Source organism: Phalangium opilio, unplaced genomic scaffold (assembly GCF_054372755.1).
Source record: "Phalangium opilio isolate 3A_F unplaced genomic scaffold, DU_Popi_V2 ptg000026l_1, whole genome shotgun sequence".
Lineage (NCBI taxonomy): Eukaryota > Metazoa > Arthropoda > Arachnida > Opiliones > Phalangiidae > Phalangium > Phalangium opilio.
In genome coordinates this window covers 387,067-459,155 of record NW_028324157.1, presented here as the reverse complement: position 1 = coordinate 459,155, position 72,089 = coordinate 387,067, and the positions used below count along the sequence as shown (strand labels likewise).

At 37.3% G+C, this 72,089-nt stretch overlaps 3 protein-coding genes across 3 annotated transcripts; 2 read left to right on the top strand and 1 right to left on the bottom strand.

The window, feature by feature from the left end:
* Positions 1–19,557: 19,557 nt before the first annotated feature.
* LOC149690968 (uncharacterized) lies at positions 19,558–20,988 on the bottom strand. The gene has a single exon (XM_089869451.1). It carries the CDS (start codon positions 20,986–20,988, stop codon positions 19,558–19,560), a length of 1,431 nt encoding a protein of 476 aa, XP_089725577.1.
* An 8,792-nt stretch (positions 20,989–29,780) lies between these two features.
* On the top strand, positions 29,781–33,542 carry LOC149690967 (uncharacterized). The gene is made up of 4 exons (XM_089869450.1): positions 29,781–29,901; positions 29,962–30,263; positions 32,677–32,902; positions 33,415–33,542. Exons 1-4 carry the CDS (start codon positions 29,811–29,813, stop codon positions 33,540–33,542), a joined length of 747 nt encoding a protein of 248 aa, XP_089725576.1. The 5' UTR covers positions 29,781–29,810.
* Positions 33,543–60,652: 27,110 nt separating this feature from the next.
* On the top strand, positions 60,653–61,968 carry LOC149690966 (uncharacterized). Its single transcript, XM_089869448.1, has 2 exons — positions 60,653–60,701; positions 60,764–61,968. The coding sequence occupies exons 1-2, from the start codon at positions 60,653–60,655 to the stop codon at positions 61,966–61,968; spliced, it is 1,254 nt and encodes a 417-aa protein (XP_089725574.1).
* Positions 61,969–72,089: the final 10,121 nt, after the last annotated feature.

Genomic DNA, 72,089 nt, shown 5'->3' with positions numbered 1-72,089 from the left:
ACAGTCTACAGCCGGACGACGGCGTAAGGTAAAGTTTCTACAGTATGCTGCGTGATTTGCGCCGGTTTTTTCGGTCGAGTGGGAATCTAGCTTTATGAGGCATGAAATTGTCATAGTCTGACGCAAGAATCAGGCCGTCCGATTAAACCTTAGCCGCGTATTTTCCAGTCAGATTTTATATTCTGTTATTTAGCACGACCAGATCTATCAAACAACACCAGATTCATACATGTACCTCATGAGGTAAGAATTCATACCTCATTCGACCATTTTAGCCCCCGTCTGATTTATTGATGTCCCCCTTTGATGACGTCAGATTTCATATATTTGGAATCGCCATTTTCAGTTCTATCATTTGCCACCTTTTTTATTCATGTACCTCATGAGGTAAGAAATCATACCTCATTAGGGTCAAACATGACCCCGCCCCCCTCAAATGCCCCAGCTGTGACGCGTAAGACGGCCAAATCTATTAATAAGCATCAAAACTGAACTCATTCCAATGGTCAAACCTTTTGTACTTTATGAGGTAAGATCCAGGCCACTGGCTCTTGGTCTATACGGAAAGAGTTAAAAAGCAGTCTATGTTTTTGTCTATGTGTGTCCGTCCATTGTTACACTAGTTCGTCGCGTTAGCAGTTAGCCTTGTGTTGATGTGTTAAGAAATCACACAGAACCTTAATATTTTCTTTTTCCATAATAAAAAGTGAATATGTGGAAGTATTTTTCGTAATTACGATGCCTTTAGTAGTTTTTTAGCTTGAAAGCTCTGTTTCATTTTGATATTCCAAGGACATTTTTTAATATCATTATTTGAAATGGCTGTTTATATATTACTTAAGCTATACTACATCTGTATATAGAATAATCCATGCTTTTGTTATAACAAGATGAACGCCAAGGCTTACACTCTGTCGGTTAAATCAAGTATTAACCGTAATAGGCCTAGTAAACAAAAGAGTGTATAATTGAGGCCCAAGGTGTTGTAAACTATGGGTTTTGATTTTCTTGTCTGTATTGAAGAGACATTAACGGTTCAGAGTGAGCCGAAAGTTAAATACACGTTTAAACAATCAGGGTTAGATATTATAATAGAAGAAAAGATCATGGTGGCTACGGAGTGTTCATTCTTTTTATGGTGCGCAAGACTTTCAGTGCGTCTAACCACAAATCAGCTTTGGTGTTATTTAACCTTAACACGCATGTTGGCAAACTAAAAACATTGTTGAGGTGAGACAAGACGATAGTGTTTACACTGCTAACCAGTTGTGAATGTAGCTATGAGTATATCGGGTAAACAGCTGAAGCGTAGACAATTGGGCCTTTGCAAACACATTAAGGTTATATCTCTCCAAAATTATTAAATTCATTTCCTGTTCTTTTCCCCATTGACTGATTTCCATGTGTCCAAGTTTATCCTTATTTGATGTAAAATGTCGTCTTATATACTGTATATTCGCAATGCTTGGAATACTGCTTAAATAATTCTTAAATTTTTACTTCCAAAAAAGAGAAATAATTCCATATCTAGGTAAATACGTTTGTAGTAGTAGACCTCTTGAATCGGAGAGGTAATATTTTGGTTTTCCCAACTTGTTCATTATATAGGAAATCAACAAAAAAAGGTACAGTGCGACACACTTCAATTTATTTAAAGATAAAGAACAACATTCCTTAGTAATTATACATTTTTACCTCTCCGAGTGACGTATGTCACGGAGAGGTATTACACCGGACGTGCGTGTGTGTGTGTCTGTGTGTCTGTGTGTGTGTCTGTCACGCCGCACGTGACCGCGTTCGCAGTTTGCGTATCGGAGCAAACGTGTTCCCAATTTGCGGACTGCATTGACAGTTCACGGAAATTTGGGTTTGTCTCCTCTGGCTATTCTACTTGAGTTCCAACACCACCAGCTTTGGTTTTCGTCCACTCCACATGGACACTAGTCTGTACTTCTAGCTTCCAAGCACAACCATCTTCTGTTCTTCGTCAATTTCACCTTGACACCAGCTTCTATGCACCACCATCTTCTGTTCTTCGTCAATTCCACATTGACACCAGCTTCTATGCACCACCATCTTCTGTTCTCCGTCAATTCCACATTGACACCAGCTTCAATGCACCACCATCTTCAGGTCTTTTGTCCATTCCACATGGACGCCAGTCAGTACATTCTGGCTTCTTTTCCTCCGTCATCGTTTGGTTTCAAGATATACGCGGCGATCGGCTAGGGTTACGAGAAACGTCTAGCCTCCCAATGGCAGGGCTTCCACCATCGGTTCACGCGAATGCGTTTTTATTTGGTTTTAAGATATACGCGGCGAGCGGCTAGGGTTACGAGAAACGTCTAGCCTCCCAATGGCAGGGCTTCCACCATCGGTTCACGCGAATGCGTTTTTATCTATTATTATAATGGAAACAATTGGTATATATACCCCAAAATTTGAAAAAAGCAGGCAAGAGGGGTACCCTTCACTTTAAACGTCAATATTAGCAAAGTTTCGAAAGATAATAGGAACAACTTTATTTTAAACGATGTAACTATTTTTAAAGTTATTTACTGGCGATTAAAATAATTAATATCATTTATATTTAATTAATTATTTAAGATAAACTTATTTCTTTGAAGTGACACAAGTGAGAGTTTATATAGAACGAGTAATGAAGATTACATCTGAATCGAAACACTACACGCATTTCAAAGTTAATATAAAGCGAGTAGGATGATAAGATCTCTTACAAAACGATAACATTTCCTTTTTGCAGAATATTAAATGGAAATATTTTAAATAATTTTCGGCATTACGATTCTTTTAGTAGTTGTGTAGCTATAAAGCTCTGTTTCATCTCAATATTCCAAGAACATCTTTTGATATTAACATTTCAAATTTGGTGTTTACTTTTTAATTCAGCTTTACTACATTTATATATAGCGTAAACGCAACCTTTAATTTCACTACATAATATGGATCTCAATACTTCGTCTCTCTGTAAGTGTTGAAGCGATTGAGTGAGTCGAAAGATAAATACACATCCTATATTTTAGTTGTACCATGCGTACCACAATGTTCCCAGGCGTTTATTGAAGGATGCTTGGGTACTTGGTACAGACTGTTACGTCTACCAAGTTTCCTAGCATCCAAGAATAAATAGGATTCATAGAAGCCAGTGTTAAGGGCATGTCATGGGTCAAGTCGTTAAATATATCGACGCAGTTTAATAGCTGATGGCACTATTTTATGCACTTTCTCATTGCGTTTCGAGAGGAAGTTCAACTTTGGCACGGACGACAGATGGCGCTCTTAACCTTCTACCCCCAAAAATCCTATTTGTCTGCTCGTTTTCCCCTTCCGCGTTTTTTCGTTATAAACTTATGATTTAACGAACTGTTAAGATAAAATTTCATATTTCCTAAGACAGATAAGCTTCTACTCCTTTCATCTTACTCCCAGTTAGATTTAACCTTGTTAAAACATAATCAGATGAATTTGAGTTACAATGCCGTAAAATCCTCTGCACACAGTTACCTAGGAGTGATAGAGACATTTTTACCGATGTCTAGAGATGATAAACTTAAGCGAAATTGTTTCACGTTTGAATAAAAATACCGCTTCCAGTAGTGGGTTTATAGTACTCCAGGTTTGTGTAAGATTAGTGTAGCTGTAGAGCGTAATCATGATAAACGCTTAAAAATATATATTTTCAATAAAAACACCGCTTCCACTAGTGGATTTATACTCCTTGTTTGTGTAAGATTAGTGTAGGTGTAGAGAGTAACCATTATAAACGCTTAAAAATATATTTTCAAAAATGAAGAATATAGAACATTTATTTTGTATCAAAAAATATTTTGGTGCTAAGATTGCTTTAGAAAAATCCAAACGGCTAGGTATTGGTAAAAAAGACATGTGTAAGCTATTTGTAGATGAGATAATTGTTTTACATGTTTTAAATGAGACTAAAACTTCCACAATTGTGTCTAAAAAAGTGTTGGCAATGTATATTTTTTAAATATGACGGAATTGCGGAAGAAGTTAAGCGTTAAATTTGCTCGATTAATTTTGTTCGGAAAATAATATATTTAAGCGCTACATATTACTGAAGGAGATTGATTTTGCCAATCTTTGTGAGTATTTAACTGTTTAATAATTATTTTGGTTAAGTGGGAGCCTAGCTTATGTGTGATTGGGTTGTGGCTTCCATGTTTTGGGGACATTTGCTTTTGTGTGGCGAGGTATGATTCAGCTTTGATATGGACAAATGTTACAAATCATACTGGTAGACTAAGAATACGGTTGAGGTATAGCGAGAGAGTAGAGTTTCCACAGCAATTGAGAGATATTGAAAAGGCTTGAACAATTGACTATTTTAAAATTGAATTCCTGCACTTGCAAAGAATTAAAAAAAAGCGAAAGATGCATATATTTAGGTTGTTTAAGGGGTAGTGATAGTCATCTCCACTCGGAGAGGTAATATTTTGGCTTTCCCAACTTGTCTACTACTTGGTTCATACTCCCTGCTAATTTTTGCCTTTCGTTGGTATATAAGGAATCTTTCGAAACTCAAAACGTTATTCCCGCCCACCAGATATACAACGAGGAATAAGGACTTTACCCCGTTGTATTAAAAATAGCGAAAACACTCCAAAGTTAATATAGAACGAGTTAAGAAAACGTTAAATTTTTCAAAACCAATGTAACCCAAGTCAGGAAACTATACTCATCCGAAAGGCTGTCTAAAAATTATTAAATAACTGTCTTGTGCTTCCCCCTCCCATTTTTTCTATGGAAACCCTTAGCTGCAACTCGTATCAAATAGGACGAGTAATGAAGATTGATTTCCAACCTATATGACCAAGCTTATATTATTAGAAATATTTTTATAAATCTAAAATTTCTACTTCTTTGTCCATATTCTTTGGTTGTTAAAATATGATGAGAAGAACTTGTTTTGTTGATACACCCCATATTGTAAATATACATTTTTTACGCGTTAGAATTATTCTTTTTTAGAAATTTAACAACAGCAGTTTATCATTAAATCTACTTGAATATTTAAAAAACGAGGTTTTCAGGACGGTAGTTTGCTTTTGCCGATGTTTGAATTTATTTAGTTGATTAATAAAATGGAGAATGATAATAATTTAAAAGGTTACTATTAGCTGCTAGTTTTTCCTATTGACAATTCAATAACCAGAGGCCTGAAATTAAATAATAAAATGGTGACACGCAAAAAAGACGTCTGAAATTCTTTATTTTTAATTAGCTGGAGCACATGATGTTCCCGGCTCATCAGTAGCAAAAATTAACGCTAGAGCTGATTTAGTTTTAAGTTTCATTGGAGATGATGTCGAAGAATATCCTGAAGATTCCTGCGAATCAGTTTTTTCCGAAGAACTTATAACTGAAACGTCTGGTGAAAAACTATATTCTCTGCTGTCTTCGCTTCGCAGTAATGAGGCTTCAGTAACAATAGAAAATAATAGCTTACACGTTATACACATAATTTATTTTCGAACCTTCTTTTTCCGCGCTATCCAAAAAAGCGTTATTCATTTCTTCCATATCACTTTCAAAATCTTCTTCCACGGAATCGTTTAGAATTTGAATTCCATTTAGCAAATTTTCTTCAATCACTCTTCCAACGACAGTTGTACTGTACTTGATGAATTTCCTTTTTTTAAATATTAGGTTCATAAACTTTTCAAACCAACATATAGACTTATTACAACGATCACAATACATGGCTTCATTTATTAAGCACATATTTATACAAACCATTCTTGGTCGACGAATCCAACGAAAGACTTCGTGAAAACTCATTTGTTGGTAGTATCTGTTGACTTGAAACTGTAAATATTACGGTGCTTATGATCATGTTTTATGAAAAGTTATGACTTCAAATCAATACTACCTTTTTTTGAAGAATAAACAGTATATATGGGTGATATCTATTTTCACTGGGACATTCGCAACGAAAACATTTCACATTTTTAAAGAATCTTCCTGAATATTCTACTTTGCCCTTTTCGTACTTGTTCTTGAAAATCTTTCCAAGTGAAATTCATTCAATAGAGGAAAGTTTAAGGTCAACTTTTGGGTCCTAAAGTTAACATTTGCTCCCAGAGCAAAAAGAGAATAGCATCTCAGAAAAAATCACTGTCTTTCGTCGAAACTAGGACCTTGTGGCTTTGAAGTACCTTATCTAACACAAAATTTTAGCCCACAACAATCTGATGTATCTTCTAAACCTTTATCTTCTAAACGTTTTAATACAATTATCTATTTTTTGAAGTGGTTTTTCATTGAAAAGTTTCCATAATGCCATTGGCATTCTTGATAAATATAGGTCGCTTCGTATTATGCCGTCTCAAGAGACTTTTGATACTCCAATTTTTACTTTACCACAAACGGTGGTTTTTCAAATCTGTAGTATTGTTAACGACGGTAACCAACGATTGTTTGTTGATTACCATGGATAAAGAATGCGCGTGTCTAAATTTGTTTACTCGTTATAGGATAGGCAACTCCCAATCTCTGATGGTAGATTATTCTATGTGTACTCTGTTCCAGCTTTAGTTGTCATCCCGCGCAAATCTAGGTCTCTATTTATTTTCGCTTTGCCCGTGCTGACAAGAGACGAAAGAGAAACTCATTTAGATTCTGAAAAACAGTATTGCTTTCGTCTGTTGCGAGCACGCACAAAACTACCTTACATAGAGAACTAGGTTTGCGCGTGCTGACAACCGAAGCTGGAACGAGTATATACTTATATTCTTATCTAGAAGGGCCTACCGGCCCTCTAGAATATCGAATAAGCTGGCGTCGGAGTTGCCTATCCTGTAGCTCGAAAACAAATTTCCTAATGAGCAATATTTATCCATGTTTTTACCCTCTTCAGGCGAATTGTAGAAAAATATGCTTTAATAAACCACTGTTTGTTTCGTAAATTGTGTTAGTTTTTCTCTCGAAAAAGATTATAAATTAGGCTTCTTAAAGAATATAGCGAAATCTAGTGACAAACTTCGAATATTTTCCGGATTTGGATCCATTTTTTTAGGTGTAATGTCCTCTTTGTTCTGCTTTCCAGTCTCCTAAAATTATGCCTAAGCCTGCCGATCTCAAAATTCAACGTATTCAAAATACAGGTTTGATGATTTTCTAAACAAGCCTAAATTAAGGTTAGGCAAATTTCGTCTTTTTCGTGTAGAACACTAATCGCAGTTTTAGAAATAAATAAATAAATAAATAAACAAGTTGGGAAAACCAAAATATTACCTCTCCGAGTCAAGAGGAGGACTACTTACAAACTTATTTACCCAGATATGGAAATGTTTCTTTCTTTTTATGAACAAATACTGAAGTTAAAATTTATGAAATATTAAAGCAGTATACAAAGCATAGCAAATATACTGTAAATCAGACGACATTTTACATCCAATAAGGATATACTTGTACACATTAAAATCATCCGATGGGGGAAAAACGGGAAATGAAGAGATAAAACTTTGGAGGGATATTACCTTTACGTGTTTGTAAAGGCCAAATTTTCTACTCCTCAACTGTATACCCTCTATGTTCAAAGCCATATTCACAACAGGGTTGCCATGTAAACACTATCCTCTCGTTTCACCTCAACGATTTTCTTACTTTGTCAACATGACTGTTAACGTTACATAACACCAAAGCTAATTTGTGGCTACACACACTGAAGGTAAATGCGCACCATAAAAAGCATAAAAACACGAAGCTATAATCCGATTACGATCAGACCTTTCTCTGATCTGGGCTGCGTTCAGCAGAGCTCACCAAAAAAGACAGCGGATTTTGAAAAACGTTTACCTGTGAGCTCTGTCGTCATAGCTTTTCTCCGGTCATTGGTGTTTTAAGAATAACGCTAGCGCAATAAAGCGTGCAAGGTACCAAGGCTTAACAAAAATTGTATGATAACATATTTTAAGAGATAGATAACAACAACTTTTATAATTAAAATTAGAAACTAACATGTCTCTTAAACTTCTCGCGTGATCAACTTGTTTCACGCCAATTAAATAGCTATAGTCCCATCAGAATCAGCAAGAGCTATTTGTATTAATTCCTCCATGCTTTTTTCGCCAAGCTGGAGAACTACGCGTTTTACGTCACGTTAGCCAAAAAACCCGATTATTTTCCTTGAAGTACGCGCTGGCTCAGCGCTGAGCACCGTGACGTCAAAATTCAATAACAAAATCCCGTTCTGTAGGACACTGCTAACAGCGCTGAGCTCTGCCGAACGCGGCCCAGATTTGCACCATGATTATAAAGTCTAAGCCTAATTATTTAAAAGTGTATTTAACTTTCGGCTCACTCTGAACCGTTAATGTCTCTGTATTACAGAAACGAAAACCAAACCAAACCCAAGCGTTTACTTTTTGGTTCACTAGGCCTATTGACAAACAAAAACTCATTTGACCAATATAGTTGCGTTCTTCTTGAAATCACTTTCGAAAGAATTATGCTATAAACAGATGTAGTATAGCTTAAGTAATATATAAACATCGATTTCAAATAATAATAATTAAAAATATTCTTGGGATATCAAAATGAAACAGAGCTTTATAGCTACAAAACCACTTAAGGCATCGAAATTACGAAAAATATTTCCATTTATTAATTATACATTATGAGAAAACCAAATATTAAGGTTTTGTAGGATTTCTTTCCACAAAACAAAGCGAACTGCTAACGCGTGCACTAACGGACGGACACACACAGACTAAAACATAGGCTGCTTTTTAACTCTTTCCATTTTTATTTTGAGTTGAGAAACTAGATTATCTTAAATATTAAAATAAATATAATTAATATTAAATATTTTCTTCGTTAGTTGTTCGCCTTATTGAGCGTTACATCGCGTTTATAAAGAACAATTAGACATTCTTGAGAGACTTGACTAATATTGGCGTTTGAAATGAAGCATACTCCGGTTGCATTACCTTATTCAAATAGGTAGTATATAAGGGTGTCGAACTACAGCTAAAAGCAAGAACAACCGCAATTGCGAAAACCTTTGGTGGCGATCCCACCCTAGGGAGGCTAGACGTTTCTCGTAACCCTAGCTGATCGCCGCGAATGTCTTAAACCCGACGATGACGATGGAGTAGAAACCAGGTGTACAGACTGGTGTCCAAGTGGAATGGACGAAGACCAGAAGATGGTGGTGATTAGAAGCCAGTATGTACAGACTGGTGTCCATGTGGGATGGACGAAGACCAGAAGATGGTGGTGATTAGAAGCCAGTATGTACAGACTGGTGTCCATGTGGGATGGACGAAGACCAAAAGATGGTGGTGATTAGAAGCCAGTATGTACAGACTGGTGTCCATGTGGGATGGACGAAGACCAAAAGATGGTGGTGATTAGAAGCCAGTATGTACAGACTGGTGTCCAAGTGGAATGGACGAAGACCAGAAGATGGTGGTGATTAGAAGCCAATGAATACAGACTGGTGTCCATGTGGGATGGACGAAGACCAAAAGATGGTGGTGATTAGAAGCCAGTAAGTACAGACTGGTGTCCGTGTGGGATGGACAAAGACGAGAAGGAGCCATTTCCGTGACTGTGAAAGCAGTTCGGAAATGGCGAACACGTTTGCTCCGATTTGGAAACTGCGAACGCGGTCACGTGGGTGTAACAACAGACACACAGACAGACACACACACACACACACACGTCGAAATTAGAACCTCTCCGTGACATACGTCACTCGGAGAGGTAAAAAATAAATAAAAGCTTTTATTGGGATCAGCGATCTCAGATACATAATCTAATTTTCAGTCGCGTCCGATTATTTTAAAATTAAAATTAAAATTACACTTTTCCAAAATAAGTTTAAAGTTAAAAGTACTCCTATATCTTAGTCTAATTTCTTTCAGTCTTTCAATAGTTCTCTGACCCTTTGTAATGGTTTTTTAAAATTGTTCATTTTGGTTTCACTTTTTAGGGTATTTGGTATTTTATTCCATAGTTTTATACCTGTTATTTTCACGCTCTTTTCTCTAAGTGAGGTTTGCATTGTATCTACCCTAAAATCAAGTTTTTTCCTCGTGTTTGTTGGCTGTGTGTTGCAGTTTGGAAGATGTCTTTGATACATTGTGGTACTAAATTTTGTTTAACTTTAAAATGAAGGAGTGCCAGGTTGATTTTGTATCTTTCTGTATTTGTCTGCATGCCAGCTTTCTCTCTTGCCATTGTCGCTGAGGACCCCCTTGTCTCTTTTGTTATGATTTTTACAATGTAGTTCTGCTGCGTTTGCAGTTTTTTAGCGCTGTTGTATATGATATCTCCGTAGTCGTATAGGGTTTGTGTTATTGCTTTTCATTATGATTCTTAACGTGTTCGTATCCAGAGATGATTGAAGAGGCTTTATTATCCATAGCCTCTGCTTAATTTTGTTATGAAGATAATTGATGTGCTTTTCAAATTTTAGATTTTCGTCTATCCATATGCCTAGATACTTAAATTCTGTTACTCTTTCAGTCTTCCCATCTTTAATTTTAAGTATTTCTCTGGCCTCCTCTTTTTTCCTCTTGTTTGGTGTTAACAGAATGAATTTTGTTTTAGTTTCGTTTATAATTAGCCCCCTCCGTTGATAGTTCTCTATATTTTTAGATCTTGATCAATATTCTCTATTATTAATATCAATATTCTCTCTTAGAGAATAAAGAGAGACGAAAGCAGCTTAGGGAAATCTGGGAAAAAGACTGTGCTATGCATTTGGAAAAAGAAAAAGCAGAATATGAAGCTGACCGAACTAGAAATGGTACGGTTTTATTTCATAACCATTAGAGTTTAAGCCACCAATAAAAATCGTACATTGGACGCTAACGTCTGAGACGATTTACAGTGTTCCTCTCAAAAATTTGCTAAGGAAATGAACTGTCCAAAGGGAACTAATACCCCTGAACTTCTACCGACGCTGAACGTAGAGTTCTATAGTCTGTCAAACGAAAGAAGAGCCCTGAGAAATTTGTCCAAAATGGTGTCGCCACCATCGACCCCATAGTACTTTATCAACTTGTTTGCTTTTGTCAATAGTCGTCTGTAATATAGTCTGCTATAAACAGATAGGCTTAATCGCAATAGAACCAATAAATTTTGCTATATATATTTAATATGTTTATGTTTCATGGTTTTTTACGATCATCGAGTATTAATCAATATGAAACAAAATTAACGACAAGACACCAGTTTTATCTTTGTTGAACTAGCATTGCAATATATTTTAATGACATAAGTTAAAATACTTGTCCATAAGTCTAAGTAGTTCAGCATCAAAGCGTCTTCAGTCCACGTCTTCATCAGAGTCTTCGCTGTCTTCTTGCATATTAATTATAAGAGGTTCAATTGTGGTTTCGATGATGGGATCTTTTTCCCAATAATCATGCATTATATTCTCGACGTGCTCTATTGCCTTACGCCAATTCTCTGGTGTCACACGTTTAATGGCCCTCAATGTTGCATCTTTGACCGTCGAGAGTTTGAAACCAGAATTCTGCTTCGCAACGTCGTTCTTCACTTGTGCCCATATTAGTTCAATCGGGATAAACTGGCAATGGTACGGTGGAATCCTCACTACCGTGTGACCTCTACTTTTAGCAACCTCGTCCATTTCGTACTTCAGGGTTCTGGACTTGTGGCGCTTTATTATTTCATAAAGTTCAAGTCGAGAATATAATGCATGAGTATTGGGAAAAAGATTCCATCTTCGAAACCACAATTGAACCTCTTAATATTAATATGCAAGAAGACAGCGAAGACTCTGATGAAGACGTGGACTGAAGACGCTTTGATGCTGAACTACTTAGACATATGGACAAGTACTTTAACTTATGTCATTAAAATATATTGCAATGCTAGTACAACAAAGATAAAACTGGTGTCTTGTCGTTAATTTTGTTTTTTATTCTTTAATACTCATGATCGTAAAAAACCATGAAACATAAACATATTAAATATATATAGCAAAATGTATTGGTTCTATTGCGATTAAGCCTATCTGTTTATAGCAGACTATATTACAGACGACTATTGACAAAACAAAACAAGTTGATAAAGTACTATGGGGTCGATGGTGGCGACACCAATTTGAACAAATTTCTCAGGGCTCTTCTTTCGTTTGACAGACTATAGCCCATCTAAATTTTTCAAGCCAACCAAACGTGCCATTTCACGTGGGATTGCGACATACGAATTTTTATCGGTGGCTTAAACTATTCTGTTATCGTCAATCATTTAAAATCAATAAGCCTTTTACTTTGTCCAGCTCCTGGTGAAAAGGAAATCGTTGGAGCCTAGTAACTTATCGCATTGGTATCTTTTTAACCATTTCTTAGTAGAGGGGGAAAACCATCACGGATGTTAAATTTTGCAGCTCTAGCAGTTGCTTGCCGAAGTAAAGCAGCCTATGAAGCCCTTCGCAGCTTCAAAATCCTAAACATATCCTCTTAATTCTATTGAGGACCTAATATCTATCACTTAAGTGTGTATTTAACTTTCGGCTCACTCTGAACCGTTAACACCTCTTGTAGGAGGACACGATACAAGGTCAATTCTGGTTTAAATCTAGGGTATCTTATTTCATAGACCCAATCGCTTCAACACTTATAGAGAGCCGAAGTATTTAAATCCATATTATGTAGTGAAGTTAAAAGTTGTGTTTACACTATATATAAATGTAGTAAAGCTGAATTAAAAAGTAAACACCAAATTTGAAATGTTAATATCAAAAGATGTTCTTGGAATATTGAGATGAAACAGAGCTTTAAAGCTACACAACTACTAAAAGAATCGAAATGCCGAAAAATATTTAAACTATTTTCATTTAATATTCTGCAAAAAGGAAATGTTATCGTTTTGTAAGAGATCTTATCATCCTACTCGCTTATTATAAACTTTGATATGCGTGTAGTGTTTCGATTCGGATGCAATCTTCATTACTCGTTCTATATAAACTCTCACTTGTGTCATTACATAGAAATAATAAAGACTAATTTACGAAGAAATACTCATGGTAAACAATAAAACTTTATTAGATGTAAAACGTTCTAACAAAGACGGAGAGCTTTCGACCCGAGGGTCTTCGTCAGTCCAAGCCAACTGTTGGCTACTAAGCTATCACAGAATAAAAACCGTATGACCTCATCTCGGTTTTTTGTTAATCAGATTGCGCCCTCTTACGGCTAAGATGTTTATCATCGATCACACCCCATAGTGTTGATTCACTACCACCCTGATTTAAATTCAGTGTTCCAGATTTTTTAATAAATAGGCCTTCAATAAATTTTCATTTTCGCCAATGTTTTTCGTGATATAAAATCTTTGGTTCTTTAAAGTCTATTATGTGACCTTTCGACTCCCAGACGTGTGTAGCTAAGCCATTCTCCTTATTAAAATTTTTTATACATTGTTTATGTCCATTGAATCTATTTTTTAGGGTTTGTTGGGTTTCGCCAACATAAGTTTTACTACAAGTTTGGCAATTTACTTCGTAGACTACGCAACGGTTCTCTAATAAATTTATGTTTTGTTTTGGTCTATTTTTAACTAAGTGATCTCTGACCGTTTTTCCCAATTAAAGGTAGGAATAATTCATTTTAAATAATAAAATAAAGGCTTTTTTATTGGAGCAATCATTAAGGTGTAGCCCTTATTTACAATTATATAAAAAAGACTTGGTTTGCCCAAAAAAAAAAAAATCTGAGTTTAGTAATTTTTTATTTTAGTTAATTTATAGGAAATAAATCCATTACCAGTAAAATCAGGTGATTGAATTAAATTCTAAAGAGTAGTCAAATACGGATTGTCTTTAAAATTCAATAGAAAAAAAATAATATCCGCGCTTCAGTCAACTGGAAAAACTCTTATCGTTTTGTTTTTAAGGCTTGGGCAAACCAAGACTTTTTTATATAATATCTGTTACTTCAGCCTTAATTTGTATTAATCTACTATAAAAATAATAATATGCTTGTCAAACGTCATTAATTCGATGTTCCAGTAAGATGATCGTGAGCATATTGGCTCACTCCAAGTGCCTCTCATTATTTTATGGGAAAGATTAAAATTTTAAATCATTTGGCAGCGGAGCGGTAAATTAATTCACAATTGGTAGGCGGGTGGTAAATTAATTCACAATAGATAGGCGGGTGGTAACTTATTTCGTATAAAAAGGCGGTTGGTGACTCAATTAAGGAGGGCAAACATTACGGCTATCAAGAAGTCACCCTCTTCCTGCTCGGTCGCGAATTTTCGGGGCATTAGCTTGACCTGTTTACCGTGTAAACAATTGGAGCTCTATGTCCGGGATGCTCTTGTCTCCTTCCTAACAGCCCGGGATTTCTTTACGCCTGACCAACACGGTTTTTTGATGAAACGGTCGTGTTTCACAAACTTGTTGAGCACCCTTGAGAACGCCTCCCGTTGCCTCGATTCGGGAGCCTCGGTCGACTTAATCTACCTTGATTTGCGCAAAGCTTTTGACACGGTCCCGCATTCGTTGTTACTTCGGAAACTAGAATGGCTTGGCGTGCCCTTCACGCTTGTGACCTGGATTGCGGCCTTTCTCCGCCATCGGCTTCAGCGCGTGCCTCTTCGGGGTGTTTACTCCTCGTGGTGTGAAGTGGCCAGTGGTGTGCCTCAGGGTTCGGTACTGGGGCCCACGCTCTTTATTGTTTACATCAACGACCTCCCGCGTGCTATCCGACACTCGTTTGTGAGCCTGTTTGCGGACGATTCCAAGGTTGGACGCGGCATTCGCACGACCGCTGACTCTCTCGCACTGCAGCGGGACGTGGATGCTCTCGAGGTGTGGGCCAGCTCGAACGGCATGAGTTTCAACCCCACCAAATCCGTGGTCCTGCATTGCGGAAAAAATAACCCTCGCTTTCAGTACCGTTTGGCGGGTAGGCCAATTGCGGCTCAGTCTGTTGTGCGGGACCTCGGGGTTATGTTGGCTGGTGGTATGCTGGGGGATACCCATAGTAGGGTAGCGGCGGCCCGTGGCTCCCGTGCTCTTTACATTTTAAAACGCTCCTTTTCGCATTTTAGCGTCAGGTCATTCGGCGTCCTCTATAAAACTTACATCCGCCCTCATCTTGACTACTGTTCAAGCATATGGTCTCCCCACCTCGTCAGGGACATTGAAAATGTTGAACGGGTCCAGCGCAGGGCCACAAAACTTGTTTCTGGCCTACGAACTTTGCCCTATCCGGAGCGCCTCAGACGGCTGGGCCTTATGTCCCTAGCTGAAAGGCGGCTGCGTCAGGATTTGGTGGAAACCTTCAAATTGGTCCATGGCCACTACGACGTGGATGCCACCGCGTTCTTTACCGTTCGCTGGACTGGGAGGAGAGCGCCCACTCTTTCCAAGTTCCGCTGTACGTCCCTACCTCGGCGTGTCTTTTTCACGCAACGGGTAATTAACTCGTGGAATGGTCTCCCTAGTGAGGTGAAGCGGAACTCGTCCGTACATGCGTTCAAGGCCCGGTTGGACAAATTCGTCCACTGAGTCGCATCATTGTATTTTTTTGTGTTTTGGTTTTTTATTTATTTTTCACTCTGTTCTGTTGTTTGACACTTGTTTTGTTTTTTAATTTATTTGTTTTTTTTTTATTATTATTATTATTTCTTTTGTTCACCTCATTGTTCCGTTCTTATGTATTTATTATTTTTATTACTTTTTTTTTCAATTTGTTTGTAACTGAGTCGGGCCACAATAAGCCTCTGGCTTTCTTTTTACCCGTCAATAAACATTATTATTATTATTATAGTTGACCTTTTTGTATAGATTAAAAAAAGTTATTTCTAAACCACGCGCCAGCACGCGCACATTTCACTGAAAGTTTGGTATTTAAGAATTTTCCCTCATATATACTAACAAGAAGTTATATCTAGTATCTCAGAGAGAAGGTATAAATTCGCCAGATTTCCAGATTTATCTCCAGTCCAAACGTAGGTCCGGAGTCAATCCCCGTCTTTAAATTACAACCAGCATCTCATTGGTTCTTGAAAACTCACGTCAGCGCGACGACGCGAGTGACGAAAATTACAGTCATATTTTCCGACTGAGGAGAGGCGAAATAGCCCGGCGTCTCCTTTTACGTCCCCCTTGTATTTTGAAAGGAGACTGGGACTATGGCGCTTGAATACAAAGGTATCTTATACCTTCTCTCTGAGATACTGATAGAACTTTTTGATACTAAGATTCTTCATCAAAAATCGACAACGAGCTTTCCAAGACTCGAACCTGCAATGTTTTGCTTCGAATGCAAACGCGTTATCCATTACGCCACAAGCCCGTACTTCGTAACAAAAAAATTATCCAAGCATTGTATTTTAGGATAATTTCATTTATGTTGAATAAAAGATCTGTAAAAATAAACACCGATCTTTCCAGGACTCGAACCTGCAATCTTCTGCTCCGTAGGCAGACGCGTTATCCTATGCGCCACAAACCCGAAGAAGGCTGAACGAAATGCTATGGAAACAGTGTAATATATGTAACGGTTTTACTATGATTTATAAATTAATTAAAATAAAGTACTTAGAATTAATTGTTCTTAATCAATCTTCAGAAGTTCAACATTCAATAGTTTCTTGATAATTCAAAAGTGTTCCGAACCTTAACTTCCCAGTAGTAGGCCAGGACAGATAGGCCAAAAAAGGGCTTGACCTAGAACATTTGAACATAAAGATGAAAATTGGTACATGTGTTGTCTTTGACCCAACAAAAAATATACTAAAAGTCCCCTGCTGTAGAGCGCGAGCTTTTGCCGCCATCTTGGAAAATGGCCGCCGTGAATTACAGCTACAATGTATTCCACGTTCTTCTTCAAAAGTTATGAAAATTAGTACACATTATGATTAAAACCAAATGAACATCATGGCAAATTTTTACAGCTCTGTGATCAATAGTTTGGTCGCCATATTGGAAAATGTTCGCCGTGAATGCTAGGTACAGTATATTTCACCATATTGTTGGAAAATTTTAAAAATTGATAGGTATTATAATCATAGCTGTGTGTATCTCATAGTGAAATATTGAAGCAATTAGCCAGATATTTTGGCCGCCATGTTGGAAAATGGCCGCCATCAATGCCATTGAGATACAGTATATGGTTCAAAAATTATGAAAATTGGTAATTATTATGTTGAAGACCGTTTAAACATCATACTTGAATATTGAAGGCGAGCTACAGATAGTTTGGGCGTCATCTTCGAAAATGACTGCTCGAAGTGCTAAATATATTACCGATATATAAATGTTTTCGATATTTTTTTATTGAGTAGATGATTTTCATGAACGTATAAAACGCCATAAAAATAACTACTTTTGAGTCTAAATTATCGACCCATCTTCAAAAATGGTCCCTGAAATATTAATATCCTAAAATCTGGAAAAAAGAAAAGCAAAGCCATATTACTCGGATTTTGGTTATGAAAAACCGTTTTATATGGGGTATATCAGAGGTGGATTAGGGAAAGTTATGAACGAGCCATAGGGCTCACTGTGGAGGCATTTTATTTACGAGAGAGGAAGAGGAACGGCTGGGTGAGTTAAAATTCATCCCCTCTATCAACGGAGTAAGATTAAGGTCTCTACCTGGTGGATGTTAAGAGAAGTAACACGGGAAATTGAGAAAATGGCCTCCGAAGTTAAGCTTGAAAACTCTTCGCGACCTATTACTGTATTAACAGCTCTAAAAGCTATGAAGAAGTATCAACTCAACGTAATTTTTATTTAATGGTCAAACAAAATATGAGAAATAAGTCTGTAGGTTGTAACATAGATAAAAAACCGACAAAAAGTAGCGAAAAATCGGAAAAGATAGCTAAGCCTTTGCCGCGCTTTAAATCAGTTTCAACCCAGTGCTTGGCTTTAATAAACCCCGCCACAATACCACCAAAGAAATCGGATGTTAAACGGAAAGGTATTTACCCTGCTTTGGAACTTAAAAAATGAGCCACCAACGCTACTCTAGTTTCAGGGGAAGTCACAAAATAGCTGAGATCATTTTTTAATTGTTCTCATAACTTCTTAATAATGGGAAAGTCCGCACCTCCCGACGATTTTTCCATTTCTAACTATAAACGACTCTTGACTGAGTAAGCCTTGTACATCATACACTAAAGCAGACGCTATTTTCAATCCGTTAGGTGGCGATATCGTTACCCTGCTATCCTCGCAAATTCTCTCTCATTTTGGGGGGGGGGGGCTTAAAAATAAAGAGTAGCTCTATGTTCCCCCATCGCTTTTATAAAGCATTTGCCCATCCAGAAATTCGGCCTCTTTCGTAACTTCCCCTAATCCACCTCTGGGTATATACATTCTAGTGTCGTTAAGGATTAGATTTAAGACACATTTTTAACATTTCGTTCATATTTCTCGTCATCCTGAAGATTTTTTATTACGACTAATACCTTGAAAATGACCACACATTGCCCAGCAAGCTAATCCAGATCGTCTACATTCACAGTTCTTTATACAAGATGTTCTGCAGACTGCAGGTACAATTAGCACCCTAAAAAAAGCGAAAAGAAATCTCTCTTCGGCAGCAGCTATGGCTTCCCTAGATCCAATATGGTCATTAAAAAGCGCAACTAATTTGTAAGATGTTGATTATCTGTCATTACTTTAAACCACGTATTATCATAACCACACCCAGTTGTAGCACGTAAATGAAAGAAGTGTTCTCTTAACCTTTTTAACTCAAAGGACTTGTCGTGGCCCGAGTTCGGTGTGACGGTTCGGGAGTTCCTTGGTTCAGACCGTTCCTTACCCCATTCCGTGAAGGTTTTGCTGGGCCGCTTCACCCCGCCCAGGTGTTGATATGGCTCGCCTCCGCTATTGGCAACCCTCTAGGGGTCGCGGATACACTATTTGTTTGGGCCGTATGGCACTGTTGTGCTTGGAGAGAACTCTCCCGTCCCCTCGAGTCTTCTGCTTCCTTAATCCTTCCCTGTCACCGACCACCTCCTGACTGGGCTCGCCGCTGATGGTGTCCAGCTTCTGTCACCCGCTCAAATGGCGTTTGTGGGGCCCGCTGGCCGATCTCGTGCGCCTGGACGGTGGTTCCTCAGATTCAATTTGGAATATGATGGGGAGGGGCACTGATAAGGCCCCCAGCTAGGTGTAGCGCCTAATTAAGGGTTGTGACATGCAATTATTATGAAAAATCTTAATGTTTATATACATAAGAACAAATGGAGTTTTTAAAGTTCCTTTTAAACGTGTCTGATTTTAACTATCGACATTGCAAATTCTGTGACTGAATATAATAACATTGCTGGATTCATGTTTATACATTTCCAACGCACAATTATCAATCTCCTGCCCTGGCTCTATAACCAGCCACTCGTTCAATTATAATGTTTTAAATATATTTGGCAACTTAAAAGGCGACCACACACGTGCCATCTTCCGAACACTTCAATCAGATAATAAATTTTTAAGAAAATGGGCAAATCGCTTTTGTTCATAGTTACTGGAAAGATGAAGTTCGTTTTATACGTTACATTTTTAATTCAAATTGTTGAAGCAATTTGGGTAACGCTGGGTTCTAGGACAGGCATGTTAAAATATGTCCCTAATTCTTGACGAAGTTTCAATTGTAATATGTTAAACTTAATGCTGAGGGTTTTAACAAAATCGTCTCTCTCTAATCCGACATCTCCACTTCTTTCATAACACTGTAACAACTGATGCCTTTTAGCAAGTGTTACGCAAATGTTAATGAAGTTGCGGGAATTTGCAGCTACTTCTTTGAAGTACTGATGCTTTCCCTCAAACCGCATGCACCACAACCGAATTAAAGGTCCATATTTTAAAATGAGTCTCGCGTAATGCGTGATAAAGTGCATTTTTGGTATAAATCGTCCATTTGGGATCCCTTTCATAATAAAATTAAAGTCATTTACAAGTTCGTATAAATATGGCATCCACGTGGGGTTAATTACTGGGGATATTATTATTTCTCCTATTTCAATAAGCGTAAGTAGCAATTTCCAATATTCGTCCTCATTATGAATAACATTGCCAAACATTAAGGGAAAGTAGTACAAAAGGTACTTCATTTGGGCAGCTGTGCCAACAAGTCGACATGTACCTCGAAGAACTTCTTTAGAAATAGGAATACTCTTATCCTTCACCATCAGCTCGCCATATGGAAAATTTTCAAAAGTGGAATTAATACTAATCAAAGATATCATATTTTCATTTATCATATGATTAATAACAAGTTTAAGAACTAATGGTACAACGCCTTCATAAAAATCATGCATTATATCGGGAGGTAATGACTCTGTTACTTCAAAATGAGGAAGAACCGATAAAGGACACGGTCCTTTGACTCCATATATCGACTGATTTTCCGTATTTTCTAGTATAGCTTGTAAATGATACTGGTGGACCTCTGGACATCTAATTAGCATGTCATGCTCATAAAACGTTTCAGATATTTGCTCTTTTCTAATCATACACACCCTACAAAATCGACCAGAAGAAAAGCTTTGCTGAAATCCACCCAACCCATTGCTTGAAAGATTATCTGCAGATATTGTAGCTAATGCCCCCTTTAGAATCTGGTTACGGACTGAAATTCCTGTTAATTCGAGCTCATCCAGAAGGGGTTTTAGAACCTTTTCATATCCATATTGTTTAAGATCAGGATACCTTGCAACAAGAGCCAAATTGATGCTACTTAATTTACTTCTAAAAACTGGACTTATATTTCCAACAACAAAATATATTAAGGAAATTTTATATTTGCCCCTCTTAGCCCCCAGGGGATTGTTCAGTTCAACCTCATCTACGTAAAAATGCAAACGTAGTGCAGAGCTATCTTTGCCAAAAATGGGGTGATTTTTACAAATTGAACCATCATCGTAGTCTCTCAAATATTTGCAAGGAAGTTTTGGTTTGGTTATTTCAGTCCAAATATAATCATGAGCCAACATATTCTGTAATATTTTCAGAATTGGGACATAGCTATACGTTTTTTTTTAAATTTTACCATTATATCTTTTTACACCAAGAATGTAATCTATAGGCTCAATTAAATTTAAGCTATCTCTGCAGTATTTATGAAGGTTATATTCTGAATTGACGTGCCTAGTAACTGATTGAGACATAATTCTAGCTTCAGACATTCGCTCAAGTTCGGAAAGATTATATTGATTTTGACTATAACATGTTTCGATACAATTTTCAAGGATCCCGATGAAACTTCTAGAGATGCTGTTTGACACACTGGTTGGAAGCTTGTGTTTCTCGCGTATTTTAAGGATGAAAAGTGCAGTGCTTCTCTGAAGCTCACTGATAGATCTATTTTCTCTATCTCGGTCAGAATGGTTTCCATTGTCTATTCCCTCTTGAATTTCAGTTTCATTATCAACATTTAAGTTATGGTACTGATGTAAATCAGTATTTGCTACAATTGGTATTCCTTTTCTTAAGTGATTTCTATACACATGGGTCCGAAGGGATTCGAACTTAATAAATATCTTACAGCAACCGTCAAATGCACACGCGTAATGTCTATTAGTTTCATGGGAATGAAGAATTCTTAGGTGTTTAATCCAAGAAGCTGGTGAATGTCGTTTCACTTCACAGATTGAACACGAATAAGACATTATCCACTAACGATTGACCACCTTACAAAAAAAATGCAATTAAAAATAATAGCCTCTTTAGTCTGCCTTTACGTAATCACGCACGTAAAAAGAGAAACCATCATAGTCAAATATAATAAACGTGTAGAATTATCAAAAAACAAATATAATTTTTACACAATTGAATTTTTTTTAAAGTTTCAAGAAAGGCTAAATAATTTAAACATAATTCAAGTCTAAAAATATAAAAAAACTTCATTGGTGACTTGATTAAATACGCACTATAGCTCTCAGTAGGATCCTACGTCAAGTCATGGAGTCTGTATATTAAAGGGAGAGGGTACCTCTTCTAAAAAATGTACAAATCGCAGTCGTACCGAAAATGGCGAGTTGTCAAAACCATTTGCCGTTGGTGACAGTTGTAAAGTCCCCCTACACTTCCGAAATTCTCCCCTACTCTCCCTACCAAGCACCACCACCTTGAGAAGGACTGTGGGAGATACATGTAATTTTATACAGTGGAAGCTACGACATTGCCTGCCGTTTACGATACTGACATAATGTTGATGTTTAACCACGACCTCAAAAATAATAGTTTCCTGACCGATTAGTTTTTCTGAACGAAGCAACTATTGCACCACGAAAACATCAGCTGTTCGGAAACCTGCCGTAAATGTCAGAAATGCAAAACGAGAACTCACCACTCCTTTACGCAGTCAATATTAACTCAATGCAATACGTTTTTATATACATCCTGATTAATTTTTGGCAATCCTAAATTTTATTTAAACGTTAAACCCTTACATCTCACGAGCATTTATCACATTTCATAAATTTACTACATTCCAGAAAAAATTATCTTACCTCAGTTACTATGAATCGTAGTGAGCTGTCGGCTTCCCTATCTACTAATAATTTATACTAAGCTTTGTATATAAATAATCAACACTTTTTAAAACTAGACCTAACAATGAAATATGTAATGTACTGTAATGGCAGCGCCAAGTAAGCCAATCTACATACTCTTTCTCTACGCTCAGTGTCATCCCCCTATCGAGCGCGCGCAGAATTCCCTCTAACAAAAGGGCGCCCAACGTAGGGAATACACAGCGTACTCCTCCTTTTCCGTCACTAGTCTATTTTTTTTTTTCTTTTTAAAAAAGTATACACATTTTTTCTGTTCAATAGGAGTTGGCCTAATAATAAAAGCTGGAGCGGATTCATACACAATTTTAAATCGCATTACGCATTAAGGAAAATCTGCCGATAATTTCAACGGTGCTAATATTGAATTTTTACCTCTCCGAGTGACGTAGGTCACAGAGAGGTTCTGTAACGATCGGTTGGGTGTGTCTGTTTGTGTTCGTCCGTTGTTACACTAATGCACTGAGTGAGCAGTTCTCATTGTGTTGATATTTTATGTTGAAGAAATCCTACAAAACCTTAATATTTTCTTTTTTCACAATTTAAAATTAATATATGGAATTACTTTTCGTAATTTCGATGCCTTTAGTAGTTTTATAGCTTTAAGCTATATTTCATTTTGATGCTCCAAGAACATTTTTTTAAATATTATTTGAAATGGCTGTTAATATTTGGGCTGTGCGAGCCTTGAATTTTTGGTTTCGAGTCGAGTCTCGAGTATTGAAAATTTCCCTTATTGAGAATCGAGCTGGGTCTTGAGTATCGAGTAGCTGGAAAATTTGTTTCGAGTATTTATCGAGTAATTGGCAATTTGTTTTTTTTTGGATTTCCACACTTTCTGTTAATTTATAGCTCTAATAATTGGCATTTAGAGAAATTTTGATCATCGACAACTACATCAAAAAATTCCCAGACGGTATGAGTATTAATCCCTTTAAGTTTAACAAACTTAATTCCTCATGAATATGTTCTTCGGAATCTCATTCGTCACCGAAGTCAGTTCTAGCTATTATTATACTTCACGCAAAGTCTCAAGCGAAAATTACTAAGATGAACTTCGTAAAACAATGAAATAGAAGAGATGGTTTATTTGCATAAAAAGAATCGCATAGGATTCACGAGATTATACACAGAAAATTATTATATACATGAAAAAGAATCTATTCACAGTAAAATGAGAAAACATTAAAAATTAAAACAAAGTGCAGTTTGCAAAATTGAGTAGAACAAATTTCAAAATTTTCAGTGAATTTGCTACATGTGTTTTTCATTCGAGTTAAGAGGTGTAAGCTTTTGTGCGGTAAATAAAAGGTGGAGCGATGGCGCGATCTCTGATGGACCTGAAAGTTTAATTTTTCTAAAAGGGCTGGTAAGGATACAAAGTAGTGGATAAGTTTATAAACAAATTTAACATCATAAAGATTTAAATGACAACGTAAAGTATAAAGGGCGAGAATCTCAAATAGGTATATAATAGTCATAGTGAGCTTAGGGTATTAAAAACGTGTGGCAATATTCTACAAATTTTCTTTGAACAATTTATACTCTATCAAAGAGGTGGGCACTAACGCCACCCCAAGCAACCCATCCAAATACGACACGAGAACGAACAAGACTAAGATATAAAATTCGGAAATTAATTAGAGAACCAAGTTTTCATGTAATTTTTAGAGCTACACAGAGAGTTCGCCTACATCTATTGACACAGCCATGGACATGATCAGAGAAAAGGAGATGGAATCAAAGATAACACCAAGATATTTGGTTTTATCTTTAATCAGTATAACTGAGCGTTCAATGACGTAAAAAGTGCGAACAGCCCTACTAAATCGGCGAGTGTATGCAACATGAACAGATTTTAACGGATTGATGGGAATGTATTTACGAAGACACCATTGGGCCACTGCGTCAATATCCCTTTTCAAAAGCAATCCGTCATGAGCTGAATCAATCACTTTAGTAAGTTTATTATCGTCGGCAAACTGAAGTAGATTGGAATGACGAACTGCCTATTGAAGGTCATATAGATAAATGTTAAAAAGAAGAGGCCCCAGGGGCGAACCCTGTGGGACCCCACAATGTACTGGATATGACACAGAACTAAGCGCACCTTTGCACTTGACACCTTAATGCTAATAATTACAAATCCAATCAAGTAGTTTGCCATGAAAACCAAATGTAAATAATTTATCGCGTAAAAACATCTACGGGGAACTCTGGCAAACGGGTCTCAACCACAGGTGCAACGCTGTCCATGAAAGCAGCATGATTAGTATCCACACTTTTGTTTGGGGCAAAACCATGCTGGCAATCATTAGGAAACATGGTAAACCAACGCTGGACATGGACATGCATAACAATATTAAAAACCTTAGCAAGCGCACACAACAGGGAGATCGGTTGGAATTTTTTTGAGTCGCACTCGGAACCAGATTTGAAAACCGGTACAACAACAGCCTGTTTCCAAATGGAAGGGAATATTCCGGTAGAAAGAGACAAATTAAAAACGTGTTCTAACAGAGATAGTAGGAGATCCCCACAGCCCTTGATAATAAAAGCAGGGACACCATCGACCGCTGTGGAGAACTTAGCAGGGAGTTTAACAATAGCCCGACGAATGTCCGCTTGTGTTATAACCTGATTAGAGTAAGGGTGATTAGCTAGAGGCGTCAAAAGTGTATGTCCCAGTACGGTCAGTGTTATCGACAGCAATACCAAAAAAGTGGGCCCTGAAAAGTTCTGCAAGTTCGCAAGGATCAGTCACCAAAGGTTGTCCCCGCTTTAAAGCAATGGTGTCAGACCTTAACCCGAGGTTGCCCTTGATATATCTCAAAAGTGTTTTAGGATGCGAAAGTGCGTACTGGCGCGTGACCGTAACCATAGCAGTACGATCACGCGCGAGAAGGCGCCGCCTAGCTGTAGCACGAAGTCTACGAAATTCTAAGGCATCAGACAGAGCACCGGCTTTTTTGTCTTAAAATAGTAACGTTTTTGTTTCAGTGCCATTCTAAGATCTTATGAATACCAATTGAGAAATTTCCTATTGCCGCGCTTAAGTTTCTTAGGAATTCCCCCAAGTTCATAGCTGTAACAAGACGATTGGTAATTAATTCAGCACAATAATCAACATCAGTAGAAGCGGGAACATCAGACCAATCATGTGGTATAGAGGAGATTGTAGTCTCCTTGAATGTAAACGTAAGCAGGTCCCTGAGGCGAAGTCACAGAGCCAAGGTTAACAGAAAAAGTCATAGTGAACGGTGTCGGTGGGTGATACTTATCAATAGCAACAACTAGTCCATTAATATTAGTTAGGCAAAGGTCTAAAAGATTAACTGTGCTAAGGGTAAAGTTAACCTGGGTAAAATTAAGAGCAAAACACAAATCCATAATGGGAGTAGCTTTAGCTTGGATAAGGGAGGAGCAGCACTGATAGCCAAAAAGCTTCCAATCAACTCCCGGTAGATTAAAATCACCAAGTAAAATTACATGTCAATGAGGGGTCTATGACAGATACTAATCGGTTATAATACTCTATGTACTCCAAGTTAAAAATTCTGGAACAAGGGAACGACGGGAATCAAGTCTAATATCTACAAACACACTTTCAGAAGTAGCCTCAAGGGCGTGCCCCTTAAGGCAAACAATAGAATTCTTTATAGAAATCAGGGAGCCCCAACCTCGAAAATTTTTAAAGTTGAGGGTCAAGGTGATCGGCAAGATGTACCGTGTATTGGGACGGAAAATAATCACTTCAAAAATGTGAACTATTCAACCACGTTATTACTTTTGCGCTCTTTAGAGCAGCGAAAGTATTGTTCCGACCCTTGCTAGAACGCTGGATCCCCAACCACCCTCCCCTTCCCGACGCGCGCCAACCAGCTGCAGCTGGATTTTGTAAGTGGGAGAGGAGAGAGAGTTAGACCAAGAGCCAGTGGCCTGGATCTTACCTCATAAAGTACAAAAGGTCTGACCATTGGAATGAGTTTAGTTTTGATGTTCATTAATAGATTTGGCCGTCTTACGCCTCACAGCTGGGGCAATAGAGGGAGGGCGGGGTCATTTTTGACCCTAATGAGGTATGATTTCTTACCTCATGAGGTACATGAATAAAGAAGGTGGCAAATGATAGAACTGGAAATGGCTATTCCAAATATAAGAAATCTGACGTCATCAAAGGGGGCCATCAATAAATCAGACGGGGGTTAAAATGGTCGAATGAGGTATGAATTCTTACCTTATGAGGTACATGTATGAATCCGGTGTTGTTTGATAGATCTGGTCGTGCTAAATAACAGAATATAAAATCTGACTGGAAAATACGTGGCTTAGGTTTAATCTGACGGCCTGATTCTTCCGTCAGACTATGACAACTTCGTGCCTCATAAAGCTAGATTCCCACTCGACCGCAATAAACCGGCGCGAATCACGCATCATACGGTAGAAATTTTACCTTACGCCGTCGTCCGGCTGTAGACTGTTCACACTGCGACTGAATTTTGAGTTTGGCGGTGGATATTTTTGGGTCACGTGAGAGATTAGAGGGGTTTCCATAACATTTTTTTCGCACTCTGAATTGGTATCTCTGCCTCATTGTAGCTTAGGTCGTACAAGAAAGTATATTTTCTAACCTCCTCAATAAAGACTTACCTCTATATACTTCAATTAGATACATTTTTCGTACTTCGTGGCATGTTTCCGACCAAAAAAAAATACATGGCGGCTATCAATCTATCTAGCGTATGCGTGCACTCTTGAAATTTATGACGTAGTCAGTGGGATAATAACGCCGAACACGACCGAAAAATAGAACACAACTTGCGCCCGGCCGAGCGGAAATTCCGTCGGGCTCGGCGTAAAGATTTTTCGGTCGAACCCCTTTCTGCCGGGTTTCCGTCGTGATTTCCGTCGAGTGCGAGTCTAGCTTAAAAGAAGCAGGTGATATATTGTAAAACCAGCCCCACTGATGTCAAGTACACTAAACTTAACTTGTTTGAGCGAGTTGCCTCTGTTTCTATCGAGGTAATGTGGTGAAATATTTTTGACTGTGATAAATGAGATGAACTTAAATTGGCATCATTTAATAATAGAGCTATTTCCATTCGGGGGTAAGGAGAGTTTTTCAGGCGGGGTTTCGCCAGTCCCCGCCCAGGTGCCTTATTGTGCCCGAAATATATTGATTATCAGACTGATTCGGATGAAGAACCAGATGACGTTTAAAATGTAACATTTTTGTATCTTTTTTGAATTAAATAATAATTTAACGTTAGAAGGTTTCATTGAATGAGTTTGAAATAAAATGTGCCTGCATAGAGCTATATCAGTTGAAGGGGGAAACGTCACAGTTGGGCCTGCCAATAAACGGAGCCGGTTTTCAACCTACCTCCGTGCGGGCCATTGTAGAACTCTAAGCTAAATTTCGCGCACAATGAGGCACCTAGGCGGGGACCGGCGAAACCCCGCCTCAAAAACTCTCCTTACCCCCGAATTGAAATAGCTCTATTATTAAATGATGCCAATTTAAGTTCAATCCATTTATCACAGTCGAAAATATTTCACCAGATTACCTCGATAGGAACAGAGGCAACTCGCTTTAACAAGTTAAGTTTAATGTACTTGACATCAGTGGGGCTGGTTTTACAATATATCACGTGCTACATTTAAGCTAGACTCGCACTCGACGGAAATTACGACGGAGACGTGGCAGAAAAGGGTTCGACCGAAAAATCTTTACGCCGAGCTCGACGGAATTTCCGCTCGGCCGGGCGCAAGTTGTGTTGTATTTTTCGGTCGTGTTCGGCATTACGCCGGTGTCTCAGACAATGAAATTTTCCCACTGACTACGTCATAAATTTTAGGAGTGCACGCATACGCTAGATAGATTGATAGCCGCCATGTATTTTTTTTTGGGTCGGAAACATGCCACGAAGAAAGAAAAATGTATCTAATGGAAGTATATAGAGGTAAGATGTTAATAAGGAAGTCTTTATTGAGGAGGTTAGAAAATATACTTTCTTGTACGATCTAAGCGACAATGGGACAGAGATACCAATTCAGAGTGCGAAATAAATGTTATGGAAACCACTCTAATCTGTCACGTGACCCAAAAATATCTACCGCCAAACTCAAAATTCAGTCGTAGTGTGAACAGTCTACAGCCGGACGACGGCGTAAGGTAAAATTTCTACCGTATGATGCGTGACTTGCGCCGGTTTTTTTCGGTTGTCATAGTCTGACGCTAGAATCAGGCCGTCAGATTAAACCTAAGCCGCGTATTTTCCAGTCAGATTTTATATTCTGTTATTTAGCACGACCAGATCTATCAAACAACACCGGATTCATACATGTACCTCATGAGGTACGAATTCATACCTCACTCGACCATTTTAACCCCCGTCTGATTTATTGATGGCCCCCTTTGATGACGTCAGATTTCTTATATTTGGAATAGCCATTTCCAGTTCTATCATTTGCCACCTTCTTTATTCATGTACCTCATGAGGTAAGAAATCATACCTCATTAGGGTCAAAAATGACCCCGCCCCCCTCCAATGCCCCAGCTGTGACGCGTAAGACGGCCAAATCTATTAATGAACATCAAAACTTAACTCATTCCAATGGTCAGACCTTTTGTACTTTATGAGGTAAGATCCAGGCCACTGGCTCTTGGTCTAAGTAGAGAGAGTGACTGCCTAGCGCGTGCCAATAATTTTTTGCAATGTGATTTAAATCAATGAAACATACTCATTTAAAGTTAAATAATTATAATTAGCTAATATGATTATTATATTTAAAAAAATTATATTATTTAAGTAATAAATTTAACGATAGTTGTTGAGAGATTCAATAGAGGGCAACATGAGATGTCATAAATACTAGTTTGTTTTTTTGTTGTCTCTCTGCCTCCTATTGCTAGGTCCAAGGCTTAACGGATGATCGATGATTAGATAGTTTAATCAGGTATTTAAATGTAACTTAATCCCGGCGATACCATTAATGACAAACGCAATCAACATAATCATGGTTAAATTAAAGTTAATTAAATTGAATTGCTCAAAGATAATTATAAAATTAAATCAACAACTCAACTATCTGCTCAACGATAATTTGGCTAGTTTTTAACTTTTTGTCAGTTTTGCTGTTTATTTAAACGTAATTAAACAATGGTTAAATACTGCAGCGTGTATGGGTGTAAATTTCCTAGCGACGTTAAATTGTGGAAACAATGGGATATAGCTTTAAAAATGGGTAAACCACACACCAAGTCCATGGTTGTCTGCTCCCTTCATTTTAAAGAAGAGGATTACCGTCCTCAACCGAAATATGAACAGTCAGGTATGTTTTAAGCGTATACTATTAATTTAAAACCAATTATAAAAAGAGTTATTATTGTAGATAAGTTAAGTTACCCTCCCAGACTTAGACCCTTGGCTGTTCCTTCCAAAAAACTCCCGTTAAGGAAACATGATCAACAAAAGTTCAAGGCTAATGGGAGATTGGAAAGACTGAAAAAAAGGAATCAGCTCTCACAATCTCCAACTTTGCATGCAAGTGAAACAGCTGAAATAACTGGACCAGCAGACGCAGAAATTCTAGCTGAAAGATTGGGGATTGATGCTGTTCAACAAACTACCGAGGAAACTAAGACCGACAAATGCACCACTCCAAACCCCAATGATAAATCAGGGTTGCCACGGGTCAGGGAGAACCTTGAAAACCTGGAAAAGTCAAGGAATTTGAAAATGGTTCAAAAAGGTCAGGGAAAAGTCAGGGAATTTTATTTTAGTAGGTAAAATTTCTGGGGATAAGTCTTTATTGAAAGAGTAATGAAAGTTTCTCATCCACTCTTAACACAGAAAACTCTAGAGCAATCCTAAAAAATGTCTAGAATTGTTTTTGTAAAGTTAATGCTCTCTAAAGAAATCTACCAGACTGTTATTTATAGTTAAAATGTTTCTTAATCATTTGATGAAAAATGTTTCTTAATCGTTTTGGTGTGAAAAATACATTGGAAAACTTAAATAAAGAGACTTTATTTAATTATAAGCACTTAAAACGTGCTGTAAACATTTACACTTTCGGCCTAAAAGGTCAGGGAAAATCTCAGAAAAAGGTCAGGGAAAATCTCAGAAAATGGTCAGGGAAAACCTGGAAAAGTCAGGGAATTTGGTTTTGAATATTCCGTGGCAACCCTGTAAATGCATTATGGTTAACACCTTGGAAAATCATACATGTTATGTTAATGCTTCTAATGGAATATTGAATGCCACCTCTATAATTTCATTAACAGGATAACAAAGTACTGGTCTATTTGATGCGATCATTAAAATTATTAACAGTAAATTCATACCCCTTTTTCATGGACAAATAAGGTAGAGAGGTCCAAGAATGGAGGAAAATACGAGTCTCGAGATAGGGTATTTTTGACACTCATGAAACTAAAACTTGGCATTTGATTTCATTCGCCGCTCTATCAGCTTTGTTTGGAATAAGTAAAGTTCAGACCTCAAATCATTTTAAATTAACTCTTACGCAGTTCCCAAGCTTGTTAAAACCCGTAATTTATAATCTTGGTAAAAGATTGTTAATAAATTTTTGGTCTTTAGGCACATCAATAACAAAACAGTCATCTTCCAGTTTAGAATAAATTCCAAAATGACAACTTTGAAGTCCTAAAAGGGCCAAACTAAGTTGCACTTGCCCATAATACATTTGTTAGGGTTTCAAAGAAAATGTTCCGTCCTTCTTGATTACGTAAGGAGTTTTCTAGAGGACTGTTTCTAAGTTTCCTTTTTCACCAATGACTGGAAACTTCATTTCGACCAAATTGTCGTTGACTATTCAGTCAGGGGAACACCCCAAGAATGGATAAGAAGGGTTGACTTCAAAACCAATCTTCGGTACTTTTAAATTAGACTTTTATTTAAAGAAACAAGTTTTTTTTGTTTGTAATTCCATACTGTGTGAATTCATTTCCCTTAAAGTTTGACTTAAGAGCTTTTCGGAATTTTTCAGTAGGATCTTTTGGAAAATATGTGTAATACTCGTAGCAATTTTGACAAGAGAGAGAGAGCAACAGGTACTAAACAAAACAAAACAGTATTACCAATTTTATACTCGTGTTATGACCAAGGCTTAAGAGTTTACATGATTAATTTGGCTAATATTAGGGTGATTAGGTGTTCAACACTTACCATTTTTGAAAATATTCTGTTCTGAAAATTGTGGTTCATTCATTGCAAGAAATTTCGAGTACTTATTTTCATTTGGCACTGATAAATCAGTTTAAACGTCACATACACTGCCGCTGAAGCAGGTCTCAGGCCTGCCATTTTCGTTTTCCCTAGATCAAGCTTCGCGTTTTCTCCGCACGGTGGCACTAGTGAAACTTTTCGTTCTAGGCGCGGAATCTGGTAGCCCTGAACTAGGGAAATTTTGGTCCAAAAAGGGAAATTTTAAGGGTTAGAAAGGGAAATTTAATTTTTTCCCACCTGGCATCACTGCTTTGAAGTTCCTTTCCTTTGTTCTCTTGCGAACATAGAGATATAAGAGGAACAGTTGAATTTTCAGCTTTGATTCGGGTTCAATGGAAGCGCCCCTTCGCGTGTGTGATAGGGTGAGTTGCTTGTAGCGCCATCTACATGCGGCGAGGTAAACTAAAATATTACCAACCCCATGTTAACACTCGAAGTTAAGCAGCTTTGAGCGCGGTCAGTACTTGGGAGGGAGACAACGCGGGTTCAAATCCCGCCGGGGACGTTTTATATATTATTAATTTTTATTAATTTCCGTATTAATTAATGGAAGGAAAAGTGTTTGTAAAATAAAGAGATGTTTATTAACAGAGAATTAAAATATTTGCAAGATGAAACATTACGGTATATATTTTTTGTTCAGATTGAATAGCTCCTTCGCTCGCCGATAGGGGCGCCACGTATCAAAAACCCTATCACACACGCGAAGGGGTGGGATGGAAATTTTGAACAGGTAGTTTTGTCATATATTATTATTTGTTAGGCCTATTTACGCGTAAACCAAGATTGTTTTTCAGGATATCTAACAAGTCATGAACTAAGTTAGGACATTTTCAACGGTCTGAAATCAAAATAGACTTTGTGCCTGTTTAACTCGGCTGTTTTACAAATACAAGAGAGTTCAGAAATGACATCTAATATGAAAGCAACATCAGGGGAAAAGATGAGAAGGCTTCGTTTGAATCCAGAATACAGAGAAAGAGAAAAAGCTCGAAGGCGAGAGAGATACACAGCAAATAAGAAGCTAAAGAGGCAGTTGGTTTTAGAATCTCCTGCGAGTCAGGACCCATCAACTAGTCAGAGTACAAATATTAGGTTCCAGTTCACTCATAGAACAGATTTTGTTAATTACTTGTTTAATTAAACTGTAAACCAAATTCTTACTAGATTGGTTTTATTCATAACCGGAATGCTATTTTATAAACAATAAAAAAAAACCCGAAAATTTTAAATTTGCCGGGGTCAATGAATATAGTAATAGTAATTCTAGACACTAGAGGGCGCGCAAAAGTGTAATCTGGCTGGGGCCATCTTGTTATTATATCAATACTCGTCTTATGAAAAGAGTTTCATGGATTGTTCGTAACATACAAGGCATCCCTGGTTGGCCCACTTCACATTCTCTAGTGGCCAACTCAACACCTACCTAAGCCAAATAAATCAGTTCAAAATTGAATACAGTGATTAGAGGTGCTGGGAAAAGTAGATACACTCGACGGGCTCTATTTGTCAGTTGTCTGGAAAAGGATTTACTTTCCTCTGACATAGTTGTGCTTAGGGAAAAGGCTGGAATTATTAAACCAATTTTCATCAGACTCAAAACCAAAAATCCTGACTCTGATCATTCCTCATTCTGTGTCCTTCGAGGATGACAGCGAATTTTACAAACTTTCTGACCTCGCTATTTGGCCGGTCAATTGCATCATTACTGAATATATTTAACAGAGGATAGACTGATGCTAGCTGATGCTATTATTTAACATAGAGATAGACTGTACTGAATATATTTAACAGAGGATAGACTGATGCTAGCTGATGCTATTATTTAACATAGAGATAGACTGTACTGAATATATTTAACAGAGGATAGACTGATGCTAGCTGATGCTATTATTTAACATAGAGATAGACTGTACTGAATATATTTAACAGAGGATAGACTGATGCTATTATTTAACATAGAGATAGACTGTACTGAATATATTTAACAGAGGATAGACTGATGCTAGCTGATGCTATTATTTAACAGAGGATTGACTGATGCTAGCTGATGCTATTATTTAACATAGAGATAGACTGATGTTAATGGCATCAGAGACAGGTTGCGCGGTACTGACCCCCGAGGTAAAGGATCTTAAAATATCGTCATAAGTTCAGAATTATTTTATTTATGATTTTAACGGTAATAGGTTAAAGGTAATAGTTAGTATAGGGCGCTGTAGGCTAGCTGTGGCATAGGGGCTAGCCACCACCCCTCTATGCAATGTAAAGGGACCCACCTGTAAACAAGCCACAGGCTTAGTGTGGAAATCCCTTCATAGACAAAGCCTAGATTATTATTATTACTATTATTATGTTATTGAAAAATTTAATACACTTATCGCTTACCGTCACCAGGATGACCATCCTGTTATCATTTTATTTTCATATATACCCTGATCACCATGGTGTCAATTTAATTTCCTACATATCTTAACCATCTTGTTGTTTGTCAATTAATTATAGAAAAAATTTCAAGTTTTGTTTTCCATCTCTCTAGGAAATTTTAAAGTTGGTTTCCCCGGTTAGGAAGTATTTGGTACTGATAACCTTTGAATTTGTAGAAGCTTTTATGTGCTAGACATTTTACTATAAAAGACTCTTACATCAGACCTTCATCACCATTTAATCTAAAAAGGGAAGACCGACAAATCTAGAAAGAATCGTCATATTGTTTTAAAGTTCGTGGTTCATTGGTTGTTAAGAAATTAATGATGTATATGAAATCAACGGGTAAACACGAAGTATGTAATTTCCAGTCACTATGCTGATTTACCTCTTTATACCAACAAGATCAACAAAGATGCAGGCGACTTACAGGTAATTCTAGGGGAGCGATAGCTCTCTTAGATAAGACTTCATACCGACTTTAATGTATAAGGATGGTTTTTTGATTGGTTATAACTTTTTTTGTATCGTATTAACTGATTTGAAAAACTTCCACCGAACTACAATTCGGGCCCTCAATATGTGGTTAAAATTTCAAAAAGATCCACTCATTAGTTTATTTTATAAAAAATAAAGTTGCTAAGGGTGGTTTTCATTTGCATAAATTTGTCAGTGTTTTTGGTGAAAAAGTAAAATTTTCCCATAGAAATAACATGGAGTTTTTTCCAAATTTAGCCATTTTGTGGCCACCCTTTTGAAATGAAATATTCGTTTGTTACGTTTGGGAACGGTTTTATATCAAAATTTAAACCTTTTTCTAGGACCATTTTTAAGGTTTTTAAGAAAAATTAATTTTAAGTATGTTTAATTTTAAATTTAAAAAACTACCCCAATCTGCAATATTTTAGCATAGATAATAGTCAGTTTATGATGTTAGCACGGTTAAGGCTATTTGGTCCAATTTTCGTAGTGTTAAAAAAACAAGAGAACCTAAACTTGTGTTAGCTAACAAGTTAAGTTGGAAAAGTACCCCACACATATATATTAAGTTAACAAGATTACCTACGACTGGTAATTAAGCAAGAAAAACATGGCGTTTCAGCTCTTGTAGGTGCTTTGCCCGGGTGCTTGTAGGTGCTTGTGGGTGCTTGTGGATACTTGTAGGTGCTTGTGGATACTTGTAGGTGCTTGTGGATACTTGTAGGTGCTTGTGGATACTTATAGGTGCTTCTGGATACTTGAAGGTGCTTGTGGGTACTTGTGGGTACTTGTGGGTACTTGTAGGTGCTTGTGGGTACTTGTAGGTACTTGTAAGTACTTGTGGGTGCTTGTAGGTACTTGTGGGTGCTTGTAGGTACTTGTGAAGGCTTGTAGGTACTTGTGAAGGCTTGTAGGTACTTGTGGGTGCTTGTAGGTACTTGTGGGTGCTTGTAGGTACTTGTGGGGGCTTGTAGGTACTTGTGGGGGCTTGTAGGTACTTGTGGGTACTTGTGGGTGCTTGTAGGTACTTGTGGGTACTTGTAGGTACTTGTGGGTGCTTGTAGGTACTTGTAGTAACATGTAGGTACTTGTGGGTGCTTGTGGGTGCTTGTAGGTACTTGTGGGCGCTTGTGGGTGCTTGTAGGTACTTGTGGTTGCTTGTATGTACTTGTAGGTACTTTGCCTCGTCCATAGGATTAACATTACACTAAGTTTTGGAAGCTCGTAACTCTGGTTATATTAGTATACAGGCATATCCTTTGATTATGTAATAGTCCTATTTGCCCCTTCCCTCCTTTGTAAATATTTGCTCCATAGGATACTCCATATACACCTATGGCACCATAGTCCTCCCAGCATCCTCAGCGGTTAGGTAGGGTCGTACTGGACGAAATTGTAAAGGGCGCTCCCTCTATCTTCAAAATAGAAGCTAGTTCTCATACAAATAAAATGGCGCTGCGCGGCAGCACTTAGCAATCGCCTACCAAGGGTAGGGGTGTGCGCGAGGTACATTGGGAGAGATACGGTTCTGCAGGTCGCCCATCATCATTTCCAATCCATCTCAACTACCTTATCCCTGTCCCAACCCCAGCGATTTCCAACCACTAGCATAGCCCACTCGATCGCGCTCTCTTTTCCCCGGCTACATATTTTGAATATGGCACTTTTTAGGCGTATTAACTTTCTTGGATTATCTTTGTGAACTTTTAGGGTAGCCCTGGCTATATTTTGTTTAAGGTTTTAAGCTTAATATCAAAAAGTTTATGCTACAAAAAAAGTTTGAAACTGACAATCTCGGATCGTCTTTGTGAAATTTTAAGGATATCCGAATTTCATATTGGGCTTATGACAATTTTGAGCTAAATGTTAAACGGACATAAATCAGCATTTTTAAAAATTTTTACAAATTGTCAATTTGGTCCTATTTCTGGAATTTTTAGGGGGGCGCCTCGCGTTTCAATAAATGATTGTAAAAAATTGTATTATGTTAATTACAATAAGAATACAAACTTTTAATGATATATGTTTTTTTTTGAAGTATCGTTATAAATAAATGTCTGATTGAGCTAAAGTTATGGTCCCCTTTATACATGTTTCTGCTTAGTGCAGATTTTGAAAATGTAAAACACTTTTTTAATATTCTTAATTAAAATGAAGACTGAAGGAACAGATATTAATCAAAAATGTCTTGATTAGAATCAAGACCTAAAAAGTATCGATAAGACTGAGGTTATCACTTGTCTGAAGGATCAGATATTAATTTTTCTTTTTAATTGAAACTTAAATGCATGCTTAAGAAAAAACAACGTTCCATTACCGTTTTCCGTTGAAATAAATTATTTTACTGCTAATCAATTTCAAAAATTTACTTATCTCGGCTTTTCGACCACAATTCCATTCCCCGAAAACATTTTATCATTACATTAATTACTTTTGGGAGATAACGTGTCAAAATAACCTATAAAACAATAAAAAACTGTTATAGCGGTCTGTTTAGCCATGAAAACAACCTTTTAAAAGTTACAAGTACTATATAACCCTTTCGAGACTAACAGGACCTGAGCAAACTATAGCTTAACCTGCTACTAGTACGACCAGGGAGAATTGATGTAAACTGGAGTTGAAATTTCATCATGTGCGAACTGCGGCCCTGAAACTCTCCCATAGTCCCAGTGTGTGCAGAACATAATTTTTTCGCTGTTATCTGCCAAAATCAATCTTTCTAGGTAGTGTCGCCTCCTCACTTGAATTTTTCATGATATATTAAGGTTTGAACGAACAAAATTCTAGATAACTATTTTCACTACCATGTCCCTCTGCTAACTTGAAGCAAACTTTCTTCTCTTTTTGCTGCTCATTACCGGTGCCATTCCCTTGACTTTCTATTAGTTATAACTAATGAGTTTATTTATTTCAAACAAAAATATTAAAAAATGGATTCTTTTTCCTTTTGTGCTACTTTGAATTTACAAATGTATAAAACCTTGTGCCGTGACATATCAAATAGTCTCTAACCATTGTTAGAAACTCGAGAGAGAAAATGGGCAGTAACACTGATCATGCCCTGAACTATGAGAAAGAACGATACGACGGTTGACTAAAGTGCACTTGATATTACATCATTTTTCAAAAACCGCGAGTAAAAATCTTACTGTCCCTATTGAATTTGGCGCCATTGGTTTTAGAATAATTAAAATGTTCCACTGCGAAGAGTGCCGGTCTCGAATGGGGATGTAACGTCTTTAGGAACCTTATAAAACGCTAAACCATACACGTACTCTCCCAAAAGTAATTAATGTAATGATAAAATGTTTTCGGGGAATGGAATTGTGGTCGAAAAGCCGAGATAAGTAAATTTTTGAAATTGATTAGCAGTAAAATAATTTATTTCAACGGAAAACGGTAATGGAACGTTGTTTTTTCTTAAGCATGCATTTAAGTTTCAATTAAAAAGAAAAATTTATATCTGATCCTTCAGACAAGTGATAACCTCAGTCTTATCGATACTTTTTAGGTCTTGATTCTAATCAAGACATTTTTTATTAATATATATATGATCTGAGTTTCGAGGAAGGGGGGACTATATAAAATTACTGATTTTATTCGGGAGCAGACCTCCGTATTCGTTATCAAGGGTCTGGAAAAGGTACGTTTCCTGTCTAGGATATTGAACTTGGATGTGTTTATCGTGGAAGACGCAGGTTACCCTCATCTAAGGGAGGTAGAAGCTGAAGCACCTCGTGCTTGCGCTTTTAATAAAGATCAATATAATTGCTCTTTATTAAGCGCGGCAAAAATAGTCCTATGGTTGAAGGAAAAAAATCGCATACTGTACTTCAATTTTAATATTAGTTAATAGGTATATACTGGTACACTCTAGTATTGTTTCATAATATATATTTTTTATTGTTCTTGGTATCATGGTATCTTATAAAATTTAGGTCATTATTTTTCTATTTTGATAAGCTTACAAAAAGATAGATTTTATAGTTTATAGCGGGCGTTGGGGTTGTTAGGCCCCGGGACGGTTAGCTATGCCGTCGTCGACCGGATACAAACTCATTTAGTTAAAAATGAAAAGCCAATAATCCAAAAGAACCTTATTTCATGGTCCAGTAAAATATCAGCGTTTATAAAGATTAATAAATTTGAGAGGCGTGTCTATGAGGAAGGAACATCTACCTCTTTTAACGCACTGAGAAACGTTACAGTTGGTGCTACACCCCTTTCGTTTACAACCATTTTAACGAGATAGCATCCTTCGGAAGGATTGTTGGCTAGAATTGTAATCGGTGAGGTTTCCGAGGTGTCGGTTCGAATCGTACTCGGTAAAGTGTCAGGCATACCAGCTCGAATCGTACTCGATGGATTTTTCGATGGCTTCTCTGTTTGAGCTCTTTTGAAGGTTAAGATAAAAATCTTCAATAATTTACACTATGATTGCGCAAAATATTCGTAGTAAATTAAATATTTATTAGACATACCAATGATTTCATTTTTTTCTTTATTTCCTTACTCCTAAAATCGTCAAGATCTCTACCTGAAATTAACCATTTATAGAAATTTTTATTTGTTAATGGACGCTATTGTACCATCATACTGGAAGAAGATATTTGTATCTTCATGATTGATGTTAAGATTAGTCAGGTTTGAGGAAAGATCTTAGAAATTTTACCCTTACAAGCACATCGTGGTAAAAAGTTTAAAAAATCTGATCGGGCCTTGGTATATTCTACGGTAGATATTGGCTTACTTCGTCCTTTTAATTTCATGTAATCTTGAATGTAATGAACTCTTTATTTCGTCAAGCAATTTAAATGAAAATATTTCACTAACTAGGATCAAAGCCCAAGCCTGATCTTTTTTACGGGACTGATGTAAAAGAAATATCTTCTGATTTAAAACCTTTACACTGAATACCAGAAGATTGGCAGTTATTTGCGCTACACGTAAATTATCTCCGTACACGCGATTAATTAGAGCGAATTTTAGAAAATCCCACGGGAAAGTGCTAAAATTATAATACAAATATTTGTTGGAGATGGTTAATTGAAAGTGAATTACGATTTTAATGACACGACTCCTGAAGGGAGAGAGCAGCTGGAATCCGAGGTTGAAGGGAGTTCATATGTTAAAGGACAGTGTGATTTCTCGGTACGAGAATAACCATTTTCCCGAATAAAACTAATAAAAATAAATAACAAATGAACACTTATCGTTTATGTTAATTCCTGAAATATACCAACCGCTTGTTCCGAAACATTGTAAGATATATTTTACGTCTATGGAGATTCTAGCAAGATCGGAGGCTATACTCTTTTGTTTTAAACTATTTTACGAGTTTATATGAGAATTTATTTCTAGATTAATACATTGTTTTTCCCCAAAGCAATTTCGTTATCAGACTTTATACTTGAAATATTTTGAAGAGTATACGTGATTTAGATATTTTAATTTATTTTACCACTTAAGAAATATTCTCAAGATGTATAAAACTTGATTTGATAAAATAATTGTATTACTTTCCTACCGCTCGACGTTCACGTTTTCAAATATTTAAAACTATGAAAACCTTATCTTAATCGAAATTAAAGGTTACTATCCCTTTAAATAGAAACTTAACATATAATACAGTCGTATAACATAGTTTTAACATGAACGATTATTCCAGGAAATCTTAAATCTACTTTTAATTTCCGCAACTTATTAGAGATCTTTAACTTCAGATGATACCCAGAGTAATGTTTGGAATAACCATGAATATTACGAGCCAAGCCTACTTTTGACAAAAAAGGATGGAACCATTGTCACTATCTCGAAAAACGTTTTAATGGAATTTATGGAGTAGTGGACGGAAATTCATTCAGCGTTGGAAACTGGCGACTGGGGTAATTATCGTTACTTAAACTTGAATATAAAAGTAACCGTTATGGAGGGGAAGATAGTATTCGACCATGGTAGCGTCTTTTTTCTAACAACGGCCGAGGCAAGGAAACTGAACGAGAAATTTGGTTTCATGAAATTTCACTACAATCTTTTAAATGATCAAGCCGAAGTTATTAAATGCATGTACGAAGCTATTGTAAAACCTGTGACCTGATGAAGGAACCCCTCGAACCCAAGACCAAAGCAATTCTAAATTCACTATCCTACTTCAAGCAACTAATAACACACTGTTAAAAATAATGGTTCATAAATGGTATAAAAAGGGTATATCCCCTCCCGCTGCACCATTAATGGTTTAAATTTAGCTACACAATGGTGTGATTATGGTTTGCTTTGATTGGCAAACCATTGATGGGGAATGAATGGTTTATCTTAACGATAAGTGGTTAAAATATGGTTAAGAAATGGTTTATGTTAAAAACTTTTGACCATTCCATATATGGAAAGTCGGGATATACGGTAAAAATATGGTATAAACATAGTTAAACATTTTTCTATATTCCATATTAGGTTTGATAATGGAAAATATCATGGAAATAAAAATGATATTGGTGCTGTACCGATCCATTACATATGCCCATGATGGTTTAAATAACATCCATGATGGGAATGATATTGGTGCTGTACCGATCCATTACACATGCCCATAAGGGTTCAAAACCAAGACGGATAGGGTTTGGTTTTCTGACAAAAGTGATATATCCATTAATGGAATAGAAGTAAACCATTGTTTTCACAGTGCACAACCAACGAGATCGACATCAACTAGCTCCACATTACTCGACCATATATACACCACGTGCCCGCACCGCATCATTGACAGTGGTGTAATACCATACGGGAACTCAGACCATGATCTAATCTTCTGCACAAGGAAAAAGAAATGCCCTAGGACAGTGAAAACAATCACTTATGTCAGGGACTATCGGAACATGAATCTCGAGAAATTTATAGAAGAACTAGCTCGGGCACTAAACAACCTCAAAATCCACGACGTAGATCAAGGGGTAAGAGATCTTGAACTAGCAATAACCACGCACTTAGACAAATTCGCCCCATTCATTCGAAAACGGATAGCTGTCTCTCGTCCGCCGTGGTTAACCAACAGCGTGAAACATCTTAAGCACACCCGAGATATAACAAAGAAAAGGTGTAACAAAAACCTGGAATTGTTACAATTATACCGAAGGCTTCGCAATGATGTTAACAAGGCGGTCAACGAAGCCAAGTCCAACTATTTCAATAAATATTTGGGAAAACCTGGATCAATTAACGCCATATGGAAGGTCCTGAAACCTCACTTAAAACCCTAGAAACAACCAATAACCACCATGCGAGTAGCTGACAAGATTTACCAGGATCCAGCGGACAATGCAGGAATTCTAAACGACCATTTCGCCAATACCACTGCCAACAGACCCGTGAGATCCACAAAACAGTTAACGATGCAGGACTCTAACTCCCTGACGCACTGTACCTTTCAAAACGTTGACGAAATGACGGTATTTAAGCATCTAAAAGCATTACTGAATAGTAGAGCCGCCGGGAGCGATGGCTTAACCGTTTCACTGATAAAGGGTCTAGCGATACTGATAGCCAAACTTCTTACCGACATAATCAACACATCCTTCCAATCAACCAAGTTCCCGGCAGCCCAACTGATCCATCCAATTATAGGGGAATCTCTATCCTACCGTCCTTATCAAAAGTCCCGGAAAAATGCGTTCATGAGCAACTCCTAAGTTACTGTCTCTCTACCGAAGCCTTTTACAAAATGCAAGCCGGTTTTCTGCCGGGGCATTCCACGGTAACCTGCATATTACACTTACATGAATCAATCATTAGTAACCTAGAAGCGAAAAAATTTGTGCCAGTGGGTTTCCTCGATATGACCAAGGCCTTTGATAGTGTAGAGTACGGCACTCTTCTAGAAATTTTAGGCCAAGAAGGCCTGGACACTAAGACTGTGAGCTGGTTCCAATCTTATCTGGTTAACCGATACCAAATGGTATCAGTCAACGGTGCCACGGCCACCCCAGCACCTCTAAGAGCCGGCGTCCCTCAGGGAAGTGTCTTGGGACCACTCCTCTTCAACCTTTATACAAGTGACAACCACAAGTGCCTCAAGACTACAAAATTAATAGAATACGCCGATGATGACGCAATCATCAGCGCCAACGTAGATCTAGACGTTACTATAAACGAGCTGGAATCGGACATATTATCATTAAAGGAGACTTTGCTATCAAAAGGGCTAATCCTCAATGAAAAAAAATCAGCTTTCATGATTATCGCCCCAAGCAAATCCAAAAGACTAAAAGCTGCAAGGGTTACAGAATTACCCTTAATGAAAATCGTAAGGGTTGAAAACTTCAAATATTTAGGACTGCACATCGACGATCAACTTAAATGGGCACATCACATAGAACAAACAACTAATAAAGCAAAGCAAAAAATTTGGCTCATCAGGCCTCTGTTAACCAATCTGAAACAAAAGACACTTATAATCCAATCAACTTTCAACTATGCCGATATATTCTTTCACAACACCAGTAAATCCGCATTAAACAAATTACAAATTCTTCAAAACAATTGTGCAAGAGCAATCTTGAGCAAGCCAAGGCGTTTTTCGGCAACGGCAGCGAGGAACGAACTGGGTTGGTTGAGCCTGGCCCAACGCGCTATGTTCCACACTCTAATTATAATGTTTAAAATATATCATAATGACTGTCCGAGTTATATTTCGGATATTTTCCGGGATTCATTGACCCCGGTTCACGAGCACAGTACGCGTAAACGACACATTAACTTAAATACCCAAGTGAGAATCAATTCCTTCAGCGGGAAAAGCATCAAGAGTGAACGGTGCCAAGCTATGGAAATCAATTGACAGAGCGCTTTAAAACCAAGAAATGTTGGAAAATTTTAAACTAGAACTAAAGAAATTTATTTTAACACAACCACCTCATTAACCTAAAGTAAAATGTCTGCGGTTTCATTTCTACGAACCTTGAACACTTATGACAAATACCAACGCAACGACGGAAAGCTAGTCTTAGAATTAAACCTATATAATTTAAACTATAATTAAGTTAAGAGGACTCCTATGTAAATCAGTATCAACTGATAGGAATATCCGTAATAAAGCCTTATTATTATTATTATTATTATTAAAACGCATAAATGATATATATATAAATCTTGTATAAGTCGAGGTACTATGTCTTACAATGATTACGACCGTGTAAAAAATTTCATAGCAGCATGTATAACTCCTTCGAGCATTTTCGAAGATTTTTGTAACTTAGTTCGTGACAAAAACTTAACGCGTAAGCTACAATTATATAATTCATTCTACATTTGCTTAAAAACGACGCGTACATTCGCGAATCTCTTGGAATTGATTCTGTTCATTAATTGTTTCTGACTAAAATTCTGATTCATTTAAAACTAGAATGAGCCCATCTTTTCAGGATCTACCATAGCATAAGCCTATCACTACAGCTATCAAATGACGTCATCCCCCTGCCATCAGGCGGGGAAACAATCGACCACATGTACCACCAAGGACGCTAAAATTCCCTGCCAAAAAAAAACCACCAACAGATGGCGCAACAACTCAAATTTCCCGCCAACACCACGTGACGTCGTCAATTCAGCCCAACCCAAGGGATAGCCTTATAGGACGAGAAATTTGACCCCTCCCCCGAAGGGGGTAAAATTTTAGGTGTTATAAGTCTATCCTTACTCTCTGCGGTCTTACCCAGTTTCTTCTTTCTATCAAAAATTGCCCTGTAACTTCTTTCCTGGTCGAGTTTGAGTGAGATTGTGATGGTCCTCTAACTCGGGGTCTAGGCTTTTTATACATTTTAGCAAATACCATCATCTAATACGACATTCTAGCTTTGGCTGAACATTATTGGTAATAACACCATGATATTAAACGGCTTTAACCTGGGTTTTACGGGGTATTGTAGTTTTTCCGGAATACTCTAGAATTCCAGCTTTGACTGTACATTATTGGTAATAACGTCATGATTTTAACCTGGGTTTTATGGGGTATTTTTAATTTTCTGGAATGATGTAGAATAATCGGTAGAGCCAGGTTTTTACGGGGAACCATAATTTTTCCCGGCTGTTCTTTTGGATGAAATTATTTCACCCCCCAACACAATCTGGGGCTTCATCCCCTTTACCCATTTTATTAATACCGGAGAAATTAATGGTTCGAATTTTAATCTAATTAACATATCGAAATGCTGTTTATTTCTTAAATCGTAATTCACCCTATCCTCTAAAGGTATTGTATGTACTTCTACATCAGAGAATCGAACACGCTTCATTGACCTGTCAATCAAAAACAAACCATGCAGGTGCGAGAGCGGGGCGCGTCAATCAAAAAGGATTAACCTCCCACTTACAAAGATTTTTTGTCCTCCGTCTTAACCATTTTCTCATCCGCCATCTTCTCCTGCCTTTCACTGTACATCCTCCATCCTCTCCTGCCTTCCATTGTGCATCCTACTATCCTCCCCTGCTTTCCACTGTGCATCCTCACATCCTCCCCTGCCTTCCACTGTGCATCCTCCCATACTCCCCTGCCCTATCCTCGAAAGGTATTGTATGTACTTCTACATCCGAGAATCGAACACGCTTCATTGACCTGTCAATCAAAAACAAACCATGCAGGTGCGAGAGCGATGTGCGTCAATCAAAAAGATTAACCTCCCACTTACAAAGATTTTTAGTCCTCCGTCTTAACCATTTTCTTATCCTCCATCCTCTCCTGCCTTCCACTGTTCCAAATTTCCCGCCCAAATAAAAGAAAAAAAGATGGCGCTGAGAAGAAAATATGACGTCGGAGAAAAAGAAATGGCGCCGAGAAGAAAAAATTACGTCTGAGAAAAGCAAGATGGCACCCAGAAAAAAAGATGGCGTCGATACCATTGAATATCACTGAGTTAGAACCGCTTTTTACTACCTACTGAAATAAAACATTAATGTTTCCTGTGTATTAAAGAATAATCCTCCCACCTTTTATGTCAAAGGTAGCAATTTAAATCCCATCAATAGAATTCAAAAGTCGTGCTACTTGCTTTTTGGAAAGTTTCATATTTTTTCAATGGCCGCACAGTAGTCCTCGTTTTTAAAAGTAATTGAATGCATATTATTTTGATATAAGAGATCATTCATTTTTTTTTATAATTAGAAAGCTAAAATTAGTAGAAACGGGATCTTTTTCTCTAAACTTAGCCTTACCTCGATTTTATTAAGAGCAAAACTTAACCAGAACTAAACTTATTGAGAAATGCGCTTATAAGATCTAAACTTTTAGCTACAAAAGAAATAAATAGAAATTGTTTCAAAATTTTAAAAACCATGCATAGTGTACTTTAGTGCCAATTTCTATCGATCCCTATTGTTTCTCTAATGGAACCAACCATTAGCTAGATTCTAAACGGTGGGGAAATTGCTAGTGCAATACTTAATGTTCGTCATTAAATCTGTCGTAAAAGAACGCTATCATTGCGAAAAAATGCCTCTACTTCGAAAGGTGGATTGTACCAGATAGTTCTCCAATTGCTGCTACTTATTATTTCGAAAGTCGTTGTGAATATCATTTTTAAGAAGATCAAGAACGATAGAAGACGTTGCTGAATTTGTTACGACTAAAATATCCCCATGAAGGTTGTGATATTAAGAGTAAGTATTATTTAAGTCTTAATGTGCCACCGTTTTTCTCCTTCGAAACACCACGCTGGGCTGTTAACTCCCCATATAATCGGGTGCACTTCCATAACTAGAAACCGCGATTACACAAAAACTGCGGCGTGGTTCAAAACTGATGTTTTTGAAATAGCGGCCGATGTTTTGGGAAATAGCAGCTAGTGTTTAAGTAGAGTTATGAATAATTTTAAACCCCACAAAGTAAAACACATATAGATTGCCATACCCTAACGTAACTTAACATTGCTTGTCCTTTTACCATTGGGCTTCAAATAACCAAACCTAACTTGACATAATACAATTGGTGTTCAAATAACAACACCTGAACTAAAATAATGCTATTGGGGTTAAAATAAACAAACATAAACCCACCAAATACTATTGGGGTTCAAATAAACAAACATAAACCTACCTAATACTATTGGGGTTCAAATAACCACACCTAACTCAAAGGAAATGTTCAGGCAGCATAAAATTATCCCTGAAAAGAAATTTTGGTCTTAAAAACGCAGACTACTGCCTCGCTATGTTCATCCATCCCGTAGGCGTAAGAGATTTTGGCTAGCAGACATCTCTGAGCAAGTCGTAACGAGTAAACTACGTTTACTGGAAACCGCTTTTATGAGGGCTTCTCCGTGAAATCAGACTTTATCTTGTAGGTCACGCGTCAATAATAATAATCCGCTTTTAAAACTTGCCAAGGCACTGTAGTTACTTTTTTTGGCGAGTTGAGAAATGATTTGTGAAGTCTTATTTTAGAAAGATTATGACGTTGAGAGGAAAGTTCTTGACATTGGAAAGTATCACCCAGGAGATAGGCTTAGTGTGGAATTCCTATGTTATCCGAAAGGACGGTAAATTTTGAATAGGTTACCAGCTTATTTTAGGTTAAGATAAACGTTGAATATTTATTGGCAGAGTTAACGTGACGTATATTCCCAGCGATAATATTTATAAGACGGTAAATTTGATTTTTGGATTAAAACGGTTGAATCTGCGCGAGGAAAAATTTCAAACCTATAAAATTCGATTTAGGATGGAGAAGTTTATCCTAGCGGGGCAATGGTTCAATCTAACGATCTGGAGATATTAGAGAAGTTTAATCGAACAGTTACCTACCCGAAGTGGCTCTACGAGTCGAACATGCTGTCTCATTTCCAAGAAGCCGATTACCAAATATCACTTAGTGGAATCTTTGAGGTGTTTCGCCCGAAGGTTGGTAAATATATTCTTCTTTTGGAGACTTTGTCTACCAAAAGCACTGTCTTTCAAAGGTGTGGACAATTATCGTTGTTTTTCTCTTCGTGTTCAATTTCATGGCGATTGCGACCAGTTTCTTGCCGCGACTATGAAAGTATCTGATTGGGCTCTCTGACAATTTCCCGAACAAATTCGAAACTGCCAAGAAGGTTATTCTGGCCACCTATTTTGTCGGCTGTTTAATTTTGGTGGAAGTCTTCAAAGCCCACTTGTCGACCAAATTGACGGTGGACATTGATCGCAACATAAATAACTTGGACGACATATTGAAATATCCTGGCATACGGATTGTTATTCATCATAGCACGCTACAGGAGCTGCAGGTATGAATCACTGTTTCCGAAGAAGTTATATTCGAGGATACCAAGGTCCATTAAGTATCAGAATCAATAAGATATAACCTAGAAATCCTCGATTATGGCTTCTTTTTTTAAACTATTACCATTCTATATTTTGGTCCAGTAACTTAATCGTCTTTAAGAAAATGCATATGTTGAAACAACAAGACGGCCCAAGGGCTCGTAATAGTAGCCATATCGTACGAGTGAATATCCCCTCTATACCCTACCCTAATGAGTGGATAACCCCTCTATACCTTACATTAATGAGTGAATAGCGCTATCTTTTTCAATGCTGAAATGATTTACCGTGCATAAAATCAGAGTGAATAGGCCCTCGATTCCCCCACTCTAAACAGTGATTAAATTATGACCGTATAAATTTACTTATGCTGTAATTCTAATATTCCGGCGAATCGAAGAACAGATAGTTTTTAGTGATAATCCCCTCGATGAGTTTACAACATAGACTTATGCCGATGCACACTTATCGCATCTTATAAATTTCTAACAAGGACTTATGCCCAGACACGTTTGAAAGACAAAGTTTAGTTATAGTGATTACGCATTTTAGTGATTATCCCCTCGAATTACCTTTAGCAATGCTAAAATGATCAAACGCATAACGCTCATTTAACACTATGTTAGCTCTATCTAAACCCACATTTGAATTAACTGCCAAAACGTTCCAGTCAAACATAACATAGATGACGATAGCTACCGAACGAGTACGAAACACATGAGAAGCGCGGTAGGAAATGGGGGAAAATCGTTATCTATTTAATTAGCTCATACATAAAAAGAAAATAAATATAAAAACCCCAAACATACAAATTCATAAGTATCCGACCCCACAGATAAAAATTCAAAAATATTCGACCCCACAGATTAAGAGGTACCCCACCCCACATCACCCCGACATTTTAGAGATAAAAATATATAATAAAAAACTCGGAGGTTCTATCAAGTCTCTATGGTTCAGTTGGTAGAATGTCTACCTATTGCGCCAGCGTCCCGGGTTCGATTCCCGGATCTGACCTGAAAGAATTAAAATTAAATCTCTAACCGAGCCCATTTACCCCAATGGGTGGGTTGGGGTAATATAAAGTTCCTTTTAAGCTAAAATCTGACGATAGCGAAAGCGAAAACTCCGGCCACAAGTACTACTACTACTACGGCTCGGGTCAAACTAAGAGCCTATCGTATACTATGATATGGCTAAAAACCAAATATATTTATATTGGTTGAAGAAAGGATTAGCATGGAGTTAGCTATACCAAAAGGAGATGATCTAAAAGGACATAGCTTTCCAGCCTAGGAATGAGGGTATTGTGTGTCAGGTTATCTCTAACGAACATCTCATCTCGAGTGTTCCTAAAACTTGATATCCCAAGGCTAGGCCGAATGTATTTACTGTAGAGTAAATGGTAGTTGAACACCCAAAGTTTTTCTCTACTAACATTTTTTCTCCGCGCCAACTAAAATCAGCCGGGGAAAGCTGGGTCTCACTAAAAAAATTCCACCCCCTTAAAAAACGTACGAAACTTCAATTTTTGGGTTGGAGGTTGGGTCCGCTTGTGGTGAGTTACTCAGCCAATAGAGAGACGGATATCTTATAAGACGATCGGAGTTTACGTTATGGCGGAGCAAGCTACGAATAACGAATCGGGTGTAAATGTATTAATTTAGAAATGGATAAAAGGCTCTCAAAACAAACTCAGAGTATTTCCGTGCCAGAAAAATATAATTCCGTCGGCTTTCTTTAAAAACGTTTGCACTCCACACGATACAACTTTGCCATAAAAAAACGCAAACACCGTGCACTTGGATGAACCCTCCATGCTTGAACTTACTCGGATAAAAAAATTAACCCCGCCTGTTTTACTTCACTCTCCACCGCTGTGGAGCGCTGCTTCAAAAGCTCGTTCTCGGTCGTGGCCGAGATTTTAGAAATTTTATCTCTCCATTCACGCGAGCTCCGTTGGAAATTTTAAAAAGCTAACGTCAGAACTTTCAGACACAGAGGCTGCGGCAAAAAATCTTACATAGGAACTTGGTCTAAGATTATTCTACTTGTGGCTATACCTTTATATTTAACATAAACTCTGCCTAAATTATTCATATTCATACTAGTATTATAAATTTGAATAGTTACAGTCTGTGTGTCTGATACGTTTACTCAGTTAGAACTCTGAACCGATATTGTTGAATTTTGGTATGGTGGTTTTTTAAAGCGCCAATTTGGATTAAGAAAAATCAGTGTTTTTCTCACTTGACACCCTTTCTGGTATGCTGACGCGTATCTGACCCGCAAAATGTGCTTGCGACAGACGGTCAAACCAAAAATGTTGAATACAAAGTGTGCACTGTTGCCCTGGGATGCTCTTTAATTTCTATAAAATCGAAAGGTTTTCCTAGTTACTTCAGTATCCCTTTCACATATATTATGGTAAAAAGGGAAGGTCTTTATTCTCGAGTGTGTATTTAGGAACTTACTTTTCTTTATAATTAGAAGATCCGTCACGACCTTGTGTTAGAATACGAAAGAAGATTCCGAAAGTTCAACAGAAGAAAGGGTGACGACGACGACGTCTTCAATCGTGGGAAAGCCGTCTTCATCGCCACTCTTACACATTTGGAATATTTTTGCCTTCACGCCTACGAAGCGGGAAAAGCTTTACATTACGGCACAAATCCTTTTCACTCGGTCGCCTCCGCTTACCACTTGTCCAAGGCGGCTTCGACTACAGTGAAAGACGTCGACAATATAAGGTAAATATTAGTCTTTCTTTATTTTCCAAAATAGTTAGGCGACACTCTCTCTCTCTCTCTCGATAGACTGATGAACTTTTGGGAAACTGGACATCAAATGAGAGCCAACTATCTGTTGAATCAGCACGCCTGTTCAAAATACCTCAAGACAAAGCGAACCTTTGAGTTTTCGAAGACATCTCTGGTTGATCTTGGCGCAATATTGCTCGTGTACGTCTCTTCAATGACCATGTCTATTTTGGTAATGTTTGGTCAGTTACGACACGCTTTCAGCAACAGAGATGTGGAACGAAGACTTCAAGCTCTTGAACTGCAGAGCTACAGCATGGACTGAAGATTAAAAAAACCACTATCTGGAACCGCCTTTCACTCTTCAAATGGACAAATTTTTAAAAAAATGTGTTAGAATTTAAAAATAAGTTACTTCAAATAAGTGTCTAAAGTGATTTTAAACAGGTTCTTAATTATGTGGAAGACATCAGAAATGTTTCTAGTAGAAGGTTTAAAATATATATTCATGTAGAATATTTAAAACATGTTTCTATTTACGTAGAATATTTTAAACATGTTTCAATTTTTGTAGAATAATTTAAACATGTTTCTATTAATGCAGAAAATTTGAGAATTTTTTCTACTTATGTAGAATATTTAAAACTAGTTTCTATTTATTGAAAGTGAAATTGAGGTTTATTGTGCATAACCAAAAGAAACAAACTCACGAGATTATACACATGGAGCAAATTTAAAATACAAAAATAAACGGAATAACACAAATTAAATAGTAACACGTACAGCTATAAATGGGAAATGAAGCAAGTAACTTATTGATTTTTTCCGGTTTCTATTTGGGTAAATATTTTAAACATGTTTCTATTTATGTAGAATTATTAAAACATGTTTCTATTTATTAGAATATTTAGCTCATGTTTCTATTTATTAGAATATTTAGCTCATGTTTCTAGTTATGTAGAATATTTAGAAATTAGAACATATTTCTATCTATGAAACGTATTAATATTTATGTATACTTTTTAAACTATGCTTATATTAGTGTAGAATATTTAAAACATGTTTCTATTTATGTATAATGTTTAAACCATGTTTATATTGGTGTAAAATAAATAATGCAGAATATTTAAAATGTACTTCTATTCGTGTGGAATGTTTAAAAAACGTTTCTATTAATCTAAAATTTTTATAATACTTTTCTATTTATAAAAAATAATAATCGGGCGGGCTGCTTGTTCGATTGCCAAAGGACTTCTGGGAATCCACCCCATGTTCCCGAAACGCTCCCACTGGGGCTCCTCTTCTTCGTCCGAAGGAGGGGGTTGATGAGGAGCATCGGTCTGGGTAGTAGCGGAATGGACTGGGAATCGCTCTGGGGGTTGAGGCCATTGGACAGGGAGGAGAGGCGAACTTCGGTTTCTTGGGCTTAGACCCGCTTGGATGGGTCCAGAATTTTCATTTTGTTCGTCTCTTTCCAAGTGTTCTTTGACCAGGGCGTATGCCGTAATAGGCCCCCTTGTCGTCAAATCTTCTTTGTCTGCCGTCAGATCGTGGACGAAATCGCATTCTTGGGCAACATGCCCTTCTCTCCTGTTCGTCAGAAATAGGGGCTGCGGAAACTGCGTCCCTAATATTCTCTACAATCTCCTTATCGATTGGATCCTTTTCTGATGGTATTGAAAAAAGGATCCTTAAGTTACCCACTAAGCATTGAGATGATTCAAAATCTAATTTGATTGTATTTTCCTCAAGAAAATCTTGACCTAGTATAAAGTCACTATTGAGGGAAGGAACTATGTAGAATTTAAATTTAAATTGTTTCTCACTTTCATTTGACTTAAGAGTAAACTCAAGTTCGTGAGAACCTTTTGTAAACGTATAACGGCCGTCGCCCCAAATTACACAATCAAGTTGTTCATCTTTAGGTAATTCTGAAGAATTTCTTTGTTTACAAATTTTTTGCAATTGGTCAAGACTAACAAAAGAGGCACGCTATCTAATTTAGCGTGAACTGTCGCGTGTTCAAAAGTAACGGGAATAGTAACCCTTTTATAAACTGAACCCTTCCTGACGGATTCGATCCGCAGGGGGAACGCGACACGCTTCTTGTTAGGGAAATTTATTGGGCACCGGGAGAGGGACCACGAGGGACCTCTCCCGTCTGGGCTTCCCCCGACTGAATCATCTTTTTGTTTGGACAGTCGGGTGCAAGATGACCTGGTTCCTGACAACTAAAACAAGTGATAGAACGAGTAGATGGGTAAGACAAGGCCAATTGACGACCAGGGGACTTTGATCTCTGGTTATTATATTTATTATAAGTAGAGAGCTGCAACTCCGTGGAAGAACTCAGAAACTCGCTGGGTTTCGCGTTTAAGCGATGGGAACTCCAGGAGTTGGAAATGTTTTTCTGAGATAAAATTGGAGTTGGGTGGCAGTGGAAGTTTTCGTGTGCGGAGTTGGGAGGCAATGGAAAATTATCTTAAAACATGGAAATCTACGGAGTTGGAAAACTTAAGTATGGTAAGTGGTAGGTCTTCAATTTAAAAGCGGACTTTAGCGTTGTTTGTCTTCAGAAGCTTCGTACGAAATTCTTTTTTCACCCTTTACCCACCGTGACACGTCCCCTCAGTGAGTCTCTCACACAGTGTGGCCGCGGGCGCTTTCCTTTTCTCTTAAACACATTGACAAGAGTCTCCTTTCTAGCTTTGAGGCATATTAAAGTAAGGCAGTAGGAATATTGGCAGGCACAACTAATAACAGAATGGACTCTAGTGTTAATATTTCTTGATTCGTGAAGTTCATGGTCTTGTCCTTCAAAATAGCATTTGCGAAGCGAATCAGTCCGATTTTAATTAAATAGCTAATTTAAGAAACTAAGCGTAAAATATGACTCAACGACAACGCGTAGCGCCTTTTTCCCCTAATCTTAAGTTTTAATGTCTAGAAGAATTCTATGAGTAAATATTATTCCTTATTTGAAAATCATAATTTTTATACTCGTGATATCAATCTCAGGCCAAATTTGAAAGAAAACTAATGAGCTACAAGTTTCTATTTTTCCAATTCTAAAGTGTGAAGAAATCTTCCAAAGACTAGAAACTAGAAAGATTTTAATGGACGAAGCTAGGAGTTTAAGAAATTTTAATTTTCATGGAAGGAGTTGGGAGGAGTTTAAGAAATTTTATTTTTCATGGAAGGAATTGGGAGGAGTTTAAGAAATTTTATTTTTCATGGAAGGAGTTTAAGAAATTTTATTTTTCATGGAAGGAGTTGGGAGGAGTTTAAGAAATTTTAATTTTCATGGAAGGAGTTGGGAGGAGTTTTACATTTCGCTTGGCGGAGTTCTTCGGAGTTGAAACTTTTGATTATGGCATTGGGAGGAATTGGAGTCATTGTTGCGTATTGCCTTGGAGTTGGAGTTTAATATTTTCATTTTGCAGCTCTCTAATTATAAGATCGTTGACCTCTATTTGAAGTGTTTTGAGCTCTAGCTTGCGATCTAGAGTCTAAGGGTTTCAAGGGATATTCCCATTTAGGCTGTGATGGAGAAGTAGGACAAGGGCTTTGGCAATGCCCTAGGGAACACTGATTATGGGCGGAGCCCCTGTTTGCTGGGCAAGAGGACTCAGCTGTAACCTTTGGTTTAGGGGGTGATCTCCTCTTTCCCCTTTTTTCGGCATTCCTTTTCCTAATTTCAATATCCTTCTCAATGGTTTTACAGGAGTTTCTTAACTGTTCCATGGTACTAAATTGTAAGAAAAGGAGGGGATTTCTAAGCTCGTCCTTTAAATTACTTTTTATTATTGGAACTAATTCTTTTTCGGTAAGAGGATGGGTCATCCCTAAGTTTAACTTTACTACTTCCCCGAAGAAATCCTCTACCGACTCCTTATCCTTCTGACTTCTTTGGTTAATCTCTATCTTAAGCTTAGAGTCAGCTTCGGAGTCTCTAAACTGAACTTTAAAATGTCTTTTAAATGTCTTCCAAGCCAAATGAGGATGAGAGGGGTTTAAACTACACATATCATCATATTGACGGATTAAATCCCTATACCAATACAAGGCATGCCCTCTTAAAAGGAGAGGCAATGCAGCTAACTTCTCTTCATTTGATAGCTTGTGAAACTTAGGATATTCCTCAGAAGCGGCTAAAAACTCTGTGGCATTATCGTTAGACGATCCCATAAAGGCTAACCTTTCTGGCGGTTCAATAGGGACTTTCCCCGTCTGAGGAGTTGTACTTCTATTAATTAATGAGGGTAGATCCCTAACCAACTTATCCAAACTAGAAGCTATAGCTTTATTTATGGCTACATTCTGAGCTATGGCATTAGCCTGTGCGGTCGAATTATCAGCCAAAGTTTGGAGTGAGGATAACATAAAGACTTTTAATTCCTCATCGGTTATGTTTGGTCCAAATTGAGGGACTTCTTGAGACGGAGACATTTGAGTTTCGATGGTTCTAACTCTTGGATTAGGTAATGGGTCTGAAAAACTAACTCTAGACTTATCTCTTGTGGACGATGGTTTTGGAGGAACAAGAGAATCAATCCCAGTTTGAGGAGGGAAATGTGAGGAAGTTGAACTTACCTTAGGGGCAAGAACACTCTTATGAGGGAATAGTAGGTAAGGAGAGAAATCCGATTCTGAAGAGGCGGCCGTCCTCTTCCGTGTATCTGAATCCTCTTTGTCTTTATCATCCTCAATTCGAAGAATCCGGTTGAAATCCTCCAAAGGATTATCTGTCTCTGGTGGTGCTAGAGTGTCACCATCGTCTTCCGTAGACGTAAACAGACCTTCCCTAGATTGTTCTTCCCTCTTCTTTAATATTAGATCGTCTTCCTCATCCTCGGATGGTCGAGGCGACCTCCATGTTTGCGACCTCCATGTTTGTTTATCGTCAGAGTATGCCCAGGAGCAGATGACAAAGGAGTCTCGGACGCCAGCTTCCATAATGTAGAGGGCAATGGGATCCGCGAACGTCACGGTTATTAACCAAAATCATTATGCCAGTGCCACCACTCGTAGGAAATTTGAGCTTTATTTTCCAACCAATAGCGTGGCTGCAAAGTCTCGAAAGGAGATCTGGGAAATCGCGTCTGGAGCCTCTCTTTAAAAATGCGTATCGTCTGCTTATAATTAGCCTAGGCTTAGCGAGTATTAGAGTTAAAAAATGGATTTCAACGGCTTTTTAATCTTTTTTGGGACTAAAATTCATAATGAAAAACCCAGCGAGTAACGTATGTACACTATTAAAAAACTAAAATGTGTTTCAGTGCCATTTTTTCTAAATTTCTTCTTGAATTAAATGATAGCTACAAGAGGTTGGGAAAAGAAATCACTCACGATCTTTTAAAACCCAAAAAGTAAGAGACAGTGATTTCGTTTCCAACCTCTTGTAGCAGTCAATTAATTCAAAAGAAATACGGAATATTTTGGCCCCAAAACACATATATAACATTGTGTTTCGGCATCTTTTAAAACCTTGCTTTTATCTTTTGAAAACCCAAACCCAATCATTCCAGTGGGCACAGATTGTTAATTAAGCATTGGCTTACCTGGGTTTCTCAGCTAGTTTGGACTTAATTTGACTATTTAGTAGGTTGAAGTCACAAAATGTAGTCTTATCTTTTATCTTAATACCAACGGTTACAGCTGTTTGAATAAAGTAATTATATTGTGTATATTTATGTCGCGATCGGATAACACGAACCTCAGTAGCCACCGTTAGTCCGTTATTACAAAAAAAAATTCCCAGCAGACTTTGGTGCCAGATATAGTCCACCAAAAACATCGTCTGCTATAATGTCTGATAGCGCCTCTAGGGCAAACGATACCGCTACAGCTGTGACGTACGCGGGTGCCATTGCCCTCTATATTGTGGAAGCTAGCGTCCGAGACTCCTTTGTCATCTGCTCCTGGTATGCCATAATTTAATTAAGTCAAGTTTGGGGTTTCTTTAGTAACTGGGGCAACTAGAAAATTATGCAGCTAAAATGGTTACGTAGATAATAGTATGGACTGTGTTCAGATCTATGCAACATTGTACTAACAATAGTATTTGGACAATGTTAATTTTGTCTGAAAATGTGGGGAATATTTTTTGATAATTCGAGACAGAGTGTAATTCTGTAGCCAGTAAAGACAATTTTAACTCAATATTACGATAATTTTGGTTAATTTTTGCATTTCAAAATGTGTTTTGATCCTAATTTAGCTAGACCAAAATGGATATATAAACTAAGCCAAATCATCTCCACGGCACCGAGCTCAGTATCCTAAGCTTGGAGCAGGTAAATCCTGCTGCCTCGCAATCGAGGCTTTAACGGTCTGGAGTGGACCGAAAGTTAATTACACACTTAAATTATGCCTAAATTTAAGATTAATGAAATAGTCAGATTTAATTACATGGCCTCTTTTATTTCAAGGTTATCATACACTTTTTTAACACATTTAGGAATGTTTTGGAAAAGGTGGCAGCTAATTAATAGTAGAATATTTTGGAAAAGGTGGCAGCTAATTAATAGAAGAATATTTTAGAAAAGGTGGCAACGAATTATTGGAACCATTGTTTTGGAAAAGGTGGCAGCTAATTATTAGCAGAATATTTTGGAAAAGGTGGCAACGAATTATTGGAACCATTATTTTGGAAAAGGTGGCAGCTAATTAATAGCAGAATATTTTGGAAAAGGTGGCAACGAATTATTGAAACCACTGTTTTGGAAAAGGTGGCAGCTAACTATTAGGAGAATATTATGGAAATGGTGGCAACTAATTAATAGGAGAATATTTTGGAAAAGGTGGCAGCTAACTATTAGGACAATAGATAAAATGATGGTGGAGGAATACCAAATTGGGGGTGTGGGTTTGGTGGTAGAGATAGACGAGACCAAAATTTTCAAAATGAAGTACCATCGAGGCTGTAAAGTTGACGGACAATGGATGGGATGATGGACTGGAAGCGAACGCCGTGGAGGGAGGTTCCGCATCGAATTATGTCCGGATCATCGCCTCAATAGTACTACATTATTGACTATTACTTTATATTGAAAAGAAGTATTTGTCGAGGAGGTGTTCAAACCAAGGACTTACATGCACCTATGCGAGTATTTGTGGCGCTGTGAAGCTTTACGATGTGGAGATGACGTGTTTAATAACTTTCTTTAATGTGTTAAAAAACTGTATGACCCTAATAACCCTGAAATACAGAGGTCATGTGATGAAATCTGACTATTCCATTAATCTTAAATGTAGGCATAATTTAAGTGTGTAATTAACTTTCGGTCCACTCCAGACCGTTAAAGCCTCGATATCGAGGCAGCAGGATTTACCTGCTCCAAGCTTAGGATACTGAGCTCGGTGCCGTGGAGATGATTTGGCTTAGTATATATATCCTTTTTGGTCTAGCTAAGTTAGGATAAAATTCATTTTGAAATGCAATAATTAACCAAAATTATCGTAATATTGAGTTAAAATTGTCTTAACTAGCTACAGAATTACACTCTGCCTCGAATTATCAAAAAATATTCGCCACATTTTCATTTTATTCGATGAAAAACAGACAAAATTAACTTTGTTAACGTTATGTCCTTATACTATTGTTAGTACGATGTTGCATAGATCTGAACACAGTCCATACTATTATCTACGTTAGTATATTGGCTTCACAATTTTCTAGTTGCCCCAGTTATTAAAGAACAGCCGTAAGTTGTCTCATTTATACAAATAATCCTGTAAGTTATCTAATTTCAGCATATTAATAACGAAGATAATTTTATTACTAATTGATTATTTAATTTAATTTAGATTTAAGTTAATTAGTTCAATTATCTTTAATCATCTTCCATCGTGGAAGCCGAGGCTTAGAACCACGTGGGGGTCGGATATACCGACAATGATAACCAAAATATTTTTCGGGACTGACCAAGGCTTAAGGCCTAGTCTTTTTTATTCGGGTCCCCCCTGTTCGGGCGCCATTTTATGTAACCCTCCGTAGAATAATTTAACTATGGGAGAAAGCTCCCGAGGGCCATAAAAAGAAATAAAAACAACTTAATTTAAATATTCAAAAAGAGAAGACAAGTCTTCTTAAATTTTATTAAATCCAAAAGAAAGGGATTTACCCAACTGTACCGTACACTCGACAGTAGAAAAAATAATAACAAGAGGAATCAACCTCTCTAGTTGAGAGCTGACTAGTGACTAACTTTTCGTAAGAATCACAGAGATTAGGAAGGGAGGAGGAGCATGTAACATGGAGGTATAACACCCTGCCAGATCCAAGGAGTAGAACTCCAGAAATCTGGCAGCCATGTTACAAAATTAAACGTGACTTACATTAATTTTTTTTTAGTTATTTTAATTTTCCTCAACAGAGGTTTTCTCCCCAACGGAGGTTTTCTCCTCGGCGGAGGTTTCGTCCATTTTTTCGACCTCTGGCTTTTTTTCGTCTACTTTTTAAATAATATAACTTAATTAACATGACCTTAGATTACTTTATTAAAGCCCAGTATATGAGATTTGTTTTCACGCTATAGGGTACGCAACTCCTATATCAAACGACCGCTTATTCTGTATATATATTCTGTTCCAGCGTCGGTTATCAACACGCGCAAAGCTACTCTATGTAACCTAGGTTTGTGCGTGCTGACAAGAGAAAAAGGTAAGGATATTCAGGATTTAAAATATCCGCGAGTTTTTTAGCTCGACGTCTCTTGACAGCACGTACAAAGCTAGGTTGCATAGACACCTACGTTTGAGCGTGCTGACAACCGATGTTGTAACAGAGTATATACAGAATAAGCTGTCGTTCGAGATTGGGAGTTGCCTATCCTATAGAGTGAAAACAGATTTCCTCACGCGCATTCTTTATCCATGCTTAAACCAATAAAAATAACTATTGTAATTGTAGGGAAAAACGCGAAATAGTAAAAGATAAGTTCTAGAAACGCAAGGAAATAATATACCAAAATGTCGAAAAATAGCAAAATCCATTCAGGCAGTTTGAATTTGTAAATTTATGGCAACGTTTTCTATAAATAGTTTTAAATTATAACTTATAAGGATGTTTTTGTTCATTAAAAGACCCAGGTAAATTTACAAAATTATTTTCTTGTCCTACCTTCCTTATTTCGGCAATTTTTGGCAATATGCCCCGGTTTTTTGCAGATGTAACAGATCCTTTTTCCTTTTTTTCCACCTGCACTTCCGCTCTACGCCCACCTCCTCCCCTTCCTCCACGTCCTCCACCATAAAAACTAACAAGGCATCCCTTGTTAAAATGGTTAACAACGTTTTCCATTTTCTAAGCCTAAATCAATAAACGATAAATTATTTATTTTAAACAACATAAAAATATCATTATTTTCCATATATTTTTAAACTTGGCAACAAAATTAAGTGTTGCAAATTCTAATTTTACGCCAAAGCTTAAAAAAAATAGCAAATTATGACATATTTAATTATTATATTTAAGAACTTACTTTCAGTTGAACAGTTGAAGAGACTTCAAGTTTGAAAATTAGGCTTAAAATGACCTTTAGCTATTGGCTATCGCCAATGAGATCCTATTGGCTATAGCGAAAAAGTGACGCGCCACCTAGTGGTAATTTTGATAACTGTTCTAACGGAGTAAGTTTTCCTCAGGCTCCCGGGCGAGTGGCGAGGCTTAAGTTATCATAGGAGGATCATAACATGGCGCCTAGCAAAAAGTATTGTTGTATCCCACAAGGTAATTCTAGGTTAAAACTAAATATCCCAGGGTTAAGTATGGGCTAATTTTGCCTAAGTATGCATAGTTTCCCAAAAGAAATCAAGTGACGTAAAGAATGGCAACGCGTCCTAAAAATTGGAAAAGATATTTCAAATCACATGGTTGTATGCAGTTTTCATTTCAAAAAGACTGATTACTTTTTTCCAGGTAATTTGGTTTTTTAAGTAATAAGAATTTAAGACCAGGATTTAATGTACTTGTTACTTCAGATTTGTCAACAGTAAAAAGGAAACTAAAGCTTGGAACTTACCCTTCACAATGTTTGCCTATATTGACCGATGACGAAATTATTTCCGAAGATACCAGAAAGAAAGTTAATGGAAGAAAGATAAGGGTTGATAATCGACAAATACAATTTAAAAATGATGCAGAACCTTCAACTTATAGGGAGTCGAGTTCAGAAAGAGAAATAGAAGGTGCCTCAGAATCCACTGTCAAACATGCAAATATTGAATTTGGTTTGAATGCTCCCGAAACTGAGGTCTGTGAGCCCTTGCATCAAGAAAGAAGAGATGTTTCAGTGCAAGGAAACATCTACTTTTATGAATCCTTCAGTATTATGAATTCAGTTAAAACTGAGGATTTAAGCTGTATGACTGGTATCTCCACTTTCAAATTATTTTACTCCGTTGTGGAATCAATGACAATGTTAATAAATTTCAAAGCTCAAATCCCAATGGACGGACTTTCTCTTCTAGTTTTAATGAAAATTAAACTGAACTTGACGTACGGGGTTCTTTCTACTATGTTTAATATGTCTGATACCATTTGCCGCAGATACTTTAAACAAACAGTGTTTATTGTGGCGGATGTTTTTAAATGTGCAATCAAATGGCCCTCAAAGAAAGAAATTATTTATAGCATGCCACAATGTTTTAAAGACTTTGAAAAAACTGTGGTGGTATTGGAATGTACCGAAATTTCAATAGAGAAACCTAAATGTAAAATCTTGTCTAATTCTTATAACAAAGGTAATCCCACTGTTAAAGTTTTGGTCGGCGTTTCTCCGGCTGGTTTTATTACATTTTTGAGTAGTGCTTATGGAGGAAGAGCATCTGACAAATTTATCACTTTGCACAGTAAAGTATTGGACAAGTTAACACCATATGTTGACGCATGCATGGTAGATAAGGGATTCAGAATAGATACCGAATGTTTACAAAAAGGAATCCAAATTTTTATCCCAACATTTCTGAAAAAATCGAAACAGTTTACGGAAACAAAATCACTCGAAAACTTGAAAATAGCAAAACCAAGAGTGCACGTAGAGAGAGCAATACAAAGATTAAAACTTTTTTCAATCTGTAATGAAAAACTAGATTGGGAGATGAAGTCTTTCATTAACACTATGTTTTTAATCGCAGCTGGCATTGTAAACTTGTCATCACAAATATTTGATGAAGTTAGATTTTAATAAAATGGACATTTGGCTTTTAAAAAATTATTTTAATTGTGAACAGTTTTACAATTTTTTCCCACAAATTTCGGTATCAATAAAATAAAATAAAATTGTTTTAACTAATTTCAAAACAAAATCCGAGGGGTTAGTCACTTGAATAATCAGGTGTACAAAACCGCAGAAATCGATTACTTGATTTCTAGAATTCTTTGAAAATCATCAGTAATCAAAATCATTTCTGCGGGTAATCAAAGGTAATCAGAAATCTGCGATAATCACTGGAAATCACGTGAAATCTTGAGAAAATTAGAAATAATCACATGATTTACTAGTAATCACCTAGGTAATCACGCCTTTCGTGAAATAATCACGCATAATCAATGGAGGAATTCGAAAATCCAAAATAAAAATCATAATCAGTTGAAATAGAAATAATCACTGTATTCATCGAAATTCACGAGGAATCCAGTGGTAATCACGGCATTCACCAAAAAATCACCGGAATTCATTGGAATTCAAACGGAAATCACAAGTAATCCGCGGCAATAACGGGAAATCAGTGTAATGATTATGGAAATCACCGAAAATAATCGTAATCACAGAAATCAAGGAATTCGTCCAGTAATCATAGGAATTCATATAAAAATTCAGAAATCAGTAATCAGGTGTACAAAATTTTGGCGAATGACTAGCCCCTCGACAAAATCTTTGTCCTTTTCACTACAGTGACTAGTATGTCAGCGCTTTTTTTCTAAAAGTGGCCAAGTGACATTGTTCAAAATTTAAAACTGCCATCGCTGGCTGAATCTGTCCGTAATATTTATGTTTTTTCTTCAAAACATAATTTTCTCCTTCCACTTTTTGTTTAACTCAGCGATTGAAAGGGTGGCTCCTTTCATGGGACACATCATTTCCATAACAATGTAGTGCATGTATATATTGCGTAGCACATTGACCAGGAGAATCTTTCCCATCTCTCGAGCATCTTCTTGTGATCTTTTTCTTCTTTCCCTTGCTTAATTCTTTCAGAGCATAGACTCTTGGCAAGTTCTTTTGTCACAGAAATGTGGATTCCCCCCCTTTATGTTATTGGAGAAATCAGTAAAAAATTTTAGTTCATCATTGTTTTCAGTGTAGTGGTTAGACAGAGTTGTAAACATCTAGGTACAATTGCATTATATCTATTCACATGAAACAACGGTCTTACCTGACTAATTAGACCACGGGGAGTTTAAATAAAATGGTCCAAAAAATATTCGTCCGCCGGAACTGGGCCAAAACTTCGTTTGAAAATTTGAAATCACCAAAAATTCGCATCCCTTTAGCTTTAACTAGTTGCCACCTTTTCCAAGATATCGCTTTTTGAATTTAGTGCCTTCACCAAAAATTATGCCCCTTTTCCTAAATATGAGTTTTAAAATTTAATTCCTTCAGCCAAAATGATGCGCCTTTTCCAATTTATCGGCTATTAATTAAGTTTAGATCCATTACCGAAAACTGGGGGCTTTCAAAAATTTGTTCTTTCTATAGGTTTAAAAACGTGCATAGGTATATCTCTGTCGCGAGCCCGTTACGAAGATGCAGTCTCCACCCCTACGTTTTTTACAAGACTGAGTGCGGAATACGGTATACAGGAGTTACGGTAAAAACATGCAATTTTGAAATTTTCAAAAAAAAAAAATCAAAAATACTTGCGGCGGGCCAAAATTTTTTAACTATTTTATTTGAACTCCCCATGGTCTAATTAGTCGGGTAAGACCGTTATTTTATGTGAATAGATATAGTGCAATCCTAAATTTCTACTTAACAAGAAAAATGTTAATATGTTTACGAGGGGTGCTTTAGGTTTGGAGGACTTTGGTTTTTACCTCTCCGAGTGACGTATGTCACGGAGAGGTTCTAATTTCGACGTGTCTGTCTGTCTGTCTGTCTGGCTGTTGTTATTGACTTACACCCCAGGGGACCGCGTTCGCAGTGTCCGAATCGAAGCAAATGTGTTCGCTATTTCCGGACCGCATTCACAGTTGCCGGAAAATTCAAAACTTGAGGCTATCCACAATTCAACTGACCACTATTACTTCATCTGACTAGTCAATTGTCCATTCCACATGAACACCAATCTGTATTCATTGGCTTCTAACACCACCATCTTTTGGGCGTTGTTTTTGTCTATCCCACATAGGCACCAGTCTGTACTTACTGGCTTCTAACACCACCATCTTCTGGTCTCTGTTTTTGTCCATCCCACATGGACACCAGTCTGTACTTACTGGCTTCTAACACCACCATCTTGTGGTCTCTGTTATTGTCCATCCCACATGGACACCAGTCTGTACACCTGGCTTCTAACACCACCATCTTCTGGTCTCTGTTTTTGTCCATCCCACATGGACACCAGTCTGTACACCTGGTTTCTAACACCACCATCTTCTGGTCTTTGTTTTTGTCCATCCCACATGGACACCAGTCTGCACACCTGGCTTCTACTCCATCGTCATCGTTGGGTTTAAGACTTTCGCGGCGATCAGCTAGGGTTACGAGAAACGTCTAGCCTCCCTAAGGTGGGATCACCACCAAAGGTTTTCGCAATTGCGGTTGTTCTTGCTTTTAGCTGGAGTTCGACACCCTTATATACTACCTATTTGAGTGAGGCGAAGCAACCGGCGTATGCTTCATTTCAAACGCCAATATTAGTCAAGTCTCTCAAGAATGTTTAATTGTTCTTTATCAACACGATGTAACGATCAATAAGGCGAACAACTAACGAAGAAAATGTTTAATATTAATTATATTTATTAAATTATTTAAGAAAAATCTGTGCTAACTAAAACCATATAGTCAAAGTTTATATAGGACGAGTAATGAAGATTGCGTATAAAGTCGGTACACTGTACACATTTCATAGTTAATATAGAGCGAGTATTTAAGTATTTAGCCCACTGTATTACTAATCATGGAAACTCTAGAAAGTTAAAATAGGTCGAGCATTGATGTTAATAGAGACGGAGTAGAGGAGTTGAATTAGGATAAATAACAAATTCAGTTTGTTGTGTCATTGTCTCAGTTAGAGAGGTAACGGTTGGTAAGTGCGAAACTATCGTAAGTATGATAGGTTGTGTTTCCCAGTTTTGGGCACATTCGCGTTGTTTTGATGTGTAAAGAAATCCTACAGAATCATAATATTCCCTTTATCCATAATATAAAGTGAATATGTGGAAGAATTTTTCGTAATTATGATGCATTTAGTACTTTTGTAGCTTTAAAGCTCTGTTTCATTTTGATAATCCAAAAATTTATCTTAATATCTTTATTTGAAATGGCTGTTTATATATTACTTAAGCTATACTACATCTGTATATAGAATAATCCTTGGTTTAGTGATTTCACGAAGAAAGCTAAGATCTAGACTCCGGCGGGTATATCTAGTATTACCCGCAATAGGCTTAGTGAAATAAAGAGTAAATAATTGAGGCCAGAAGTGAAGTAAACTTTTGGTTTTGATTTTCGTGTCTGAAATGAAAAGAAATCAACGGTTCAGAGTGAGCCGAAAGTTAAATACACTCTTAGTTAATCAGGTTAAGATTTTATAAAGGAAGAAAAGATCATGGTGGCAATTAGATTAGTAGGGCTAAGCTACAGAGTTTTTATTCTCTTTATAGTGCGCACTGAGTATCAATGCGTCTAGCTACAATTTAGCTTTGGTATTATTTAACGTTAACACCATATATAGTATACACGAGGATCGGAAGGTATGCCTTCCGTAGTGTATCTCTCTTTGCCGCGCTTGTGCAGGGGGGCCGCACGCCAAACTTCTGCAGTTGACTTCCGCTTCTGCGCAGACGAGGTCTGCCTGCTCGTTTTTCGTGCATGACTCGCCGTACGCATGCGCTGGTTTCCGGAAGTAGAACCTACCCAGTTTGTACAAAGCGCGGCAAGCTCTCCCCCGACCTCTGATCCTTGTGTTTATTATCTATGTTAACACTCATGTTGGCAAACTAAGTATATTGTTGAGGTGAGGTGAGACGAGACGATAGTGTTTACACTGCAAACCAGTTGCGAATGTAGCTATCAGAATAAAGAGTAAACAGCTGAAGCGTAGGCTTCATTTTCTGTTCTTTTTGCCATTGACTGATTTCCATGTGTCCAAGATTTATCCTTATTGGATGTAAAATGTCGTCTGCTTTACTGTATATTCGCTATGCTTGGAATACTGCTTCAATATTTCGTAAATTTTTACTTCAAAAAAGAGAAATAATTCCATATCTAGGTAAATAACTTTGTACTAGTAGACCTCTTGACTCGGAGAGGTAATATTTTGGTTTTCCCAACTTGTATTATCAAGCTTAGGAGAGCAATTTTGGTTTAGCATTACTGTACATTCACTTGGGAGTTTTGAAGGTGGTGCATTCAAGAATCTGGAGGATTTCGTGTTGATTCCATGGAGAATGCGTGCTGAGGTAGCTGAAGGAGTTTCACCGCATCCTGACTTTTTATGAAGAGCCAGAGCAGAACATTCAGCGCTAAAGGTTTTTCTCTTACTGTATGTTGTTGATCAACTGTTGGTTCCTTATGCACAGACTTCACTTCTTTAAAATGGCAAAACTCTTGAAATGGTATGGATTCATGAATTGTTACACTGTTCACTTTGAGTTTACCCCATTGTTGCTTCAAAGAAGTTGCGCTTACGCCCTCAAGAGGCTCTACACCATCATTATTTATTTATAAGAAGTAAAACTACCAAACAGTGTTTTCATTTCCAGCTTAATCTTCATTGACAGATTATTTGATGAGGCTGAGCCCCTTGAAGATCTGTAGTTTTTACGCAAAGCTATCTCTATGAATGTTAAGCCTTCTTAGTCTCTACTTTGTATGCCGTAAAATCTGACGTCCTTACACTTGTAAACCTGTTCTCCTATTAGACATCGTTTTCGGTCTTCTTATTTGTAATCCGCGTATTTATAAATTCTAAACTGCTTTGTGTTACCATAAAACTTGTCAACATTTAAAATTCTTATTTCTTCAGTTGCGCTATATCGATAAACACAACATCGTACCTTGTTGTAGCGGCCATTTTGAAAACACTGCGGCTGGTGTGGCGAATGGCGATGGCCAATCAGTTCAGTTCAGATATTATTTTCCCCGGATCCAAGTCAGAAAAACCAAATACCGCAGAAAAATTTGCGCGAGACAAGATTGGCCTGAATCATGTGGCCGCGTGGTTCACCCAACTTTTAAGCCTATTTTTGTGCCGTATATTTCGTCAAGGGTAAGTTTAAATAATCTTTTGTTTAAACTTTAGAAACGTAATTAGGCTTTCGTTATCTTTTTTTTGGTACATTAATTGTACTAATTAAATTTACTTTAACTCAAGTGTTGTTCTTCCATTTGAGTATTTCATTCGAGTGTTTATCATTGCACTCGAGTGTATTCTATTTATCAGGTTTTATACATTGTATTACGATATCAAAACGTAATTTTTTTTATGTTTTGTAGTACATCATCTAAATCTGAGTGTACTTTGGATGTTGCGATTTGCTAAATTAGGGAGAGCTATTTTTTGTTTTAAACTCGTTCAACCGACTGAAAAATTGACCGAATTGATTATTTATTTTATTACGGGAGCCTAAATTAATATGGAATTAGTTGCTGGTGAAGCGCGTATTTGTCAAAAAAAGGAAACGTTTTGATTCTCAGTAAATTATTTAGTTTTATTTTCAACTTTTACTTTGGGTGTTAATTTCAACCTCTTTTATTTATTGCGCTCAGTGGAGCTATGACTATCGTTATTTTCCTCGGCCGTTTGCTACGGGGTCCGAGGCGAGAGTGAAGTTTTGCTGGGAACGGGCCCCTTAGGTTTCTAAGCTTTTTTGTTAGCCTTTTGGGGGTTTTATTATAACCCGTCCCCAACGTGTGTCAATGCACTACGAGCTGGGAGGTCTTAACAAGCAAGGGTTAGGCTCCAAGAATCTTGTCGCCAGCCCGTAGTGGAAAGTTACCTTTTTTCGAGAAGGAACAAATACAGTTAAAGAAAGGTGCTGGTGCTATATGAACATAGCTATCTTAAATATATACAAAGACTGAGATAATTTTACAATATTTTTACAAGTTCAATTTTATGACACTATGATTAAACGGCAATGTAATGTTAATAGTAATGAATGTAATTAGATTAAATTTAGTTTTTAAATTAGTTTTTAAGATATTAATATTTAAGCTTACTAATGAAATTATAATAATAATGTGCAGAGGGCACTAAAATTCTTAACACTCCCCCAGTGCAATATTTAATTACATTTTAATTTTTATTTTTATTGCACGATCCTGATGTTTTAGTGCATTAGGTTATTTCAAGGGGGTAAAGAAGCTGTATAGGACGTCGTAAGACAGTACCGTTGGCTGTTCTCACGATGCACGATCTAATTTTTCCATCCCGTCCGGGGATGGTTTCTATGACGACTGCTAATTTCCAGGAGATTTTGGCAGTTCTGCCCTCGTGAATTTGCATGACGTCACCGAGTTTGACCGTGTTTGAGTTTTTTGCGAGTTCGATGGCGTGAGCGGAGCGAAGCTCCATGAGGTATTCTCGCTTCCATCTTTGCCATAAATGGCTCAATGTTTTCTAGCGATATTTTAATCGTTTAGTCATTTCGATTTGAGTTTTTGGGATAGGAAGCGTTGTCTTTTGAGATGGCAAGCTAGTAATCCGTTTCCCAATCAGGAAATCTGCCGGAGTTAGAGGCGTAGGCTCATTGGGGTCGTTAAAAATGTACGTTAAAGGACGTGAGTTTATGGCTGCCTCTGTTTCAGTGAGGGTTTTCTCCATTTCCTTTGAGGTGAGCCTGGCGCGTCCAAGAACCTTTTTCAGGGTGACTTTAGTTGAGCGGACTAGCCTCTCCAACCACCCACCGTGCCAGGCGGCGCGTTCCACAATGAAACGCCAAGTTATTCCGTTTGTACCGTAGTACGTTTTGACCTCGTCATCTTTAATGGTTTTCCATAGTTGTTGGAGATCTTTATTTGCCTTATGGAACGTTTTCGCGTTATCGGTGTAAATAACTTTGGGAATCCCTCTTCTTGCTACCATTCGGCGAAAGGCGAGCAGAAATTCATATGTGGTTAAGAGCGGTACCAATTCCAGATGGATGGCCCGCGTGACGGCGCACGTGAAGAGACATATATAGGCCTTTTCGATTTGACTTCCATTTTTTACGAAAAGCGGTCCCGCGAAATCTATTCCTAAGATTTCGAATGCCGGGGCTTCATTGATTCGTTCTTTAGGGAGAGGCGCTGTGTCGGCTTCTAATGGCTTTGTGTTCGCTATTTTGCAAACAATGCAGTTGTGGATAAGTTTTCGCGCTAATTGTCTGCACACAGAATAAAAATGCTGTAAAATAAACACTATGGTAATGGCAATAGCGTATGCCATCAAGATGATGTTAATTTAATTGAACATCCTCCCCGTTTTTAATACCGTCAACAATACTGTTTTTCTAAACAGTGGAACTAACATTTTTAAGTATTAATTGTTCGTGTATTCAGGGGCGTTCGTTGTTTTTAAAATAACCGCTTCAGAGGTTGTTTCAAAGACAGTCTTAACCGTTGATTATATTGTAGGGGTCAATGAAAAAACCAGCTCTATATGCTGTTTTACTACCAATAAATCACAGTTACATAAAATTTCTGCTGCTGTAAAACTAACAGCAAAATATGTGGTTTTAAACTCACTAAGCACTGTGGATTAAAACGTGGTTTCCTGTGAAAATAAAAACACATCATGCTGTTTCAAACTGCTTATAATACACTAAAAAAATAGGGTTGCTGTAAAAATAACAGCTCTTAGAACAGTTTTAAATCCCGGAGCTTATTTTGATAAAGACGCTCTTTGCTGTTAAACTAAAAGCACTCAAACTTTTATTAAAAACATTAAGCTCTGTTGGTTAAGATGCAACTTGTCATTTATATAAGACGATTAGCTGATTTTAACAGACTGTCCATTACACTGTAAAAAAGTGAGGTTCATATTTGAATACTTAGGCGTGCATAGCCCCGACACTGTGGTGGTACGCTTTAACGTTCAAATTTGAATAACTTCTTTGCGTTCAAATTTGAATAACCTCTTTGCGTTCAAATTTGAATAACTTCTTTGCGTTCAAATTTGAACAGAACACTATTAATCAAAATTAAACTCTCACGCATTCATATTTGAACGGTGCGAAAGAGGTTAGTATATCGTGTAAATTTAAGCACGAAACCGCTCAAATTTAATTGCAAAGTTAAACCAGGGAGGAGAGTGGTTAAACGTTTAATATTGTGTATTTATGCATTCATTATTGAGCAACATCGGAGAGTTTGATCAAGCGTTCATATTCAATTCCTTAAGTTCAATATCGAGTAATTCACCATTTAATAATACATGGTGGACAAGCGTTTGATGAAGCATTGAAATTTGACAGTTACAGCGTTGAATAGAGAAATTTGATTTCAAATTTCATCGCTGAATGCCTTATGGTAGGGCATACTATATTTAATATACGCACTGATACGGAAGAAATTTCATGTGTTTGGAGCTTGTACATCTTCTGAGGGTGGGTGAATTTGAAACACATAAACTATACCCGTTGTGTTAAATAATAATTTAGTTTATGAAGAAAGTCTGGATTTAATGAAAGGCCTATGTAAATATAAGGGAAAGGCGAAATAGGCAATAATCCGTAACATTTCCTTTGATATTATTGTATAATGATGTTTATACAGACAAATAAATATTTAATCCACGGTAAATAAGCAAGTTATAGTAAATTGTTGAGAAGTTATTGTATATTTAATGAAAGCTATGTTTGTAGTACAAACTTACAGCAGCGGAGCAAGTAATTTTAGGGCAGAATTAAGTTGTTTATGCACACCTTTTGTGATTGAAAAATTTCGTTCACTTTCGAATACCAATGAAACGCTTTTTTTCTTAGTGTTGTTTTTAAGCCAAAAACACTTTCATTTGAACGCCCATATCGCACTCTTTTGAATGCCCATATCGCACTCTTTTGAATGCCCATGTCGCACACTTTTGAATGCCCATATCGCACTCTTTTGAATGCCCATATCGCATTCGTTTGAATGTTCATATTGCGTTCGTTTGAATGGCCATATTGCATTCGTTTGAACGCGCATAATGCACACGTTTGAACGTCAAAAACAATCTCGTTTGAAAGTCAAAAAGTTCTTATTTGAACGCTTAAAACGCTCTTGTTTTAATACTAATACTAATACTAATACATATACTAATATAATCCTATAAGAACGCAAAAACGACCATATCTGAACGCTTCATTAACGCAAGGCAGTTATTCAAAATTGATTAGGATAGGATTCATTTTTGAATGGTAATATATAAGCTGTTCAAAAATAATTGCTAGAGTCAAGTTTTGATCGCTATGACGGTAGTTTGTTCAAAAATGAATGTTCATGGTTGGATTTGAACGCCTAAAACACTCCTGTTTCAAAATTGAATGTCTCTGGTTAAATGTGAACGCGTCAATAGTGGCTTGTTCAAAATTGAAAGGTCACTATCATTTTTGAATGCCAAAAGCACGCTTATTTTTTACAGTGTAGGGTAGATTTATACTGGTTGCTGTTATAAACTCTAAGAAAATGCGGTGTGCTTTAACACCTTTAAAAGTAGTTTATATGGGTCCAAATTTGACACCATTACAGGTGTTCATTTACACCCCAGAAAGGGTTAAATTACACTTATTTGAGCAATTAGTGTCAAAGATAAGAATAAAATGGTGCTACAGAGTTTCAGTTTAACACCATTTTAACTCTTATATCGGAATAAATGTTAATTTTTACTCCCATATGAGCGTTGTGCAATTCCTTAAAGGGTGCAGCATAACACCTTTCCGAGTTTAAATAACGCTTTTTGAGTGTCGCGTGACACCTTCCTGAGTGGTTGATTTATCAGCAAATAGCGCTATATGCTTAGCAAGGTTCAACCTTGAGAGAACTTAAGAGGACAGTTCTAACAAGCAAGGGTAGTTCTCGCATCAATGTGAAACTACATAAAAAGTTGGCCACTTGATCGACTTAAAATCCAGCGTGAAACTGCATGGCAAGTTGGTCATTTTCACCGACTTAATAAC

Excerpts from the sequence above, each read along its gene's own strand:
- LOC149690968 (XM_089869451.1), bottom strand. The coding sequence starts at position 20,988 with ATGTTGGCTCATGATTATATTTGGACTGAAATAACCAAACCAAAACTT.
- LOC149690967 (XM_089869450.1), top strand. The coding sequence starts at position 29,811 with ATGGGTAAACCACACACCAAGTCCATGGTTGTCTGCTCCCTTCATTTT. Across the intron at positions 29,902-29,961 it reads ACCGAAATATGAACAGTCAG|ATAAGTTAAGTTACCCTCCC; the intron begins GTATGTTTTAAG and ends TTATTATTGTAG. Across the intron at positions 32,903-33,414 it reads GGACCCATCAACTAGTCAGA|ACTCAAAACCAAAAATCCTG; the intron begins GTACAAATATTA and ends AATTTTCATCAG.
- LOC149690966 (XM_089869448.1), top strand. The coding sequence starts at position 60,653 with ATGGTTGTATGCAGTTTTCATTTCAAAAAGACTGATTACTTTTTTCCA. Across the intron at positions 60,702-60,763 it reads GACTGATTACTTTTTTCCAG|ATTTGTCAACAGTAAAAAGG; the intron begins GTAATTTGGTTT and ends TTGTTACTTCAG.